Source organism: Momordica charantia (assembly GCF_013281855.1).
Source record: "Momordica charantia cultivar OHB3-1 chromosome 5 unlocalized genomic scaffold, Mcharantia_2.0 BLBB01000005.1, whole genome shotgun sequence".
Classification (NCBI taxonomy): domain Eukaryota; kingdom Viridiplantae; phylum Streptophyta; class Magnoliopsida; order Cucurbitales; family Cucurbitaceae; genus Momordica; species Momordica charantia.
This window is the reverse complement of record NW_028275163.1, coordinates 10,298,573-10,370,147: the sequence shown is the minus strand read 5'-3', so window position 1 is coordinate 10,370,147 and position 71,575 is coordinate 10,298,573. Positions and strand designations below refer to the sequence as shown.

Here is a 71,575-nt window from a genome sequence, read left to right as displayed (position 1 = left end):
CAAGAGGGAACTTTCTACAACACAGAAGAAGCTTTTGAAGTCAGGCTACAATTTACCTACATCAAAGGCTGGAATTGGTTACAAACTGTCAGAACCAGTGTATATAGTGAAAAAAAGAAAAGAAAAAGTGAAAAATAGCAATCACAGCACGGTTGAAGAGATCAATGACTCCAAGGAAAAGAAACATTCCAATAGTCAAAGAATTTCAGTCTTCAATCGCATTGAGGTTCCAACTGTTCGTATCTCGGTGCACCAAAGGTTGAACATGGGGTCAACGAAAATAGAAAGCCAACGTCTGGGACATATTCCTACACGACCTTCTGCTTTTCAAAGATTGAGTGTGTCGACATCAAAAATGAAAGATCAATCGTCAAGATCTGTTTTCGACCGCCTCGAAAGAGTAGAAAATCAACGTGAGCCTAAGTCAGAGTCCTTGGAAACAAGCCAACTCGATGGAATAAAGGATAATAACGGACTTCATAGTTCTGTCCCTTCACGAATGAAAAGAAAGCTTTTTGTTCTTATAAACACAGAAGTTCCATTAAGAGTGAAGCGACAGTTAATCGTTTTAACCAATCCAGCCGAGGAAGATCAAGAGCATGGAGAAAACGATGTTAGTTGTTGCCACATCTCCTTTGACGAAATGTTAGACGATGAAATATTAGAGGAGGACGTTGAAAAAGCACCATCATCACTAGAGGACGGCAGTCAATCAATTGTTGATGAAATTAAAGAACTGAACCTCGGTACAGTAGAAAGGCCGCGTCCGACGTTCATAAGTGTTTCACTTTCCAGCGAGGAAGAAATTGAATATATGAGTTTGCTCTCCACATATAAAGACATATTTGCTTGGTCTTACAAAGAAATGCCAGGACTTGACCCGAAGATAGCAGTCCATCACCTTGCAATCAAGCAAGGGTACCGTCCAGTAAAGCAAGCACAACCACGATTTCGGCCAGAACTTATACCTCAAATCAAAAATGAAGTCAACAAATTAATAGAGGCAGATTTCATCCGTGAAGTGAAATATCCAACATGGATATCCAATATCGTTCCGGTGAAAAAGAAGAATGGCCAACTTCGTGTATGGGTCGATTTTCGTGATTTGAACAATTCATGTCCCAAAGATGACTTTCCATTACCCATCACCGAGATTATGGTTGATGCTACTACAGGACATGAAGCTTTATCTTTCATGGACGGATCGTCGGGATACAATCAAATTCGGATGGCTCTCGAGGACGAAGAAATGACTGCATTTCGAACTCCAAAAGGGATATACTATTATAAAGTAATGCCTTTTGGATTAAAGAATGCCGAAGCAACCTACCAACGTGGTATGCAAAAGATTTTTTATGATATGCTCCATAAACATGTCGAGTGCTATGTTGATGATCTTGTAGTTAAGTCGAAAAAATGCGAAGATCATCTGCAGGACTTGAGAATAGTCTTTGAGCACCTAAGGAAATATTAGTTGAAAATGAATCCTCTCAAATGCGCTTTTGGTGTGACATCAGGGAAGTTTCTTGGCTTTGTAGTACGACATCGAGGAATTGAGATTGACCAATCCAAGATTGATGTCATCCAAAAAATGCCAGAGCCACGAAACTTATGTGAGTTGAGAAGTCTTCAAGGACGTTTGGCCTATATAAGAAGATTCATCTCAAATTTAGCTGGTCGATGTCAACCCTTTCAACGACTAATGAGGAAAGATGTGACCTTTGAGTAGAATCAGGCATGTCAAAATGCTTTCAATAGCATAAAAAAATATTTGCTTAACCCACCTGTCTTGGCGGTCCCTACAGCTGGAAAACCTTTAATGTTGTATATTACTGCACAAGAAAGGTCACTCGGAGCATTACTCCCACAAGAAAGAGAGAAAGGTAAAGAATGTGCTCTCTACTATCTAAGTAGAACTCTGACTGGGGTAGAACTAAGTTATTCACCCATCGAGAAGATGTGTCTGTCACTTTTCTTCGCCATCGATAAGTTGAGGCATTACATGCAAGCCTTCACAATACACTTGGTGGCAAAAGCTGACCCAATCAAATATGTTTTATCTAGGCCAATTATCTCAGGACGATTGGCTAAATGGGCGATCTTACTCCAACAGTACGACATTGTCTATGTTCCACAAAAGGCAGTAAAGGGACAGGCCGTTGCAGATTTCTTAGCAGATCATCCAGTTCCAACAGATTGGAAATTATCTGAAAGCTTGCCTGACGAGGAGATCTTTTATATTGAAATAACTGAACCTTGGACAATGTATTTCGATGGTGTAGCTCGAAGAAGCGGTGTGGGGGTAGGTATAATCTTCATCTCGCCAGAAAAGCATATGTTTCCATACAGTTTCACTTTTGGCGAGTTGTGTTCAAATAATGTTGCTGAATATCAAGCACTCATTATCGGTCTTCAGATAGCCTTAGAAATTGGCGTGACATATATGCAAATCTATGGAGACTCGAAACTAATAATTAATCAATTGTTGCTTGAGTATGAGATGAAACATGAAGACCTAATACCTTACTTCAATTACGCCAAACAATTGTTGGGAAATTTTGAAACTATGACCATGGAGCACGTCCCAAGAGCCGAAAACAAGAAGGTCGATGCTCTGGCAAATCTGGCTACAGCTTTAACAATTTTGGAGGATGAAGTTTTAAATATCCCATTTTGCCAAAGATGGATCATACCACCAACTGAAAGTGAGAGTGAAGAAGTGAATGCAATATTCGTCTATGTGATTGAAGAAGAAGATTGGCAGCAGTCAATTATAGACTATCTCCAACATGGAAAACTCCTTACAGATAACCGACATAGAACTGAAGTACGAAGGAGAGTAGCTCGTTTCATCTATTACAAAGAAACTCTCTATCGCCGTTCGTATGAAGGTCTTTTCCTTCGATACTTAAGAAAAGAAGAGTCGATAAAAGCCTTAGAAGAAGCCCACTCGGGCATATGCGGGGCTCACCAATCTGGGCCAAAGCTTCATTTCCAATTGAAAAGGATGGGCTACTATTGGCCTACAATGGTCCAAGACTCGATGCAATATGCAAAGAAATGTGAGGCTTGTCAATTTCACGCCAACCTCATACATCAGTCTCCGGAGCCACTCCATCCAACTATAGCTTCATGGCCCTTCGAAGCTTGGGGACTTGATCTTGTTGATCCTATAACTCCCAAATCATCAGTGGGACATTCTTACATTCTCGCAGGAACAGACTATTTCTCAAGATGGGTTGAGGCTGTTGCACTAAAAGAAGCTAAAAAAGAAAATGTAGCTGATTTTATTCGCACCCATCTCATCTACCGTTATGGCATCCCGCATCGCATTGTCACAGATAATGGAAAACAGTTTTCCAACAGCCTAATAGACAAATTATGTGAGAAATTTGGCTTCAAGCAGTATAATCCATCCATGTACAATGCTGTGAAAAATGGGTTGGCAGAAGCGTTTAACAAAACACTATGTAATTTATTGAAGAAAGTGGTCTCCAAGTCCAAGCGAGACTGGCAGGAAAGAATTGGTGAAGCATTATGGGCGTATCGAACTACCTATCGCACTCCGACTGGTGCTACGCCTTATTCTCTTGTATATGGAGTAGAAGCCGTACTCCCTCTAGAAAGAGAAATTCCATCTTTACGAATGGCAGTACAAGAAGGACTAACAGTGGAGGATAATGCTCAGCTTCGTCTTCAAGAGTTGGAAGCATTGGATGAAAGAAGATTGGATGCCCAACAAGCGCTAGAATGTTATCAAGCCCGCATGTCTAAGGCTTTCAACAAAAAGTTACGACCTCGATCATTTCAAGTTGGTGAGCTCATACTTGCAGTGCGAAGACCAATCATTACAACTCGACATACAGGGAATAAGTTCGCTCCAAAATGGGATGGACCCTACGTTGTAAAAGAAGTCTACACGAATGGAGCATACAAGATCGTTGATCAAGACGGCCTCAGAATTGACCCAATCAACGGAAAATTCCTAAAGAAATACTATGCTTAAATTGTAACCGCTCCTTATCCTAAGAGCCTAAACTACATGATGTTGCTGGCCCGCATGAGTTTAAAAGGTGAACGGCCCTAAAAAATATATATATATATATATATAATTGTTTGTAGATGAACTACGTTATGACTTGATCCTTTTTATAAAAAAAAAAGGTACGTAGGCAGCTTAGAGGAAACTTTTAAGTTCAGTCCAAGAAAAAAAAATGATTCAATTTATTATCATCTTGGTCATGAAAAAATTTCTTCTTCGTAAAAAGAATAACAAAAAAAAAAGATAACGCCAATAATATAAATGAGTAAGTAAACTGAGTCCATACATGAAATAATAATAAAAGAGCAAGAATGCAAAAGAAATCATGACATCATCTAAAATCGTGGCGCCCACTTGAAGTCCTTCAATTCCTGTTGCGCATCTGCCAAAAGTCCACGAAATGCCTCGAGTGATCTCACTACTGCATCATTAACAACTGGAGTCTTTTCGAGGTTGCTCATCCTCTCTCGCACCTTAGAAGCCTCAAGTTTCTGCTGGTCTAAATGCTCATTCTGTTCAAGAATAAACTTAGAAATCTCACTTCGTTTAGCCTGACAAACTTTAAGCTTGGCTTCCAACTCTTCCTCTTCTTGTAGAATGCGTGTGTGTTGTTGTTGTAGCTTGTCTTTCTCCTCAAGGGCGCTCTGCTCATCACAAATATCTTCTCCAAGCTCAAGCTGCACTCTTCCAGTTGACGGTCCTTACTTGCTAAAGTCAGCTGAGAAGAAACTGAAGACTGTAGGTTATTATAATTTGCAACCTTTTGAAAATAGTCACCTACAAAGTCTCTGAGAGACGCAAGGTTTATCGCTTTAGTCTCTGAAATGGCATGAAAAATTTTATGCGCCTCTGTCTCAAGATAAGAAGCCTTATCAAGTGAAGTACAAATAAGCTTCTTATGTAGGCGATCCCACATGACTAAAGCAAGTTGCCGTTGAACATCAGAAATCATAGTGTCGGCACAGAAGTTGGAGACTTCAGGAACATCAACACATATCATCTTTTGAGCAGGAATAGCATCCTTCAACAAAATTGGGGGAGCTACAACCTTGTCATTTGGCGTATTGAAACCTCCAACAGGAGTAGTGGAGGGATTAAGGATATCAAAACTCGTCAAAGATAATGGACTGTTTGGTGCCATACTTTCGTGAATAAGATTATCCAGAGACAACTGAAAGTTAAATAAAATAAAATAACTGTAAAGAGAAATATATATATATACACATAAAACAAAAGAAGAATGGTATACGGGAAAGTGATAGAATTACTAACCAGAAGTGTACTAGGAGGAGTAGGAAATTCTGAAGCACTTGTAATACCATCAAAGAATCCGTCGTCACAAACTGTTAGCGGCTTGGATTTCTTAGATCTCTTCCAATGATGGTCATTGTTACTGTTCTGACTCTCATCATCATCCTCAGCAACAAACTGCTCAACGTCTGGAAGACGAATTCTTTTCCCTCCATTACTATCGCCAACTTTCTTTGGAAGTTTGGGTTTTGAAGAGGGCGAAAGAGCACTGTTCGTCAACTCTTGTACGCCTTTCTCAAGATAATCTCCATGTTTTGCAAGCCACCATTTTGTATAACGGGGAGTGATCTGGTTATGTGGATTTAGGGAATGTGCAGGAAGATGTACCTGATATGATGGCCGAGTTAAAATACAAATCCTCCAGTGACGTAACACGTTATCCAAACTAGCTGGCAGAATCGCTTCGCTCAAATCCTTCGGTATATCTTGATAAAATCCGAACTGCCGACCGAACCGGTAAGAACTATAAACCTCAACAACCATCGAACTTGAACATCGTGATGATATGAAACATGAGCGTAGGCTTGTGAAGAGTGATAAGTTAAAAAATGAAAGCTGTTCACTACCTTTCAAGTCGTCACTCTTATTCCTAGGCGAAAGAGTCGCATGCCACGATATGTACCACCTCTGTGGATGAGATCGCGAGCGTCAAAATCACTGAAGTACTTAGCTCCACCTTCCCCAGAATAATCAACCATCATGGGACCTCTGACTGGCTTAGGAGTTTTGAAATGTGTGTTGAAATAATGGGCAATCCAGCCATGAACATAATGTACGGGAAAACAAGCACCAGAGTTCCCAACTGAGGGCGACGCATCATGAATTTGGCTGAGCCCACGATAGATATTGGCCAAAACAAGAACAACAAGACTAAACAGGATACCCTCAGCCATGTAGCTAGCAGTTTTGAAGACATCTGGACGAAGAAACAAATTCTTACCAGGGAAGACAAACACGCACAGCCAGCACGAAATGAAAGCTACCAAGTGCGTCCTTTCTCTCCATTCAGCTTCTACGCCCAACTCAGCAAATAACTTAATTTCCTCCACAGACCAATTGGAACGTGCAAAATAAGTTCCATCCGGATTGTAAGTCGAGCGAGGTCGAGAATTCTTTGGTGCCCTTCGAGGAGGCGGCTTCACATACTTCAGATCTCCTTTAAACCAAAAAGATATCCACAACTTGACAAGAACTCTAAAGCCAACACCTTCTTGAGACGCAAAATGGTAGAAAGCGGCAAAAAGATACTCACAGCTCTTTGGGATATAATCCTCTCTCTCAGTAGGCGATGCTAATAGTTCTGTGCGACTCGGAATGACATCATCATAAAAGCTACCTTTAATAGGAAGTCCCCCTAATTTCCACATATCCCACAAAGATATTGATAACTCTCCAGATGAAGTATGGAGAGTATTGGTTGAAGGACACCAAGCTTCACAAAACGCTCGAAATATGTCACTATTACGATCATAAGTGTATGAAGAAGTCAAAACTGAATCTAACAAGTTTATACGTTGTAAAATATTCCCAGACCGAGCAACGGTAGCTTCTAACCATTCTCAATAATAAAGGGTATAACAAAACTCCCCGTGAAGCTTTAAGGTAGGACCCCATCGAGCCGAGCCTTTAATAATCTGACGACCTAGAGTTGACTCCGGATTTGAACCTGCCTCTTTTTTATGTGGAGGAGAATCTAAAAACCATGCCGTCAAAGAAGAATCACGAGCCAATGACTTCTCTCTGGACCATTTAGATAAATAACTAAGATTATCTAAACGAGGCCAATCCTTCAGACTATGCAAGGGTTCCTCAACTTGAAGGATAAGTCCACTTTTGAATGGCTGATCTTTATCCTTCAAAATAACTAAACACCGCTTCTTTGGATCAGGGTGTTCTGCAAAATATACCATGATGCGATAAAAGATCCTACAAAAAAAAGAGGGGTCAGAAGAGCAAAAAAAAAAGTCAAAATAGCAAATTATGATCAATTATTAATGCATGAACACATGTTTTAGAATAAAAGCAACAATGAAATCACTGCAAGATTGTCAAAGGTGACCACTGCTGACCTAGGAACACCCCAACCAGCGAAAGAGGCGCTAACCTACTCAGCAATGAAATCACTGCAGGATTGTCAAAAGGTGACCACTGCTGACCTAGGAACACCTCAACCAGCGGAAGAGGCGTTAACCTACTCAGCAATGAAATCAAAGTAAGGTTGCCAAATGGTGACCACTGCTGACATAGGAACACCCCAACCAGCGGAAGAGACGTTAACCTACTCAGCAATGAAATCACTGCAGGGTTGCCAAAGGTGACCACTGTTGACCTAGGAACACCCCAACCAGTGGAAGAGGCGTTAACCTACTCAGCAATGAAATCACTGCAGGATTGCCAAATGTGACCACTGCTGATCTAGGAACACCCCAACCAGCGGAAGAGGCGTTAACCTACTCAGCAATGAAATCACTGCGGGGTTGCCAAAAGGTGACCACTGCTGACCTAGGAACACCCCAATCAGCGGAAGAGGCGTTAACCTACTCAGTAATGAAATCACTGCAGGGTTTTCAAAGGTGACCACCGCTGACCTAGGAACACCTCAACCAGCGGAAGAAGTGTTAACCTACTCAGCAATGAAATCACTGCAATGAGAAAAGTGGCTGCTAGGGCATACCTACAGATCAAGGAGTATATGTGCATGCATACAAAAGAGACTAAATACATAAAATTAGTCATGCTTAAAAGAGTTGGATGATACATAGTAAAGCAATTGTAGAACAATTGTTTTAATAAACTTCTAAAATAAAAATAAAAAATAAAAAAAGTAAAAAAAAAATTTAGTTTTAAAAAAATAAAAAATATATATACAATACTCAAATGAGTAAGTAAGAATACTAAAAGAAAAAGAGTACTCCAATATATAGATTAAAAAAACAGTAAAAAAAAAGACATAAACAAAAAAAAAGAAAAAAAAATATTATGACAAAAGAAAAATAATGGAGAAAAGTTTTGATAAAAAAAGTAATAAACAAAACCAAAATAGAATAGAAAAAATTGTACGGTTAAAAAAATATCTTACACTTTTCAAGCAAAACAAAAAACAAAAAAAAAACTGAAATATATACATATTTTGTAAAAAAAAAAAAAGCCTTAAATATTTATATATAGTAAAAAAAATAAAAAAAAAGGCCGCATTGGGAGCGGCGCCCTAATGGGCGGGCAGCCGCGACAATGTAAGAAAAAAAAATTGATTACAGGCGGCTGCCTCTGCATTTGTGCAGCCGCCCGATACAATTTTTTTTAAGAAAGAAAAAAAAACAATTTTGAAAAAAAAAAAGGAGGCGTTGTGTGTATATTGTACATTAAAAAAAATGCTGTAAACCTACGTTTGCATGCAGCCGCCGGTAAAGTTCCATGGATATATTTATAAAAATAAAAAATAAAAAGGGTGATTCAGTAGGCAAATTGAAAAAAAAAAATATAGAAGGTTTGTCTAGATTACCTCGCTTCCAACGGTGCAAATCAAATAAAGGGGCGGAACCCAATGCGAGGCTACACAAAGAAGAAAACACATATGAGTACAATAAGCCTAAATGTTTCTACAAAGAAGGAAGAGAAGTTTAATGGATTTTCACTAGCAACGTAAGTGGAGACGAGCGAGGAGGATTATGGCCTCAACGACAACACAATGCACTGCCACAATGCCAAGAAGACAATAAAATGAATACAAGAATCCAAATATTGCCACAATGTAAGGAAAAAAAAATCCCATATACCTCAATGTTCCAAGAAGAAAAAAAATTTGTGTTCTCTCTAACACAAAACCTCCCACTTTTAAACAGGGCTCTAAAGCATACATGGGAAATTTTGATATTGGAGAAAATATTATTCTCAATCAAATAAGTATGGTATCTCCCAAGTTTTAATTCTACAAAAATATTTCTTTTCTCTGAAATCAAGAGAAAATTGCTATGGAGGGAAGCGTACAAGGAAAATTTCATTAGGGAAATATATTCTTCCTAACCAAATCAGTATTATGACATCCCTAAATTTGTATGTCATCAAGAAAAGGTCAATTCTTGATTTTGGCATCAAATCATTTTGCCAATCAAATAAAACGATATTTTTTAATGTCATTTTCTATCCCAAACTCAAATTATGGGTAGAATAAATCATAAATTTTTTTACTGAAAATTGATATGTACATTAAATCAAAATTCTGAAACATACTTCATATTTTGGTCAAATATCACATATTACTTTTTTCCGAGATCCACACATCCATATGCGTGTATAAATCTTGAAAAGGGGGCATTTGTTGAATGATAAAATTTGACCAATGATTAAATGTCATATCACAATTTTAAATTATATTTAAGACCAATTATAAAATTACACGTATCCTAATTAATTTAAATTGTGTCCTAAATCAATAGATGAAATAATGTCATGTGTCTCTCTTATGGTCGTCCGATGAAATCAATTAATTGGACCAAACTCATAAGGAGATTGGACTCAAGCTCATGGCCCATATGTGACCACCAAGTCTCTATAAATAGAGGGAGTCACATCGAGAGCGGAGGCATTCAGAGGATTGAGAAGAATTGCAGACTCAGAGTTTTCAGCATCCAGTGTCAAGCGAAGAATCTAGAGCCTAACTTGAAGACTTGAAGATTGAATTGTCACATCGCCAAGCAACCGATTGAAGAATTCTTCTCAAGACTTGAAGATCTCACAAGCTGCACTTCAAGCAAAGGAACTCTTCACAAGCTACAAGTCGAAGACTTCACAAGCCGCAAGCTGAAGAATTCGCAAGCCGAAGATTTCATCAAACATCCAGTTTCACAGTCGAAGATTGTAAAGATTCTTCAATACGCTCGAGACTGAAAGTGACAACCTCCTTGATTCGAGAACAAGTTCATTAACCCTCGAAGCGAGCTTACGTCAGAGAGAATTAATCAGAGGATCATACAGTAGAGTTGTAACACTTATACATAAATATAAATCAAGTTCATTAAAGTCGAGTTTCGTTCATCTGAATTTCTCATCGAACACATTTCTAATGCCGCTTTGAATGTATTTTTCTTATGTGGTTTGTCATCATCAAAAAAGGGGAGATTGTTGGCTTTTCGAGCTTCAATCATACCATATGTTCTGATCATAACAAACTTAATATACTGTTGATTTTGGTGTTTCAAAGTGTCCATAATGTAGATCTTGAAAAGACGAATCCAACGCAATTTGAATGACTCAAATGGAGTTTAAATGAAGAAGTTATGATCGAATCAAGTCGAACGGAAAATACCCGAGACGATGATGCGGGCAAATCATATTGTTGACACATGACGAGCTGAATTATTCCAAAAAAAAAAAGAAAAAATGAAAAAAAAAAGAAAATGAAAAAGAAAGAAAAGAAAAGAAATTGAAAAAGAAATTAAAAAAAAGGAAAAAAGGAAACTTACCGTTTGAACCAATAAAAGAAGTTACCATTGCATGCATATATATATATATATTTTTAATATATTATTATTATATATTATATTATAATATAATGTAATCATTATTTTTTAGAATTCAATCTTCACCCTTCATCTTCAATCATTATCATCCAAGGGTCCAATTTTGATTTTATTTTCAAATCAATTTTTCATCACTTTCCTTCCCTATTTAAACTCATCTCCTCTCCCACTTTTATAAACTAATTTTCTAATTTTGAAATCTTCTATAATCCATTGTTGCTTTATCCAAGCTCTCAATTTTACTTCCATTTTTATTTTTCTGAGAGATTTTCTTATTCTGAGGATTGATGTATTTGTGAGCTTAAATTTGTAAATCTACTCTATTTGAGAGTTTTAGTGTGTGAAAAATTCTTATTTCCACACTTAGTTAAGTTTCGTTCTTGAGCCCGGTAAAAGGAACAGAGTGTGTGTTTCGATCTTTGTCCCGAGAAAAAGGTTCGGTTTAGTTTTAGATCCCGTAAAAAGAGCGGTTTGTAAGATTTGGTCTTCATCCCGCAAAAGGACTGAGTTTTCGATTTTGAACCCGTAAAAGGATCGTGCTTAGTGGAAAATCTCGAGAGGTGCTCGGGGAGTAGAGTAGGCCGGAGTTTGCCGAACCACTATAAATCTCTTGCGTGACGTTTTCTCTATCCCTTACTTTTTTATTTATTGCAATTTATTTTTTAATTATAATTTATTTTTATTACAAATATATATTGTGTTCATCTTGAATATTTGTTTTATGATATTTTGAGTTGCTATAAATATTGCATAAATTGTTTTTGTTTAAAAAGTTTACTTGAATATTTGATTTATGCTTAAATTCCAAAAGGTTTAGTAAATTGATCTTAAATACTATTCACCCCCCCCCCTTTTCTAGTGTTGCCATACCGATCCAACAGGCCAGAATCGCTCCATCTTTCCTATATATATACTTGAGGGCTTCCCTCCCCATTTCACACTTTCCATATTCCATTTCACTCTCGCATTGAGGTTAGTAGATCGTTTCCCACTCTGTAAATTCATCGTAGTTCGTAGTTATGTCAAATAGGGGTAGTAGTAGCTCGAGTAGCAGTAGTGGCTCTAGTGTTGGGTTTGTAAAGGAGTACAAACAAAATTCTACATTGGTTGGGGAAGAGGATGATTGTGGGTATAAAAGAGAGAACAATTATCTCCATTGGTATGAGGTCTTTTGGGTGAAACCAAAAGCAAAGTCGTGAGGATTATGCCCAAATCGGACACCATTGTGGAGATATGTGAGATATTTTGGGATGTCGTTGTCCTTAACAAGTGGTATTTGAGTCATGGTCTAAACCTAGCTGTGTCGGTGAAATCCTCGGGTGCCGAACAGAAGTGGTTAGCCTTAGAGGTGTAGTCAGGGTGTAATATGTGGGTGTGCTCTATCAAGGTGTGGCAGAAGCCTTGGATAAGAGTGAGCTCTTATTCAGGTCCAAGAGTAGACGGATGAGTGACTACTTCAGGTGAGGCTCGGTGGTACTTTGTTAGAAAGGAGGATTGTTGGGTTTGTAAAGGAGTACAAACAAAGTCCCACATTGGCTAGGGAAGAGGATAATTATGGGTATAAAAGAGATGACAATTACCTCCATTGGTATAAGGCCTTTTGGGTGAAACCAAAAGTAAAGCCGTGAGGGTTATGCCCAAAGCGGACAATATCATACTATTGTGGAGATACTTTGGCATGACGGGTATCGTTGTCCTTAACATCTAGATTGGGCGAAAATAGCTCAAGGGAAGTTATAAGTTATTAGAAGGGGTGGCTCTCCCTGAGGGAATGAATGTTTGACTTCAAGGTTCACCTTCCCCTTCATCCCTTTGCCCAGGAGTTTCTTGTCGAGGTGAACCTTGCACTGATCCAGCTCGCTCTCAATGGCTGGGGCATCCTCTTGTATTGTTGGATGTCGTGGTGGGAGGCTTGGGGTAGATACTGTCGATGCGGAGTACTTGATTCGTGACTAGTTCCTGTCTATTTACAATGTAAAAAACCTGCCCAAAAATGCTAGCATATTCTACCTGACAGCCAGGTAAGATGTTGAAAAATTGGTCAGGGGCCCTTCTTCTATAAACGACTGGAAAGGGGAATGGTTTATGTCTATGGGGATTGGTTGGCCAAGAACTGCAAGGGTGAGCTGAGCTGTTGAGTTCCTTGCGGCTTCAACAACTTAGATAAAGCTCATCTCCTTGAGTCACTAGCTGACGTTTCAGTGTTGGGTCCTTTTTTACTGACCCTGGCTCCTCGCCACAATTCTCCCTAAGCCCATGTCATGGAGCAACGAGCTGACGCTAGAATATCTTTGGTGGATCCCCAAGAACTGCAAGACAGTTCGACATTCCCTAGCTCTACTGGTGTACGTTACCTTTATGACTGTGGCTTGCATACTGTTGAAGAGGCTGAGGTAGTAGTCAATCAGCGTGACTTTAGCCCTCGGAGGTTGCCAATTCAGGTTAACTCTCCAGCTCACTCTAAAGGTAAGTCATCATCCTTCTTTTATGTCTAATCTCTTTAGCTTGGTGCTAAGGGGTTGTCACTTTTGAAAAGATGCTTCTAGCGTTTCTGGATGGCAGGAAGAGGAAGGCAGTCGAGACAAGTGGTAACTCGACGCCCATCGTGATTGGAGACGATGAGGCATGCGACAAGTTCCCTATTCCCAAAACAACTCTGTCTGATCTAATGATTGAAGCATCTCCCATCCAGGTGGTGCACGCCTCGTCACCAACGAAGAAGAATAATGAGGAGGAGGAGAAGAAGACCCAGAAAGATTCAGAGCCAACCGAGCAGAAGAGCTCGGCGAATGCTGGGTTGGCCACATCTTCTAGTGCAAGAATCAATGCCTACACCACTCTGAACCAGATCGGCGAAGTGATTGACTTCAACCTGCCATTCCGAACTCATCCTACGTTGGAGATTGTCAATGCGTTGTCTTGCCGCATAGAATGCGTGAGCTCGGAGCGCACTCTCACGTACACTAGGTCCCCCATTAAGATTTCTGGGGAACTTTCCGTCACCATTGATTACGCTGCTGAGGTACGTACATCGCCTGCGCAATTTTTCTCTATTTTCGGATCTTGTACCTAACTCGTTTACTTTCAGGCACACAATCTTCTTGCACCTCTACCTTAATTGATAAGAGGTTGCGTGCTTATGTGCTTATGTTAAAGATTGTATTTTATGTGCTATGTCTAAGCTACATCCCATATTAACTCTCTATTAAGCACTTAACTTAACTCTTTCAGTATTAGGCTTCAAGTTAGCAAAATATCTTAGTGGTCAACTAAAGAAATTGCTCGAGAAAACATTTTAAGGAGTTAACCAGGTAACTCCAAGCACAACCTAGATCTTTTCTCTCATGTTATATTTTTAATAAATTTTCCTAAGGCATTTTGTAAAATCAAACATACCTGGAATCGATCTTCTAAGAGCAAAAGAAATCAATCAAGAAGAATCAACACAGAAATTAAAGTGGTTCCACCAATTCGATGTACATCCATTGTCCAATTCGATCTCCTTCCTTTATTCAATTGAATCGAGTAGCAAAAATAAAAACAAGAACAAGAGCTGCACCCTCACCAACCCAAGAGCATTCTCTCCCAAACTCTCTCTTGAACATTATTCCACTCACACTCTGTTTTTATTCAGTTTTCAATATCAGTGCCACTCCTTTTACACCCACGTAAATACATAACAAAAGAATAAAGAATAATATGAGCTGGAAGACTTCACATGAGCTAGTAGAAAAATGTCAAGCTGGAAAATTCTTGAGTATAAAGCTGCTGACATGTCAATATCCACAAATCACCCTCATGACACTTCAGCAAAAAATATCAAAAAACATAAAGGCTAAGAAATCTGAACTAGACTATAGAAGCAAAAAGTGAATCAGCCAATGCCTATTTTTAATAGGCAGCAGAAATATAACAATCTTGCATTTGACATTGATTTTGTAAGCATATCAGCAGGATTATCCACAGATTGAATCTTCTTTAGTGTAACTTGTTTGGCTGCTACTGTTTCTCTAACATAATGATATTTTATATCAATATGTTTAGTTCGATCATGAAACATCTAGTTCTTTGTCAAAGCAATAACACTTTGACTATCACAATATATATATATGGATGAACATCATAACCAAGCAAGTCATTAACTAAACCAGACAAACAAACAGCCTCTTTCAAAGAATCAGCAATAGCTATATACTCATACTCAATTGTTGACAAAGCAACCACAGATTGAAGAGATGATCGCCAGCTAATAGTATTTCTAAAAAGAGTAAAAACATACCCGAATGTAGATCTCTTTTTGTCAAAGTCTGCTGCAAAATCAACATCAACAAATCTGAATTTCAGGGCAATCATCAAATTTTGAATACACTAAACCATATTTGTGACTTGTCTTAAAAAACCGAAGCACCCATTTTACTGCTTCCCAGTGAGTTTTTCCTGAATTACTCATGAGTCGACTCACAACACTCATTGCAAAAGCAATGTCAGGTCGAGTACAAATCAACCCATACATCAAACTACCAACAACATTTGAATATGGAATTAGAGCCATCTGTTTTAATTCTGCATCAGACTTGGGTGACTAATCTTTGGACAAACAGAAATGTTAAGCAACTGGTACCTTAACTCCTTTGGCATTTTCCATGTTAAACCTTTTAACAACCTTTCCAAGATAGTCCTTCTGAGCCAAAAATAGAGTATTCTTAGCTCGATTCCTTTGAATTTCCATTCCAAGTATTTTTCTGTCGGTCCTAAATCTTTCATCTTGAAATTGTGGCTCAACAAACGCTTTAAGTTCTCAATTTGTGAAGATTGTTGAGAAGCTATTAACATTCATCTACATAAAGTAGAAGATATACTGACACTTCCTTGGACATTCTCTTGATATAAACACAGATGTCATATATGCTTCTTCTAAAATTACTTTTTAACATGAAACTATCAAAATGTTTATACCACTAGCGAGGTGATTGTTACAATCCATACAATGAACGTTACAAGAAGCAAACTTGATCCTCCTTACCTTTGTTAACAAAACCAGGGAGTTGGTGCATATATATCTTTTCTTCTAAATCTCCATGAGGAAAAGTTGTAGTAACATCTGTTTGCTCAAGCTCAAGGTTAAATTGAACTACTAATGACAGTAGTACTCGAATAGAAGTATGACGTACCACTGGAGAAAAAATCTCATTATAGTCAACTCCTTGTTGTTGAGTAAACCCCTTCGCTACCAACCTAGCTTTATATCTAGGTTTCTCTCCTTTAATTCCTTACTCGAAAAATCCAGCGACAATCTACCAATTTCTGATCTGCTGGTTTATCAACTAGTATCCAAGTGTCATTGTTATACAATGAAGTCATCTCATTGTTTATTGCTTCCAACCATAAATACTTATCAACACTTTTAATTGCTTCATCAAAAGAATTAGGTTCTAAACCATTCAAGTTATCACTCGGGCCACTTAACTCTTCCTTTTCACAATTTAAAGAGTACATAACCACATCTGCTTCATAACGAGTTGGAGGCCTAATAGTTCTCCTCTTCCTATCTCTTGTTGGTTGATAATTCTCCAAAGAATTTTGTTCAACATGAGAACTATTATAATGCATAACATCAGATCTCTAAAGTCATTTGGAGAGGGTGGAATTTGATATTGGTCATTAGTATCTACTGCATTACCTGCTGTTGATGGTGTGCTTGCACCTGAAGAAGATGTGTATTGCTGATTATCAAGATCAACATGCTCAACATTCTGCTCATCATTTCCTGTTACTACACCAGATGAAGATGCACCAGAAGAAGAAAAATTGTGCTACTGTACACGAGTTCCCTCTGTACACGTTTTCACCTAGAGGTAGTGCGACGGCAACAACTGGTGCAACAGCGGCAACGAATGGTAGTGCGATACTGATTGAGTTGAGAGAGGAGAGGAAGAGAGAGAGAGAATTAGTGTTTTTGGTTTAAAAATGAGAGGTGTGAGAGTGGTGGGGTGGGGACAGAACTCGTGTGCTTTGTACACAAGTTTGGTGAAATCGTGTGCATTGTACACGATTTAATTTTCTACAACGCACGTGGCTCCAGCTATGCGTCATTGGAGCCACATCAGCTGACACAACTCGTGTGAATTGCATACGAGTTTATCGAATTCGCGTCCAGTTTGCTAAATCGTGTACGGCTACCCCACTTTTGAAATTAGTTTGAAAACTATCCTATTTTTGTTGTTTTTTTTAAATTACATTATTTAAAAAAAAATCCCCATAATAAAATCAACGGCTTCTTCTTCAATTAGAAGCCCTTCATAGTTCCCTCCCTCCGATTTTTCCTTTCCTCCCTCTCGACTCCTATTCTCACCCTCTCGTCTCTCACTCTCAAACTTGACTTCTCAAAGAAAAAGAAATAACTCCATGGGAAACTTGGAACCTACACTGACTATTGTTAATACAGTCCCTTCCTCACCACTGGTAAAGAAATTAAATAAATGTAGATTTTAAAATAATAACAAAATAAATGTAAATTAAATAAAAATTTTCAGAACTAAGGTAGGTATCAAAAGTATGGTAAGTGTTCGGTCAAAGTCAAGAATCTTGTAGCCAAACCGAGCATAGTTCAAGTGGTTAATGCACCTATCTCTGACCAAAAAGTCATGAGTTGTGTGATAGATGACATTTACTACTGAGCTATTTCAAGCTACATAAGTCTTTTATGTGTCTTTTTAAGTCTACATATCATCATTACCTTTAATTTTTTTTTTTAGTACATTGACATAAAATATCAAAATTAGAGTTAGGAAGAAGAATATGGAAAAATGGACAAAATAAGCCTTCTGTAAGGGTCTCTTAAGTTTTTTAATCGTCCTTCTCAAAACACAAGTTTTCTAGTCACTGCTGACATCATCAACTTCGACAAATGACCTCCCATGCCCTCCTTACTTTTTTTTCTCTTCCAGACTTCATCTCTCTTCTCTCTCCTCCACTAATATTTCAGATTTCTCTCCTTATTTCCTCTCTCTACCTCCATCTCCCTCTTTTTCCAGATTTTTTTTCCTCCTCTCTGTTTTCTTATCGTAATTTTTTTTTCTCATTCTCCCTAAAATTTTCTTGGAGTTTCTCTTTTCCATCTTCCCTCTTTCTCTATTTTTTCAGTAATTTTTTTTCCTCCATGATTCCCGTGACTGACGATGGATGCATCAAAGCCGACGAAGAGGTCGTTCGCCGAAGAAAGAAGATCAGTGGAAGAGGAATGGGGGAGCGAGGTTGAGCGAGAGAGAGCGAGGTTGAGCGAGAATTGAAGGAATCTAAAAATACTATCTCAATATTAATTCAAATTTGTTTCCCGAAATCTATTCTCAATCTCATTAAATCTCTCAACGTAGTTTTAATTAGGATTAAATTAAAACCCCTCATTTTGCTTTCATCTCTTTCATTCCTAATATAAAATTTAATCAAATGAAAATATCAATTTAAAATCTAATTACAAAAAGAAAGTATTCGAATTTGAAATTTAATTCAAATTTGTTTCCCAAAATCTCTTTTTTAATTAGATTTTAAATTGATACATTTGATTAAAATTTAAATTAGGAATGAAAGATGGGAAAGCAAAATTAGGGGATTTGAAAAGCAAAATTGGGAGATTTGAAATTCAATTATAATTAAAACTATTGAGAGATTTAAAGAGACTGATGAGAGATTTCGGGAAACAATTTGAATTAATATTGAGATTCCGTTTTTCTCAAAATTAATTTGATTTGATAAACATTAATTCAAAATTAATTTTTAGATACTATAAAAAAAACAATCTCATTAAAAATATTATTTTTAGATTCCCTCGATCTCGCTCTCTCGCTCACCCTCGATCTCTCTCTCTCTCGCTCACCCTCGATCTCGCTCACCCTCGCTCTCGCTCACCCTCGCTCTCGCTCACTCTCGATCTCGCTCACTCTCGATCTCGCTCACCCTCGCTCTCTCTCTTTATCTCCTCCCCCATTCCTCTTCCACTGAGCTTCTTTCTTCGGCGAATGACTTCCTTCGTCGGCTTTGATGCAGCCGTCGTCAACGAAGTCACGGGAACCATGGAGGCTGCTGGTTTTAAAAATAAAAAAGCTCAAAGATTTAGGGGTTTTTTTAAAAGTAAATTGCTTTTTGTGGTCAGTAAAGAAGAAAGAGAATAATAGTAATTAGAAAAAATATAGAAATATGGAAGAAGGAAAAGAGAGACTCGAAGAAAATTTTAGAGAGAATGAGAAAAAAAACTTTGTGGAAGAGGAAAAGAGAATAATGAAAAACGATAAGAAAAAAAAAATCTGTAAAAAGAGGGAGATGAAGGTAGAGAAAGGAAATCAGGAGGGAAGTCTAAAATATTAGTGGAGGGATAGTAAGGATCATTTGGTGTGAAGATGATGTCAGCAAATGCCTGTAAAATTTATGTTTTGAAAAGGATGATTAAAAAAACTCAAAAGGTCTTTATAGAAGGTTTATTTTGTCCATTTTCCCAAGAAATATATAACATAAAAGTATTTTTATAATTTATTTGATGTTTAAATCAATCTTTTATCCCTTGATCACTGGGTTTGCCGTATTTGTAACCGGCCCAGAGTTTATCCAATTTTCTTCGAGAAGAACTTCGTTCCCGCAAAAATCCACCATTCCGGAAGGTTCTGCCTGTTGCAAGGAATTGGTCCAGAAGGTCGTGGAAGTTGGCAGAGGGCTGAGTTTTAATCTCGCGTCTTCGTAGGCCGGGGCTCACTTCCGAACTTCCATGGCTCTCAACCCTAATCTATTTCCAAATGGGATGCCCGTTCCCTTCACGAACGAGCTTTTCGTATTGGCTAGAGATGGCGTCGAATTCGAGGTTGATAAGATCCCCGGGTCAGTTCCATATCTCTTTTATTGCCTTCTCGTTGCCCATTACGCGAGAGATCGTTATAATTGAACTCCAGGATGAGAGTTTTTCTGTTTGGATGATGCCCAAATTTGTGTTATTTTGTTAGTTTCTCTTTTTGTTTGAATAACTTTTCCCGGCCGAATTGATTGTCCGACCTACGAATTTGAGTTGTTTCGGGCATAGAGGAATTGTGATTTGTCTTTAATCGGGGGAGCATCTTTTAAAACTTTATATAGTTTATGTTCGATGGGGCTGACGCGTGTTTGATAATGTGAAGGCAGCATAATGTCTACGCGATGAGGAGCCGTTGAATTTCGGAACTGGATTTTTTATTTCAATATTAGAGATTTTGGAGTTCTTGGAAATTTTGGGTCACTTGGCAAGAATGAATCCAAAGGATATTCAAAGCCACGAATGCTCTTTGACCGATTTTTTGATGCTATAGTTGTAGTTTTTTGGTTATTATATGGTGTAAATGTTCCCTTTTTCATTACTATAGCTTTTCATCCGACGGGAGAAGTTTGATGTAACTCCCTTGGATTGAGTTTTATCCCTTTTGTAAATTTCATATCATCAATGAAATTGTTTCTTATAAAATAATATATAATACATAGTTTCCTCTCCTTTTTCATTTTGTAAACCAGCATCTGGTCATTGATTCGCCATATGTATGCTACTGGGCTGAAGGTTTGTGAACCGGAAAAGACTTATAGTAATAGATTTTCAGAGTTTTAGTACCCAGATCTTAAATTCTATGGTAGAAAGATTTTGGAGATCTTGGAAATTTTCCATCTGTCATTTACCATCACGGCAGTTTGATTATTTTTACTTATGAAGGTATTCTGAGCGAGGGAAGCAGGGTAGATTAGCAAGGTTGGATAAAGTTTAAGAGTTTATGACTTGCTTCTTTGAACGAATGATGCAGCTGTTTGGCATTTATGGAAATGTAGATACTGTTTTCAAAATCTTTTTACATAGGAACTCCGTTTTTAAATTTCATGAATGTATTTTCTGACTTTTCTGAGGTAACATATTTAGTTTTCTGTTATTTCAAATATTAAGAATTAGTTGTTTGAGGTGCAAGCTTTTGTGTGTATATGCACACATGCTTGAGATTCATCCTGTCCTTTGTGCAAGTAGTTGTCACCTGCATATAAGCAAAAATATGGAATTTGGCATTAGACAGACTTAGTGGTTGAGTGCTTACGAAAGAGCCATTGATGCCAGGGGAAATGTCAATGGATACAATGCCAAAAAGCCATTGACTGCCTTTCTAGCTATCTTTTTGATATATCTGACTCAGTAGAAATTGGGGAACTTTTGGGGGGTGGAGATATCTTGGGAAATTTTGTCTTCGGTTAGGTTCAAGTTCAGCACCTCCCTTTGGGTGTCTGTGACTAAAGAATTTAGTTTTTTTTTTTTTTTTTTGATAAGAAACTAGACTTTCGTTATCAAAGAGTAGTTACAAAAAAGGGGAGATGATAAGAATTTAGTAATTATTATTTATTTATTTTGAACCATTAACTTTTCTCTGAGGCTTTTGCCTTTTTTGTCTTGGCTCCCTTCGTTTCGGGCTAGTTCCATCACCCTGTTGTATATCCTTTCATTTTCTCTACAAAAGTATGGTTTCCAATAAAAAAGGTTAAAGCCAGCTGAGCAACAAAGAGTCTATATGAGTTGGACTTCTTGGCAAGTTAGAGCCAGCTGAGCAAAAAGGGTGGTAGCTCGAGAGAATGAGTTACTTTCCCTAAAGAAGCGTCCATAATGTATGGAGTGTGTTTCTTTTGCCCGTCCATGCAGGGAGTTTAAGTTTGCAATTGTGCTTGAGAGGATAACCCAAAAGAGTAGTAGCCCGAGAGAATGAGTTACTTTCCATAAAGAACCATCATGGGTTGGTTCATTGGTCTAGATGGGCCAAGGTAAATCAAAAGGATTTATAGGAATGAGTTCAAATCCTATAATGGCCACCTACGTAGGAATTAATTTCCTATGTGTTTCCTAATTTCCTTGGCAACCAATTGTAGTAGCGTCAGACAATTGTCCTATGATATTAGTTGAGGTGCGCGCAAGTTAGTTCGGATATTCACGGATATACAAAGAAAACCCAAATTGTTCGATGAGCCAAGTGGATGGCTTCACCAAAGAAAGAGTTTAATGACCAAATTTTACTCAAGTGAAGGGTGTTAGGTTGACAGGGGAAACATGCTTGAATGAAACAACGTTGTAGCTTATTTTCCATCGGAGGTGGCTTAAGAAGAGTTTGCTAGAGGGAAGAGCCAACCAGAGAGGCACATAAGAAGCCAATGCTTATATGGTCTTGATAAAGAACTTTGAGAAGGATGCAGTGTTTTCAAGGCACAAGGCGCACCTCAAGGCGACGAGCCTCGTTATCGCCTTAAGGCGAGAGGCGACAAAAAGGCGTCGTCTGAGTGAAGTGAGGCACACTTAATAAAATAATAAATAAATATTATATATAGCAATTTTATGTATTAAAAATAAAAATATTTATAAATCTATTTAATGTACAAATAAATTTTAACTTAAATAATTAAGTAAAATAAAAAAAATTTAATTTAATAAGATATTAATAAAATTAGTGGTTAAATAGAATACTAAAATTAAATAAAACTTAAATCGTAAATTAACTTAAATAAAAGAATTTATTTCACTCTTGCCTGCCAGATGGCAAAGTAATTGCATGCAATTAGTGCCTTGAAAACCTAAAAGGGAATAGGAAAAGACTCCACCAAACCTCAAATACCAAAATCTCTTTAATTCTACTTTTTATTCTTCTTCTACTTCTTCCTCTTTTCCGATTCTTCATCTTCAGTTCTTCTTCTACTTCTTTCCCGAGCACAACCCGTTCATAGGTGAGTGAGACTAGATCTTTTAGCTGTCTACAAAGAAAGAGATGACTTCATAATCGTGCAATGACCAAGCAAAGGCAGTGGTGGTGGTGGCAGTGAAGGATGAAGCAGTAGTGGCGAAGGAGGAAGGTTTTCGGGTGTGGGTATTTGAATCTTTGGGTGTGGGTTTTCATCTTTTTAGGGGTTCTTTCATGAGTTTTTAACATTATAACAAAAAAAAAAAAAGGTCGCCTTGCTTCTAAGAGGCGCTCGCCTCACCTTATGACAATGGCGCCAAGGCGCACAAAGGCGAGCGCCCGATTGAAGGCGCTCGCCTCGGCGCCGTTCAAGGCGCGCCCAGGCCAAAACGCCTCGCCCCTCGCCTTAGGCGAGCGCCTGGGCGCGCCTTGAAAACACTGGAAGGATGTCATTAGGAGAGTGTGTTAGTGGGTGCATCAATATCAAGTGGCTTCATACTTAGCCCACATGTGACCAAGCTTGAAGCCAAGAGTCGCATCGCACCCAAGAAAAAGCTTGTCATGTTCTATGACCTTAGTTCAAGAGTAGATGGTAGTGAGGTTCATGCAATGGGTAATTTTAAAGTCATTGTGCAAGTCTTATATTGTCGCAACAAAGGTAGCAGTGGGTTAGATACCTACCTTAGGACAATGAAAGATTTACTTGGGGGACATAAAAATCGCACTTGGAAGGAGTGAATTGTAACCCACCAATGAAGCAAGCAGAGTGGACAACATGATGTAAGTTGTCCAGCAAATTAAGGAAGTGGAGTTCCCATTGAAGGAGAATGGTGCATTAGTAAACCTTGAGTGGGGATGATCCCAGAAGCTAGTCATGGGTCAGAACCTCTAAGAAACCAAATATAAGCTTGGAGTCACATAACTGATGCATGAAAGCTTAGCTAGAGTCCAATTCAGGTGATTCGTGCAAATTCATGTGATTGAGTTGAGTGTGCAAGCTGTGGCTAGAAAAAAATTGGTAGGGAGAATTTGATTGAGTGGCTAGTGTTGTGTGTCTAACACTACACACTTAGTCCTTATTGATGGAAGATTTAGTTGAGAGAATTGTAGCCTTAAGAGGCTCGAGGTAAGATGATCCTTTCTCCCCACTTCCTTTTGTCTTAGAAGGGGGCATGGATTAAAGGTGTTTTGCTCCTAAAGTAATCCTGAAGAGGATACTTTCTTTCAAAATCCTTTCTTACTCTTGTATTAGCATCATCAGGCTTGAGAATAAACGCACAAAAAGCTATACTGTTAGGATTAATTGGCACCTAAGAGCCCTTGTGATTTTGTCCATCAAATGCAGGGCCAAACATGTGTCAGTGTCATTGCACTTCATCTACCGTCAATGATCCAGATGAGGATATGCCGAAGGTAGGAATGAACCAGTACGAAGCCTTACACATAGGAGAATGAGGTTGGAGAACAAGCTACCATGATTTGCTTACTGTTGCTAAATGGCCCTATATTTATTTGGATATGCCTTTGCATAAATGAAAAGTTTATAACCTTGTGAGGCTATCTAAAACTTGCCAAAACTATCTTAAGGTCTATGTTAGGGTGGAAAAATGTACAGAAAAAAGTTAGTATCTTTATATGGGGTTGTAATGGGCATGAAAGGGGGAGTATACATCTCATTAACTGGAAAACAATCGCTTTGGTGGTTGGGTATCCTCGTTCTTAGAGATTGTGGCTTTTGTGTCTAAGGTGTGGTGCAATCTAGTGACAAATAAACATGGGCTGAGTTGAACAAATTGGTTTACTAAGAAGGATGTAAGGTTAAGTTCTAGGAGCCCTTTATTAATTTATAAATAGCGGTTTCTCACCTGTTATGTCAAATTCACAGTGGCGTTAATACTTTGTTTGGGATGATATTTGGTTGGCAATCAGTCCCTCGAGCAGATTTTTCAAAGGCTTGATAGTGTGGTTGGTGACAGATCTTGTCAGGACTGGGACATTGATGATCGAGACTTAATGGAAGGAAGCCTTTGGGATGGGATAACGTAACTAGCCTCAACTACTTGTTGTTCAATGACCCTGGAGGTTCTTTTTCTCTTTCTTGATAAGAAATAATTTCATTGATGATATAAAATTATAAAATGGGGGGCAAATATCAATGCAAGGGAGTTACAAAAAACTTATCCAATGGATAGAAGAGAAGAATAGCTATAATAGTGAAAAGGAGGAGAGCATTTAGACCCAGTAACTATAGCATCAAAAAACCGGTCGAAACTCGAAAGAGTGCTCCATGTTTGAAGATTCTTTGGTTACGTTCTCGCCAAGTAATCCAAAAGAAAGCTTGAACAATCTGAAAGAAAGCTCAACCATGGAAGTTCTTTTGTTCTTGGCATTTCGTGATAAGGGGTGATTCTTTGGCATGCTGGGTTTTTTGTTGTTTTTTTTTTTTGAACAAGAAATGAACTTTTCATTGATAAATGAAAAGGAACAAAAATTGTTCAAAGATACAAACCCCCAAAGGGGTGAAATGAAGGGGATGAAGAAGGAAAAAAAAAATAAAAATAAAAGTAAAAAAAGATACAAACAAACCAAACTTAATAAATGAAGCTTAAACATTACAAAAAAGCCTCCCAATTAGAACAAATCATGCTAGGAGAATAATTTGCAAAGAGATTGGAGAGAGCACACCATTGTGAGGCTTTGAACTTAGCTATACTGTAGCATTCGAAAGCTGAGCGGCTTTTCCCTTCGAAAGTCCTTTGATTCCGCTCAAACCATAACTCAGATATAAGCGCTTTAAGGTCGTTTACCCAAAGAAGACTTGCTTTAGGCGAAAAGAAAGGACCAAATAGCAACTGAAAAATTGATGAAGATACTGACTTGTCCTTTACCCAAGCTAAATTGAACATATGAAAGAAAAGATCCCAACAAACTGATGCATAAGGACAAAAGAGAAACAAATGCGCTTGGTCTTCACAAGTGACAGCACACAAAACACATATAGAAGGTTGGAGGAGCATGTTAGGCAGCTTCTTTTGGAGAGTTTCGGAAGTATTTACTTTCCCATCAAGGAGAATCCATGTTAGAACATTCACCCTTTTTGGGCTGCACGAATTCCACAATCTTGAAACAAAATCCTTAGGCAGGGATGAAGGACCAACTCTAGGCTTACGGAGGGAGCTAACCGAAAAGGATTCAGAAGAGTTTAAACTCCATTTCAACTGATCTTCATCATCACAAAGCTGAATCGAATTTAAACAAATATTCTTCCAATTCTTCATCATTCTCCTAACTTCAATTCTCCAAGAAGAAGAATGTGAATCCCAAGCATCATAGACTGGTATAGAAGGAGAAGAAGAGATCCGAAATAAGGATGGAAACCTATCCTTTAAGATAGAATCCCCCCGCCATAAATGGTGCCAAAATAGAACTCGTTTGCCATTCTTGACCCTGAAAAAGGTAAAGTTTGCCACCAACGACCACTGTTTTTTAATGCAAAACCATGGACTACGATGACTACCAATTTTTTTCCCAGAAACATTCCAATTAAAATGGTCAATACCATAAATGCTTGCCACAACTTGCCTCCAAAGAGCTGAAGTTTCTATACTAAACCGCCAGCCCCATTTGGCTAGCAAAGCATGATTTCTATGCAACAATCTCCCAATACCCAAACCACCTTCTTCCTTGCAACGAGAGACAATATCCCACCTAACCAAGTGTTTCAATGTACTCTTCTGACTATCTCCCCAAAAAAATGATCTCAAACTTTGCTCAATCTGTTTGCTAATAAGAACTGGCATTTGAAATATTGATAAAATGTACAATGGAATGCTGCCAAGAACCGAGAGGCAAAGAGTCAACCTCCCTCCACGAGAAAGCTGGTACTTTTTCCATCTATCGAGCTTCTTCATAATTTTTTCTTTAATGGGATTCCAAAAATCAATATTTTTAGGATTTCCACCCAAAGGTAGACCTAAGTAAACAATAGGCAGTGTTTCAAACTTATAATCATACTTCTTTGCAACCCTAACCACCCTTTGGAGGTCAATATTAATTCCGCACAGTGAAGATTTTTCCCAATTTTTAAGGCCTGAAAGCCATTCAAATGCCTTTATAGTATCGAAAAGGACATCCAGCATCTCTTCATTATCCTTACAAAATAGCAATGTATTGTCTGCGAATTGTAAATGAGAAATATGCACCGAATTGCTCCCCACAATGAAACCCTCAAACAAACCTCTATCGTGGATGTTTTCCATTAAGCTGCTTAGAACATCACTGATCAATAAAAACAAAAATGGTGAAAGGGGATCACCTTGACGTAAGCCACGCGAAGCAAGAATTCTTCCACGAGGCCTACCGTTTATGAAGACTGAAAATTCAGCTCCTCGAATGCACCCATTAATCCACTGAATCCATTTATTTCCAAATCTTTTCTTCCTAAGGACAGCAATCAGAAAATCCCAATCCACCTTATCGAAAGCTTTCTCAATGTCTAGCTTTAAAAGCCAACCTCTCTTTTTCTGTAATCTGTAAAAATCCACCGCCTCATTTGCTATCAATATCGGGTCTAGAATTTGTCTACCCTCAATGAAAGCGCTCTGATTAATGGAGATTGTGCTGGATATAACTTTCTTAAGCCGCTCGGTGAGGACTTTAGCCATAATTTTGTATATGGAGGTCGTAAGACTAATGGGCCTAAAGTCTTTAACCTTGTCCACAACATCCTTTTTAGGAATAAGACAAATGTAAGTATCTTTGATACAAGCATTTATAATACCACTTGTGTAGAATTCTGCAAAAAGTCGAGCAAAATCCCCTTTCCAATGTTGCCAAAATTTGGCAAAAAACTCAATGGTAAAGCCATCAGGTCCAGGGGCCTTATTTTTCCCAAGAGATTTAATAGCTGACCATATTTCAAGATCATCAAATGGTCTGTCTAACCAGTTACTGTAATGATTCGAGATGGGTCTCCAATTGATCCCTTTGGGAGAAAATCTTTGGACAGCCTCTCCCTTATACAAATTTTCAAAAAACCCAATGAATTCTGCTTCAATTTCCCTCTGATTTAGCAGGGATATATTTTGGGAGTTCTTTGTCTCAGTAATCTGTGCTTTTCTTTTCCGAGCAGCCAAAAATTTATGAAAATATTTACTGTTTTCATCCCCATTCTTCAGCCAATGTATCTTACACTTCTGGATCAGATTTTGTTCTTCATTTAAGAATAAATTCAAAAGATCCTTCTTCAATGAAACTCTCCTCTCCTCCTCTGCCAAAGAAACTCCCACGGACTCATCTGTTTCATCAAGTAAAGCAATCTCCGAAATAATCTTCTCTTCTGCTTCTTTCCTCTTCTTTTCATTTTGAATATTCCACTGCTTAAGAACCGTTTTGAGATTTCTAAGTTTTGAAGAAATGACAAAACCTGCCCATCCATAGGAAATGTCATCCGAGAGCTTAGATTCAATTAATTGAACGCACTCCTTGTCTTCTAACCAAGAGTTGAAGAACCTGAATGGAGAAGGCCCCCATACAAAATCTCCTACATCAAGAACAATTGGATAGTGGTCAGAAGTAATTCTTTCAGCCCTGCTTTCCTTGGAGTTGCTAAACAAATTATCCCAATCCTTAGAGATAAAGAATCTGTCCAAAAGTGAGTGGATATTGCTGCTGCCCATTTTCGACCAAGTGAACTTTCCATTAGACAAAGGAATTTCCAGCAAATCAAGGTCTTCAATAAGTTTATTAAACTTTCTCATGTCTCTTGTGATTCGCCCTCCTGTAGATCTATCTGAGATCCATCTTGTGATATTAAAATCACCCCCAAGGCACCAAAACTTATCACAGAGTCCTGAAATATTCCGAAGCTCAGCCCATAACAACTTTCTTTCTCTGTAATGATTTGGACCATAGACATTAGTAATAAACACTGTATTCAATTGAGAAAAGGAAATAGATATGGTTGCAGAATATCTCCCTTCAATGACTTCAATTGATCGGATTTTGCTCTCATCCCATAAAGTTAAAATACCACCAGATCTTCCTTTTGCAACAAGCTGAGCCCAGCCAACATCTTTTGAGCTCCATATGGATTTAATAATTGACTTATCAACCTGTTGAAGTTTAGTCTCCTGAAGAAGCACCACATCCGGACATAACTTCTGAATTGTTTTCTTAACCTTCAATCTCTTGTTAAAATCTCTTAGGCCACGTACATTCCATGAGAGGATTTTCATCTTGCTTTCAAAATTGGGGAGAGAGAAATACCAACTTCCTTAAAATACGATGGAATTGGATTTTTATTAACTATCCTTGCCAGATTATTGGAAAGAGAATGGGAATCTGATGAAAGATTTCCCAAAGCCGGAATTAAAGGAGAAGATTCCTTTTCAATTCCAAATAACTTGTTGAGATCGTCACCGAAGGAATGCTCTGCGTAGTCTGCAATGGAATTCTCAATACTGCCTATTGAAACAAGGGGAGTCTTGACTACTAATGCTGACATTCAAACCTTCTTCATCATCTGATGTTAAAGCATCTTGATCACAAGATTTCGGCTGCTCATTTGTAGATTTAATCAAGCCACGACTCAGATTCAAATTTATCAGATTAATAGGATCTATTTTTGAAGTGGTTGCCTTCAAGATTTTGCTGACTTTGTTGAAGGAGTCTAAAAGATTCTCTTGGATTAAACGAGGCCGAATTAAATCACTTGGTTTTTCCAAAGACTGCAGTAACAAAGGATTATCAGAACTAGGAATCCCTCTTTCTTCATTAATAGAATCCTTTGAAGGCAGAAAATTCAAATTTTTCCTAACTGAAGTATCAATATAGCCAGCCGAACAAGATTTTGATTTTCTCCTAGAATATGAAAATTGTAACGGAGGAATTAAATTCCTTAAGGGCCCATTGATTGCCAGTGATCTAGGAGAAATAAAGACAGAATTCATCGGAATCTTTAATGCAATTTCCGCATTCATTATTTGAATGAAGTGTAATCTCATTTTTTCCTTCGATATACGGATTCAAAATAGGCAAGTTTTCACTCTCCTCATTAATGGCAACCTTTGCTCTCTCCTCAATTAAGGTAGCCATAATTTCCGCCTGCTCACCCTCCTGAATAATGGAATTCGAAGCGTCCTTCTTCTCCCCTTCTGTGGGATTAGTAAATTCCATACTTTCAACATCATTTTGACATTCTGAAATAATTGGTGCTGCTGAAATCGAGGGGGCGATTAAAGATGGATGAATATACACCAGATCTGTCGCAACTGGAGTCTTTTCCTTTTCCATGTCTGTTGAGTTTTCTATCGCAATTAATTGCGACGTATCCACTTCTGCAGCTGGGTCCTTATCTTTCTCCATTAAATGCACTCCTCCGACGCTATTAATAGGAGGTGGCATAATTTCTGACGGTTCATCTCCCATAATTTCACAGAACCGCGCAACATCCATGGAGTTTTCAAGAGACTGTAAATCAGAATTGGTGAAGGACTGTTGATGAGCATTTACCCGACTCAATCCAACCAGCCGGACAGCATAATCACCTAGCTTTGCATCACTTATTCTGATCGAAGCGGGAATAAAGCCACTGCGGTTGGGTTTGACTTGGATGAATGCTGTCGTGCTATCAATAAGATTAAGTGTTTTGGAAGATATACTTACCAACCCACCACAGTGTCTTCCAATGGCTTCAAAAATTCCTTTCCTCCAATACATCAGAGGTAGATCAAGGACTTTGATCCATCCTCCATACCCAATGACAACATCCGCACGGCTATGCTTTTCAGAATGCCAGCCTTCAATCTTAACAAAAAAAATCCCTACCTTCATCCAATGGCCAAACTGTTCGATGATATCCTTCCGCCTAGCAGCTTCAAACACAATTAACCCTTTGTCAGCCAAAAAGGGGTTAATTATGCATCTCGAAGAGAAGTGAACTTGGACTGCGTTGGATAATGCTTTCCAATCATCGTGCGCACAGCTTCGGGTAATCACTAAAGTCTCATCCCAACACATTTCCAGAACCTCATCATCCTTTCTAACCCAATGACTTGTTTGATTTTTCCACGAGTCATCAGGGAATGGAGCAGCTCTAGAGATTCCATCCATAACTGCCTCTTTGAACGTTCTCTTACTGATGTCAATTCCGGCTTTCATCTCAACATTCTGACGAAGTTTCCTCTGTTCTTTCTTGTAAGTCCCCTGGACCGTATTTAATTCAACCATCTTCCTTCTATCAGTTTCCAACCTGCGCGTCGTCTCCATTTGCTGAGCCTGATCCTCAGCATATCTGGCCGAAAAAGTTTTCAGCATTGTCCGAAAGCTTGCCAGCCCTCCATGTTCTTACCCACTGGAATTACCACACTCTTTCTTCCTCCTGTCGAAGGCCACACTATCCATTCCAAGAACCAGGCAAATTTGGACTTGAATTTTTGCATTCTACATTAATCAAGTGAATCTCGAGACTGATAAAAGAAACGAGCAGGAATCGGTGCCTGAAAAAGTCAGCCATATGTTGTTCAAACCACAAGAACTGAGCAGGTTGCAAAGGGATAAGGGTTTTCCTCTTAACATCTTCTAACATGAATTTTCCCTGTTCAACCCAAATACAGAAGAAATGTCCATTGATTCGACAACTGCTCACTTCCATGATTAACTAAACAGACGAAACTCTCTTAAATGATTCAAACAACACTAGATCAAAGTTGAAATCTTCACCGAACAGATAACTAGAGAAAAAAGAACAGAGAGGAGAGAGAACAGAGCATTTTCTACCAAGCTCTTGAACTTAAGACCGTAGTTTGCTGGGTTTTTTGTTGTTGTGTGGGGCAGTTTGCTTGAGAGGGATAGTAGGATTTTTTAGACGGGTTGAGAGGTCTTGGTAGTTTAATGTGATAGAGCTTACTCTATTATTTAGATACGAGAGGGAAATTAGAGTCTAAGGGAGTATTTGAGAGCTCCCTAATCTCTCCCACAATTCCTCAACGGAAATACAATCAGCAAAAAGATACCCCTTCCCTCTCAAGAGTAACACATATATAATTGCCTTCCTCTCTCCGTAACTAACTCAATCTCCCCACTATAACAATCCTGTCAATACCAAAACGTCTTCTAACTAACTAGGGCCCACTTGAATATTCTCTCTCCCTTTATTACCCTTCCTCCTAAAATATTTCTTTATGATCGGGGGTCTATCATAATGCTTTCCTTTGGGCATTGATTTCAAGGACTTCTACAGCTATTTGCTAGGCTTTATTAGTTTAGATGGGAGATTTTAGAATGGTTAGTTATGGCTCGGATCATTGTCTTTTTGTATTCTTAGAAAGTTCTGCTTCTCATTATTTAAAAAAAATTGTGGTCCAAGCCCCTGCAATTCTGACAGTTTTAATTACTACCAATCAGAGCAGCTTCTTGTAAGAACCTTTAGGGGTTCCATTTGTACTTTTCATTCGTTATTGAAAATGTTTTCTGTTTGTGATCCGCTCCAAAAAGGATTCTGCAAGCTTTACCTTTTATATATGTATTTGTAGAGGTTTGATGAGGATTTCATGTCAGCTCCTTTTTATACATCATTTTTCCTTCTGAACAATTTTTTGTTTCTTATATATAAAGAAATAAAGAAGCATAGATCCTTCTGACATATCTTATTAGTGATAAATGCCTCCTTTGTATCAAATTCAATGAACTTGGTCTTAAATAAAAGAGATGGTTCATAAGCGTAATGGATTTGAACTCTTTTTTTCAGGGCTAATAGTGGTCGTGTTAAAGCAAAAGGGACTATTTATTTGTCAAATGTGCGCATGGTCTTTGTAGCAAGTAAACCAGATGCAAGCTTTATTGCATTTGACATGCCTTTGGTATGTACTTTCACTCTTTACGTTCATTTTCCTTCTTGATGCTTTTTGTTCTTAGCATTGTCTATCTTTTGAATACTAACTTGTGGAGTTTTCTCTTGCATAAGTGAAAGGGTTTTTAAATTCATAGAAAGATGTATTAAACATACTTCTTGTACTGAATTTTCTAACAGACATCCTTTGGTTGTGAATCTGTCTTTAAAGCTTTTAACATACCCCTGATTTTAAGTTTTTTCTTTTTATAACTTCTTCATATTTATTGCTTATAAAAGCAATCTTGGTTTCTAAAAAACTGTTTAAATTTCCCCAAAGACTGTAGTTTTCCTTCCTCAGATCACTCATATTTTCCATGAAATTTTACCTTTTGCCTAACCATAGATCCCCTTAAAGATTGAGTCTGTTTCTTTTTTAGCTCATTGCATCATTTTATTTTTCAAACCAAATTTAGACTTTTCACCATCTATCCTAGCAATTATCCTTGTACTTCATATTTCCTCGATAGCAGAATCATCCACAACACTCAACCGAAGTTCCCATTCTAATGCAATCAAGTGGAAATGGATTGTCATGGATCTTTGCCTCTGCGTCCTCTAAGATTCCCCAGACTCTTTCAGCAAATTTGGATGTGATTCGCCACAATTGACACTAGAGTCCTTGCTCCTAAGCAATCGTATTAATAATTTTTGAAGCACACTGAATGAATCCCTGCACAATTTCTCTCCAATTGCTTGGAAGATTTCTCTTTTCCACATCATCAAAGGGAGACCTCTCTTAATCCACCCCTATAGCAGGGAATACCTTCAGGCTTGTCGTGCTTTTGAGCACACCACCTTTCACTTTCATGCTCAAAGAAAAAGACACTCACAAGTCACATCAAAGCACCTAATATTCTGGCATTAATCTTCTACGTCCTTCTTACTCATATATCTTACCAGAGCTTTGTCAACATAGAAAGGATTGATCTTACAATCTTCACTAATTATTTCCTTTGAGTGCCCTAGACCTTGGAGCCGTCTTCATGGAAGGTGGGCCTTGTCCAAGCAATGATTTTTGTCCATTCAACTTCAGAAAATTTGCTGTCCTTATCTTTCTCCTTTCCCTCCATCTTTCTTCCTCCGAATCTGTTCATGTTTAATTTCTTTTGCACCCTGACCTTTTTTGTTCCTCTGACTTTCTTTGACAACTTGTCTCTCGATCTTCACTCCTGAATCTACAAGCTCTTGAACCTTCCAAGTGTTTTCCCTATAATCATTTGCATTACTGGGCTAGTCTTTCCTAGGAGTTCATCAACTATCTCCAAAAATCTCTCAAGCCTAACTTGTCTACTCCAGAAATTGCCGCTATACTTCTTTTCCTTCCTTCATTAGACAAGGCAGAAACCTTAATAAATGACCTGTACTGATTTGAAATTTCCTGTAGGCAGCAAGTTCCACATTCAAATCTGCCTTTGTTTGAAAAACTAGGTCCTATTCAGAAACGGTTTCGTTTTCAATTTTCTGTATTTAAAATTGTGCTTGTTTTCTCATTATTTCTGTGGTATTTTTAAACTTTTTTTTAACACATTTGAATTATTAGCCAAATTTCAAAAATAAAAATGAGTTTTGAAATATATAGCTATATTTTTTCAAAATTTAGCTTTTTTTCTTTTTTATAAGAAAGCAGCTTTCTTGAACAAATGAAAGAATGCGCAAGGGCAAACAAAAAAAACAGGCATACAAACAATACTTGCCAAGAGGGACCCAAGCTTATAGAAAATAATCCAAAAGAATAATACCTAATTGATAATTACAAAATTTGACTTTATTTTTAAAACATTTTTAAAAAGTAGATAAGAAAACAAAGCAACTTGAAAGTAGTGTTTCTAAGCTTAATTTTAATAAACAGAAAACCAAAACCTAAAAGAAAAAGGGCCTTAACAATTTAGGGGGGATTTTTAGGTAGTTCAACCAATGATTGTTATATTTTTCCTCTCATGTAATTGCACGGACCTGAATTGCTAACCAATCTAATGAGGAAAGACTTTTTTTTGTACAAGAAAACAGAAGTAGAGAAGTTTTTTTGCCTTTTATCCACGAACGATTTCTAGAAAATAATTAGCTTAAGTTTTCCAAGTTTATTTTTCATTAAATGACATTGAATTACTAATTTTCATTTTAATTATGGAAATAAGTAAAAAAAGTACTACGTCATCTTTCTATTACTTCATTTTCCTTCTTTTCCAATAAACCAAATGACCTAAACGACTCAAATCAACTTCATTGAAATGTCACATGATTGGACGGAGTCTATTATCCAGCTAGAGTTAATTGGATTGATATATGTCAACTTGTTGAATCCACAACTCGAAGCAGCTGATGAATACTCCTATTACTAAACTCGTATAATCGTATTAACCATTTTTTCAGTTGTAATAGCTGTTGGATTGTGCTATTCTATATGGCATTTTGTTGTATGCATCACTATCTAATATTTTGGTATTTGCTTTTGCAGCTTTTTGTTCACGATGAGAAATTTAACCAGCCAATATTTCACTGCAACAATATCTCTGGATTTGTCGAGCCTGTAAGTGTGAGATCGCACCCTATTTAGTATTCCGAGTCCTACTTTAGAAGATACCCTAATTAATAGCTTTTACAGGTGGTGCCTGAAGACCAACACAGGGCTCTCTACTCGACACACTCGTTTAAGATTTTGTTCAAGGAAGGGGGATGTGGTACCTTTGTGCCACTCTTCTTCAATTTGCTGTCTTCAGTCAGGCAATATAGTCAACACATGAATGCAGGTCCCCGTGTCGACCCGTTGCAGGCAGCGCAAACTCCTGTTGATGAAATGATGAGACATGCGTAAGTAACGCTGATTCTTGTCAATCTCATGGTCAAGTTGGAACCTATTTGATTATATTTTCACTGTTTAACTTGCAGATACGTCGACCCTAACGATCCGACCAGGATCTTCTTACAGCAGCCAACGACGGAGTCCCAGTTAAGGAGGCGCACATACCAGTCCCAACCAGCTGAAAATGCTCTGTGAAGTTAGTTGTTGACGATGAAACGAATGAACGAACAGTTGTATAGTTGAAAGATGGGTGGTTGAGTTTAAAGTTAAGAGTTAGACCCAATTGTCATCTACTAAAGTTCAACTCAACTCCTTCAGTCTGTTATATTGGCTGTTGCTGGACGATAGCATTGACATAAAATAAAATAATAGAATGAATTATATGATGGTGTTGTGATTATAAGGCTGTAATGGTCTCTACTTCTACTTAAATGTAATGATTAAGTACTCATGTTTTTTCAAATTCAATTTAGGCTGTATTCTGTGTTTGTGTGTGTATATATAAACGAAAATAAATTGATTGAATTTGATGAACTTTCTTTTGCATACAATCATATTTTCTAAAACAGTCTTTATGAACTTGATATAAAAATTGGGTTAAATTATAAATGTGGTCATTGAATTTTGATGTATGATGATTATTGAATTTAGTCCAATGTAGTCCAAGTGGCATTTTATGATGAATGCAAGTGTTCTCTGTGTTTAAAAGGAAAAAAAAAAAACTAGTTTCTGAAGTTTTTAAGAAATATTCAATTGCATGTTTGAATGTTCAATTTTGATTTTAAGTGGTTCCGTTGCTAATACTATTGCTTAGATGTTGATGTGTGACCCGCTAATGTGATGGATTAGTGAGCATTTGTTCTTATGTTCTTTTGCAAGTTAAAAAACTGAGATCAATGCGTAATAGTTTGGAGGCCAGAATAAGTTTTTAGTTGATATGATTTTATCAATATTACCGTTGAGGGTAAAAATCGAGTAGAATGTGTGAAGCTCGAGTGGCGACATTTGGTAGTAGGGATCAATCCCCTACGAACATACGACCAATAGAGGGAGCGATGCTGGTTTTGGTAGAAGTCTATGTAGTTCCCGACACACCCTACTTCAAGACATCTACAGTGGATTAGAATGGCAGATGACACGAATGCTGCCATATGCTGGGAATGTCCCACGTAAGTGGATCCCACCACACCTAATATCAAATGTCTTCCCCGGTCAACTTCGACACCTATAAAAGGGACAAGATACCACGATCATAGGGTAAGTGAAAATTTTGTCACTAATCATGGGAGAATATCATGTGATGCGCTATCGAGATTTATCATTGTAGTTTACTTGTTTGACATATTTCAAGTGAAGGACATACGGATCTCCCGAATTCTAGCGTCATTATTAGTTAACAACAATAAATTGAAGGACATATAACAGAAAAGTTCTAGAGTTCTTATAACTTCGAGGTTAAGAAAAAAAAAACCTTCGACATTAAAATTTAAAAGTTAAGGGGGTGTTTGGTTCCTCGTTTTCAAAATAGGGAGTAGGGTTTGTCCATATTTATTTCACAGTTTTATAAACCCGGGTTTGCTACAGTAAATGCTATTCCATCCTAAATTTGTTATAGTAAATACTATTCCACTCCCCAAGTTGCTACAATATATATTTTGTCTCTATTATCTCTTCTAAAATGCATTAATTTTTTTAATTAAATATATTAAATAAATAAAGAAATTAATTAATTTAATTAAAATTACATGTGATAAACAATTAATTCATGTATCATAATTTTTTCTTTAGTTTTTTTTTTTCCAAATGATTCAAGAATTTTTTTTCTTGGTATATGTTTCTCTTTTTTTTTTTTTTTCATTTATATAGTTTTTCATTTTATTTCTACCATTTTTATTTACTTTTGTTATCACTATCACATTGGTAAAAGACGTTATAAGTTTTTATTTTAATTTTATATATATTTTTTAACTTATGAAGTTAATAGTTTTTAAACCATTATTATTTACAGAATTTTCACTTTGTAATAAAGTGTATGTTTCAAATAAAAATAAGTGCAATTTAATAGTAATGTTGATGATAATTAAGCGATCAATTTTTTTCTAGAATAATTAAGTAATCAAATTTACTTAAGATAGTAAATAGTGAAAAATTAAATAAATTGTTGATAACATTTTATCTACGATAAATTATGTGTAATAAATTTGTATACTCTTATTTAAACTTTGATAAATACTTCAGAAGTATTTTCATAGATAATTAAATATTTATTTTAAAAATTAATCATTGGAAAAAAAATTGGATGGACAAATATATTAAAAATATTTTATATATCCTTAAAATAATATTTCCTAATTTCATAAGAAAATTGAATTATTTACAATAAAGTCAAATAATTTAAATGTAACTTAAATTATTTTAATTAAATAATTAGTTTATAAATTATACTTTTTTAAGAAGAATTAATACTCAACCAATCCAAGTTTAATAAATTCAGTTTAATAAAATACAAAGCAAGGAACCAGAGGCCCTTAAAATTGTTTGACCGATTTTGGCAATAACGTGCGTAAAAATATTACTGTATTTTAGATAATCATGAAAATATTTTAGAATGTGATGCAAAGTAAGTAAGCGACAATGCATCAGATGAGATCAAGATCAACATCGGAACTGGACAATAAAACTGAAATCAAGTCAAAACGAAGCTGAATCGTGGAAGATAAGCGATGGCCAGTTTGCTGAAGCCTCCGCATCGGCATCCGCATTCCATACTCGATCAATCACAAAGATATCCCAACTTCAAGCGCCCCATAACTCTGTTTGGATGTCAACCCCGCCATCAATTCATTCGGAGCAGCCGAATCAAGTGCAGTTATGAAGATTCTGCCAACCAACAGCAACCTCCTCGTTCTACTTCTACTGCTTTGCAACTCTACTCCGATATCGAGAGGTTTCCATCTTTCTTTCCCATCTTCTGGATCCCGGCTTGATTTTTCTTTTTCTTTTGGCATTTTGTTGCTGTTTCCAGTTTTATGATCGGCCTGTTGAATATGTTGCAAGTTTTTTTTTTTTTTTTTTTTTTTTATAGTTTTATTGAGTTAACTTTTGCTATTTCAACGTTTTCTCGTACTTCCCTTTATCTGCCATGATTTAACTCATCTGCAAAGTGCGTGTATTGATACGGTTGCTCCCGCTCCATTCGGTTCTTTCTTGGAAATGTCTAAAGGTGCAAAAAGAGAGAACCTAGACTTTGAGAGATTTGAGAAAAGCTCGGTATAGCGAGAGATGCGACTCTTTTGCATTAAATAATACTATGGAGTAGCTAACTTAGGCTGCCAAATGCAGATACGAAAGCACACAAGATTGGTGGGACTGTGAACTTAGATCCTTGGACTTGGGAAGTGTTGAGTGGGAAGCGATTTGGTCATAAGATCAACTATTTATTTGAGCTTTACAAGTAGTGAAGCGAACAGCTGGATGGTTGATAGGCAAAGACACGCTCAGCGAGTATATCTGCTTAGAATTTTTTGATCATTTGGATAGCTGGCCTAATTAGAAACCGTGTAACGGATAAGGGAATTTTCTCCACTTAGTGAGATGTTATGTCAAGATGAGAAAAGCCTTTGAGCTATCTTTATATTTGCTTCACGGCTTGCCAACGGATTGTGCTAGTGCATGAATAAATGTACACGCCTTTTCTTTTCAAAAGGAAGCAAAACATTCATTACAAAAGCCAAGTTATTATTATTATTTTTTTGTTTGAACAACTCTCCAAATTTAAACGAAAGTTCAAATCTAGTCTAGTATTAGTGCAACTTTGAAGGGCCCAAATATAGTAAGATTTGCAAGAAAATATCCACGATGAAGAGAATGTTGGGGTCTCAAGCTATTCAGGTGGAAATGTGTTTACTATCATATATGTTAGCTTGACGCAATGGGGCACTAATATTCCTAGCTTGAGACAAGTGCACAAATAGCTATTTGATTTGATTGGCCTCTAGTCCAAGAAAGTATAACAGCAAACTGATAGGCCTTTGAAGTGTACTAAAAGAAACATGTAGGTGGTAGTTGGGGGGATTTAGATTGATGGAAAAATGCTAATTAGCTTTTGTGGGCCAAACTTGTAATTGAGTGGGATGTAGGGTGAGTAAGTAATGTCATAGCTAGAGGAAATATATAAGAGTTAGCATCTTAGAATGGACATGCTTTTGATTCAATAGGATCTGATAGTTAGGAGAGAGAAGGATTCTCTCCTTCATCGTTTGCACCCCTTGCTCGTAAATAGTACCAAGTTCTATCATCTTAATATCATAGCTGATGTAGTCATAGATGTCTTTGTTTGAGTTATAAGGTTGTAAACGTGGCTGTAGGTTATGATCATTTGTATTTTTCCTTTTACTGCACAGTAACTTGAAGTTACTGTTAGTTTGTTATTTCAGAAACCTCTATAAATAGGTTTCTGCTCCTTATTAATAAAGACAGATTACATTCATCTTAAAACCTTGTGCAAGATTGCATTAGTTGGTATCAGAGCACCCGAGATTCTGGGCACTCGATGGTAGGAAAGAAATCAGTAATGGGAGACGTCTCTTCCATGACCACCAAAGAAACGGAGCAATCATCCGTTCTCTCACCACGGGCATTGACCACACGCTTGCAGTTGGTCAAAGGGGACATCAAAAGCTTAAAAAATGATGTGGGTGAGATCAAAGAGATCTTAGGAATGATACACCAACAGTTGGAAACGTTGAGCGTAAACCAAAGTCCAACAAGAATTCCTCAACAAATCACTACAAGAAATCAGCAAGAACCACGCGGGGATGATCAAAGAGGTATCCACGCACAAGAAAATTTAGCCGCTCCTCCAAGAAGGGTTCAAGAAATAGACCTGGGACCAAGAATCCACCAAGAACAGAGGCAATATCATCAAGAAGTCAATTTCAACCCTTTATTTCAGCGGCGACGAGAGGCCTTCATTGATTCCTCAAGTGATGAAGAAGAAAATCTACTGGAAATTGAACACAATAGGCGTGGTGTGCAGTTTCGTCCACATGGACAGCAGGACACAAGTGACTTCAAGATGAAGATAGACCTTCCTAGCTTCAGTGGTAAGATGGATATAGAAGGGTTCTTGGAGTGGGTTAAAAATGCGGAAAATTTTTTCGAATACATGAACACATCTGAGCATAAAAAGGTGAGTTTGGTGGCATTGAAACTTAAGGGTGGTGCCTCCGCATGGTTGCTTGAGGTAAACTGCCAAAGATATGGAAAGCGTCCAATTCGTAGTTGGGAAAGAATGAAGAAGTTAATGAGGGAGCGGTTTCTACCAGTCAACTTCGAACAAATCTTATACAACCAATACCAAAATTGTCGCCAAGGTACTCGCTCAATTGCTGATTATACAGAAGAATTCCATCGGCTTGGCGCTAGGACAAATCTTGGGGAAAATCAACACTACCTCGTGGCTCGATATATTGGCGGGTTACGATCGGATATCAAGGAACAAATTGCCTTACAACCTATTGGCTATCTTAATGAAGCTATTTCTACGACCACAACTCTTGAGGAACAAATGAATAATCGGTACAAGAAGCAATACTCACGTCGAAACACTTGGGAACAGGGAGGCACTTCAAAGAAAGGTACTTTTCCTCTAGATAAGACTTATTTACCTACTAACACTCCTACTGCTAAAGGAAAACAGGTTGACAAAGATCTTTCCCAAGGCGCTTCAGTCCACGATAAAGCAGTTGGCAAAAAACTTGCTACTGCCTACAATCGTCCAACATTAGGTAAATGCTTTCGTTGTGGACAAGTGGGCCATCTTTCCAATGAATGTCCTCAACGAAAAGCAATTGCCTTTGTGGATGAAGAAGACCAACCGGATTACAGTGATGGCGAAGATCACGAAGAGGAAATTGAATATATTGCCCCCGATGAAGGAGAACCCCTAACCTGTGTTTTACAACGGATTTTATTGACCCCAAAAACCAAACCCGCGTATCAACGTCATGCTCCATTCAAAATAAGGTGTACCATCAATGGAAAAATTTGCAATATCATCATTGACAGTGGTAGCACTGAGAACATCGTGGCTAGCAAACTTGTGAATGCATTAAATCTCTCTTTGATTCCTCACCCTGCCCCTTACAAAGTCACTTGGATTAAAAAGGGGGGAGAGGCTCAAGTCACTCATACTTGTACCGTCCCTTTATCCATTGGGACAAGCTATAAGGATCAAATAGTTTGCGATGTCCTCGATATGGACGTTTGTCATATATTGTTGGGACGGCCGTGGCAATATGACATTCAAGCTATACATAAAGGAAGGGATAACACCTATGAATTTCTGTGGATGGGAAAAAAGGTTGTGTTACTTCCTCTTAATCCCCCTAAGTCTAGTTGTGCCAAAGACAGCAACACGAAAACAGAAAAGGGAGCACTATTCACCCTCTCATTGGCTAAACAACTTCTTTTACATAGAGAGCTACCTATTCTTGGCTTGGTTATCAAGAGTTTTGGGACCGAGGATACTCCTACTCATATACATCCACAAGTACAAGACCTATTACTTGATTTCAAAAGCATTGTGGATGCTCCCATGGGGCCCCCCCCCCCCCCCCCCCCCCCCCCCCCCCCGTGATATTCAACACAACATAGATTTCTTCCCCGGTGCAACTCTCCCTAACCTAGCTCATTATCGGATGAACCCATCCGAATACAAAATCCAACTTCCTGCAGATTACAACATCAGTCCGATCTTTAACGTGGCAGACATCTATTCCTATCATGCTCCAGATGACTTTTCCTTGGCTCAATAACTCGAGGACGAGTTGTTTTTTTTGGGTAGGGGAAATTGATGTAGTCATAGATGTCTTTATTTGAGTTATAAGGTTGTAAACGTGGCCGCAGGTTATGATCATTTGTATTTTTCCTTTTACTGCACAGTAACTTCAAGTTAATGTTAGTTTGTTATTTCAGAAACCTCTATAAATAGGTTTCTGCTCCTTATTAATAAAGACAGATTACATTCATCTTAAAACCTTGTGCAAGATTGCATTAATAGCAGTGCAATCCAAGGTATGGTAGCTAATAAAAAATGGAAACAAGATTTGACATAGTAGAAGAGCACTTGGTTGGGTTTGGAACAAAGAAATCAAAAAAACTTTCTCGGAATTTTTTAGAAACTAAATAACATATTGGAAGCAAAGGGGACCAGATTAGGTAGTTTTTTTGGGCTGGATTTCTTGTATCCCCTGGCTTGTTATTTTGTTCTCTTTCATTCTTTTCTCAATGAAAGCTTAGTTTGTCATAAAAAAACCAACTTTAGGTGGTTTAAGTTTCCAGAAGCACATTTTCATAGAATATATCAATTGGGTGGAGGATGAAAGTGGAGGTTAATGTTCTACAGATAAAAGTGTAAGATATTAATCCTCTCCAGAGCGATAAACTAAGAAAAAATGGATTTTCATTGGGATGCTAGCTTTTTTAAAGCTTAGGAAGAAAGGGGGAGAATACAAAGAATGAGAAGAACCAATCTCTCTTGTTTAAATGGTCGTGGAATATTTCTCTTGATTTGAAATTAGAAAATAATGGAGAAAAGTGCTCGATCCTTTCTTTGGGGAGATTCTTTGAAAGGATCAGTAAATCACTTAGTGAGGTGGGACATAACTTCTTTAGATCGAGAGGAAGGTGGCCTCGGTGTAGGGAATTTTGCTAAAAGAAACCAAGCTTTGCTTGCCAAGTGGGGGTGGCAGTTTAGTGTTGAATCCTAAGTTTGTGGAGGCTGGTGGTGGCTAGTATTCATGGTTCTGATTGTGGTGATTGGTGCACGTTGACTAAGTTGATAGTTTCAGGTAGAAGCTCTTGGAGGAATATATCCAAGCTATGGAAGCAAGTGGAATCATTTTCCCATTTAAAAATCTGGAATGGCAAAAGGTGTCTGTTTTGGCATCATCGATGGATGAGAGATTTTTCGCTTAAAGATAGATTTCTAACTATCTTTAGGATCTCTTCTAATCCGTCCATTGTGGTTGCGGATGCTTGGGATAACTGGTTCTTCTTGGAGGCTGCCAACTAGGTGATCATTGAAGGATGATGAAGTCATTGAATTGATAAATCTTTTATCCTTGCTTTCTTCAACCTCCATCACTGATTCAGAAGATCATCGGGTATGGAGTTTAGAAGCTTCGGGTTTATTTTCAGTTCGATCGTTGAGCAAATTCGGGCATTCAGTTTCTAATTTTCCTAAGGAAGTGCTACCTATTCTATGGAACTCTTTTTGTCCAAAGATAGTTAATTTCCTGGTTTGGATTCTTCTAAGGGCAAAGTTAACACTTCAAAGACATTACAAAAGAAAATGCCCAATTCTTTGATGCAGCCACGTGTTGTTTAATGTGCAAAGCAAGTGGGGAAACCGAAAGACATGTCTTCTTCTCATGTAGCTATGCGGTGGTTCGTTGGAAAAAATTCCTATCTATGTTTGAAGTTTCATGGGTGTGGGATCTGGAGGTGCCTCAAATCATTTTTCGGCTTTTAGTGGGTTGCGAGCAAGCTCTAAAACCAATCTGCTTTGGGCTTTTGGAATAAAAGATCTTCTTTCCGAATTGTGGTTTGAGAGGAATCAAAGAATATTTGAAGGCAAGAATCGTTCTCCAATTGAGTGTTTCTCAATCGCCAAGTTCAAAGCCTCCCAATGGTGTGTTCGTGTCGATCTTTTCTCTTCTTGTTCTCCTAGTATGCTTTGTATGAACTGAGAGGCTTTTATAATTCCTCTTTAAGAAGGCTTCTTTAAGTTTATGGTTTTAATTTCTTTTAATGCATACTCTTATTTATTTCCTTTATATTCACTCCTATGGGAGTTTGTGTCTTTGAACAATATTGTTCATTTTCATTTATCAATGAAAAGTTCGTATCTTGTTCAAAAAAAAAAAAACATTGGTAATGTCAACCACATATCTTTTTGGCATCATACCTGGATTGGTGAGTCTTCTTTAAAAGAGAGATTTCATACTTATTTAAGGTGTATTCTTCATCCATTGTTCTGTTCATGACAATTGGGATGAAACTACTTTTTCATGGAAAATTGAGCCTATAAGAAATTTGAAGGATGTTGAAGCGGAAGAATTTACTGCAGTCTTGTCTGTAATTATTTTGGTGTCTATTAAGGCTGAAGAAGATCAAAGGTGTTGGAGTATTGATCCCTCTGGTGTTTTCTCAGTAAATTCGTTATCCAAGCCTTCAAGTTCATCTTCTTCTTTGCCAAAGGATATTTATTCAGCTCTTCGGAAATCGAAGAGCCCAAAGAAAGTTTGTGTGTTGGCTTGGATCCTTCTCTATGGAAAAGTGAATATGGCTGAAGTCCATTAGAAGAAACTTTCCACCCAATACGGCTCTTCAACCTTCAATATGTGTTTTATGTGGCGCTAGTCGTGAAAGTCAAGTTCTCTTTTCTTCCAATGTTCATTTGCAATGGTCTGTTGGAGTTTCTTATTTCAACAATTGAACCCTCATTGGGTTTTTGCATAGATGTTAAAAGAAATTTATCTCAACTACTCTTCAGTCGACCGTTTCCTTCCAAGCCCCATTTTTTTTTTGAACAAGATACGAACTTCTCATTAAGATAATGAAAAGGAACAAAATGTTCAAGGATACGAACTCTCGAAAGAGTGAAAATTGAAATGAAACAAAAATAAACTAAAACTTAAAAAACTGCCATAAAAACATTCCAATTCATGCAAATCAGACTAGGGGAATAAGATTTAAATAAAGGAGATAGAGATCTCCATTGAGAAGCTTTAAATCTAGCGATGTCAAGACGAACCGCAGGGGACTGCTTCTTTCCTTCAAAGGTTCTAAGATTTCTTTTGTACCAAACTTCGTACACCACTGCCTTGACTGCATTGATCCATAATAAAGAGGCTTTTGGGTTAAAAACAAGTTGTCAGACACATTGTTGCCAAAAGCCCAAACCATGTTGAATTCCTCAAACAAAGAATTCCAACAATATCTAGCATAGGAGCAGAAGAAGAACAAATGCACCGTATTCTCCTCATTGGACTGACATAATGCACAAATGGATGGCAGCAGACTGAAGTTGGGAAGCTTCTTTTGCAAAACTTCATTAGTATTAACTTTTCCATAAATTAATATCCAAATGAGAAAGCTGACCTTTTTAGGACTTTTGGATTTTCAGATAGCTTTAAATAAGGCCTTTGGCATTGAAGAAGCACTACATAGTTTACTGATTGATGCAACAGAAAACATACCCGAAGGTTCAAGTGACCAAAGCCTCCTATCCAATTCATTGGAAGGAGAATGAGAATGCATAAGATATAAAAGTGCACTGAACTCATCTATTTCATCATCTTTTAGAGCTCGTCTTGTAGAAATTCTCCAAGATAGGGTTTCTGTACATCCCAAAACTCAACTACTGATCCGAAAGTATTGGTGGAGATTTGATAGATCTTTGAGAATCTATCCTTTAAGGGCTGATTTTCAATCCATTTATGAGTCCAAAACAGGATGCTATCTCCTAACCCAAGCTTAAAAACCGCAAACTGATTCCAATGGCTCCATTGGCGATAGATGTTGATCCAAGGTCTTCTAAGGCAGCCATTTAACATATAACCGGAAGACCAACCTAACTCAGAGGAACCATACAAACTTTCTATCACCTTTCGCCATAAGGCATGCGGTTCACAGCCGAATCTCCAACCCCATTTAGCTAACAGGGCACTGTTTTGCTTGGAAAGACCTCCAATACCAAACCGCCATCCTCCAAAAGTTTAGATACCACATTCCAGTTTACCAGATGATTTAGAGCCCCTGAAGCGCCACTCTTCCACAAAAAAGACCTCATTTTCTTCTCAATTTGTTTACAAACTCCCGCTGGCATTTGATATAAGGACATATAATAGAGAGGCAAATTAGAAAGGACAGACTTACAAAGCATTAAACGACCTCCTCTCGATAGTTGATACCGATTCCATCTGTCCAATTTCTTTTCAATTTTCTCCACAATAGGGCTCCAAAATGCTGCTGATCTCGGGTTGCCACCCAAAGGAATTCCTAAATATAGAAGTGGAAGAGAGGCAGTCAGACAATTAAAAAATTCTGCCCTTTTTCTAACTTTTTCAGTTTGCAAATTAATACCACAAATCGCCGACTTTCCCCAATTGACAGAGAAACCTGACATTCTTTCAAAAGTTTTAATGGCCTGAATAAGGTTGTCCAACATTTTGTCATTATCTTTGCAGAAAATGAGAATATCATCTGCGAATTGCAAATGGGAGATATGGACTTTGTCCTTGCCAACCACGAACCCTTCATTGAAACCTCCTGAATGAATGCTGTCCAAAATACTGCTGAAGACGTCCCCTACTAACAGAAAGAGAAAAGGTGAAAGGGGATCACCTTGCCTCAATCCCCTAGTGGCTGAAATTCGACCCCTTGGCCTTCCATTGATAAAGATGGAGAATTTAGTTCCCCGCACACAACCATCGATCCTTCTACGCCATTTCTTCCCAAACTGTTTTTGTTTAAGAACATCATCCAGAAAGTCCCAATCAACTTTATCAAATTCCTTTTCTAGGTCTAACTTTAACAACCATCCACTGCGTTTTCGAGCCTTATAGTCTTCCACTGGTTCATTGGCAATTAAAATTGGGTCAAGGATATTCCTTCCTTCAATGAATGCACTTTGATTGATCGATATTGTGGAGTGCATAACCTTTTTAAGACGTTCTGTTAAGACTTTAGCCAGTAACTTATAAATAGAAGAACATAGGCTAATTGGTCTATAATCTCGGATTCTGTCCACCTTTGTCTTTTTTGGAATAAGGCAAATGAAATTCTCCTTTAGGCAGGCATTAATAATGTCGTTATCATGAAATTCCTTAAACAGCCGAATAAAATCAGCTTTTAAAAGCTGTCAAAACCGTACAAAAAATTCAGATGTAAATCCATCTGGACCCGGAGCTTTATTTTTGCCAAGATCTTCTAGTGCTGACCTTATCTCCGTTTCATCAAAAGAACGCTCTAGCCTCATTTATTATGGGTTAATGCTATTAAAGCCATATTATTAGAATTATGGTTTGAAAGGAACCAGAGGACTTTTGGAGGCAAAAGCAAATATTCGTTTGATGGTTTGAGAGATACAACTTCTAGCTAAGTTCAAAACCTCTCGATGGTGTTCACTTTTGGATTTATTTGAGCATTATTCTTCTACTTGTATTTGTTCAAATTGGGATGTGTTTATATCTCCCATTGAGGTACATTGTATTTTTATCTTTTTCTTTCTTTTTCACTCTTTTGGGGGTTTGTATCTTGGACTGGAGATTTGCAGCTCTCGAACCCATGGTTTAGTATTCTGAAATAGAGACACATCTTCCTTAGATTCAACCTTTATTTGGACTGGAGATGGGTCCAGTTCTTTCTTTTGATTAAACGATTGGTATAGGGTGGCAGCTTCAAGGATTGAGTTCCTAGAATTTATTCTATTTCTACACAGAAATATGGTCACTCCTATGAAGTATGGGATTAGAAGTCAAAAGCTTGGATGTTGTTGTTTAGAAGACGGTTTCGAGATAGGGAGCTAGGAGTGGAAGTCCCTTCTGGCCATTTTGAATTGTAAGAGTTTATGCTCTGTATTAGATGAACAAATATGGGGCTTTGAGAGAAGTGAATTACTCTCTGTTAAATCATTGAAGCCTCCCCCTGTTCTTCTGTTAGTTACTATGGATAAAATCTCAAATAAATGCAAGGCGTTCTTATGATCCCTCATGCTTGATGGCCTTAGAACCGCTGATGATATGTAGAAAAGGTGCCCAACTTTTGCTTTATGCTCCTTAGGTGTGTTCTCTGCAAGAAGGCGCATGAAAATGCAAGCCACCTTTTTGTTTCATTCCCTGTGTCAACCAGCTTATGATACCAATTCTTTGATGATTCTGATGTTGGTTCTGTTTCTCATTCGTCGGTTAAACAAAATGTCTTTCAGGTTTTGCTAGTTGTACGATTTTAGCCCAAAAGCTTCGTTGTGGTTCAATGCTGGTGCAATCATCTTTTGGGGTCTTTGGTTGTAGAGCAACAAAAAAAACCTTTGCTGACACAGAAGTCTAGAGATCTTCTTTAGGAGGATGTTACTTGCCTTTGTTGGCTCTCAAGTCTGAGTCCTTGTATAGTTACTCTTTTTTCAGTTTTGTTGTAACTAACATAGACTACCAAATGCATACTAGAAATGTAGAATTAGAAAATATGAATTCTATTTTACATCTTATCATCCATTACTAGTTGAATGGTTGCTTGTATGAAGTAAATGGTATCCTTACTTTCAAAGTTTGTGTTCTTGCTTACCATAGCTAAGCTAAATTTTCCTTGTGTTTCCAGATTACTAACTGAGACAGTGAGGCAATCACAAGAGGCCTGGGGCGGTCTAAAAGATTGGACAGAAGTTGAGGTGATCTACAATCAGCATATCTTTGTTTCTATTGGTTTTCATGTTTCACCAGCATTCAATTTCTTTCCATACATGTATTATATCATCTATTACTAATGTATATTTACAATATTTTTAGTAGCTTCAATATACAATTGTGAAATGGAATCTGTAGTGGCCAATTACTCATGATCGTCAAGGCATTTGTAGCCGCCTCTGGCCTTAAAATAAACCTGAGTCAATCTGCCACGATGGGCATCAATATTACTATGGATGAAGCAAAAGATTCTGCGCCATATGGGGTTGCCCTGTTATCCTTCCCTATTACCTATCTTCCATTCGTGCAACAATTAAAAAAATGGTCCGTAACTTTCTTTGAAAAGACCCTGATGAAGAAGGGCACATGCATAAACTACAAGACTTGTGTTTACATTTTATTCAATGATAGTCCAATAAAGGATGAAACAATCCTTTTCGTTTAAATAGAAAATGAGCAATTTTATAAAGTTAAATAAAAATGAAACTAATCATTCGATATAACTGCTATGTTTAGTGTGCAACTCGTCAATTTTTTTAAGGTTAGGATTAAAAATAAAAAGCATCAGACCACGAATAATCTGAACTATTAATTATAAAACTAATAACCAACTCATCATTTCACATTATCTGGATCTATCCAACCAGGCAAGATATGTTATTTTGGTTGTCTCATCGTAGCAACTGAAATCTTAGACCTTAGTTTAGTCAAAATCAAGGATAGCAACAGAGTCCTCTCCGATTTGGTAATGCTACGGAGGTCCCAACAAAATGTGATTCGAGCTAACAAGCTAGGTAATAGGGAAGAGATTTACCAGCTCAGAAGTCCTTAGTTTAGCATTCTAAAGCTTAAAAGATCTCTTTTGCAACCATATTTCTCTGAGAACTGGTGATGGTAATAACCCTTTTTGCTTGAGGATTTGTTGGGCAGATGCTTTCTAGAGAATGTTTTCAAAGGCTAAGTTTTTCCGCTAGGCAGTTGGACTTGTGAGCTTTGGGACACCCAAACTGGTGGGGGTGGGGGGATTGGTGGTGGCCGGGCTATCAATTTTTGAAGGCCAATCAAAAAGAGATACAATAAACTGGAATGTCTCTTCTGTGTAATAAACAGTAGGATTTTCAATCCTTTGTTGGTTAGATTGGTTTGGAACCTTGGAGAAGGTTGGGTGTTTATTGGTTAAATCTCTATAGGCTTCCTTTTCTTTGGAGTAAAAGCAAAGATTGTAGAATCTTTCTATGGTCTCTAGTCCTTGGTAGTATCAACACCATAAACAGAATCCACAAGAGATTCCCAACTATGGCCCTCTTTCCAAGCTGGTATATTTTTCTTTAAAGTGTTATGGTCAAGATTCCTTGATCTTTTTTATTTTAGGTTGGTTATTCCCTAGATGCACTGGAGACTTGGTGAACTTCAGGGCCTGATTGGTCAGAGGTCTAAAAATTGCAAGGTATTTTTGTCAAAAAGTCTTTCTTGTGTGCCTTGGAATATTTGGTTAGAGTGCAGTGCAATAGAGAAAATCTTTCGAGAAAGGAGAAGAGCGTGAATCAAATTTGGGATATTATTTGGTTTCATTCTTCCTCTTGCTGTACCAAAGCAATTTTTTTGCAATTCTTTTTAAACAAAAAATAAACGTTTCATTGATAGATGACAAGATAGAAAAATGTTCAAGGATACAACCTTGAATGAAAAGAAAACCAAAAAACTGAACAAATAAGGTAAAGTTCTCCAAATATAACAGTAGCCAAAAGATAAATAGAATAGAGTGCATGACTTGATATCTTAACTCTTTAAGGAAACTCACATAGATCTACAAGTTGATCCCTACTACACAAGTAGGTAATTCACATAGAAGGACAACCAGACATTTTTTCAAAACAATTTCTCACTATATGAATTCACCTTTGTTGGTTGTACTGCTATATTTGCAAAAATTGTATGGTTGTTATGACAGAATTTGAAGTTTGCATCAAGGTTCTGATATACCTCCGATCATAAAGAAATACGTTAGGAGGAAGGGTAATTAGGGAAGAGAGAATATTTCTGTGGGCCCTAATTAGTTAGAAGACGTTTTGAGTAATGAGAGAGTTTGTTATAGAGGTATGAGAGTTTGTTACAGAGAGCGTAAGGCTGTTATATATATATGTGTGTTGCTCTTGAGGGGGGATTATCTTTTTGCTAGCTTGTATTTCCATGTAAGGAATTGTGGGAGAGAATAGGGAGCTCTCAAATACTCCCTTGACCTGTAATTTTCCCTCTTGTACCTAAATAATAGAGCAGCCTCTATCAGGTTCACAGTGAAGAATCTGTGGCCATGACATATTTTCAGCATTTCTTTTATATCAGCTAATAGCATCTTACGAAATAGAGCTGTTCACTTTTTTTCCTTTCCTTTCTCCCAAACTCTTAAGAAGTTAATCTGCACTGTATAATCTCAGGGAGCATGGGTTCTCAAACCAAAAAACTCTGAACCGAAGTCTGTTGTACATTTTGTTGGGGGTATATTTGTTGGAGCTGCACCTCAGCTTGCATATCGCTTGTTTTTGGAGCGCCTTTCAGAGAAGTTGTTCTACTCTCTTCACCAATACACTTTTTTATTTTCTTTTTTTCTTCTTCTTCGGTAATATATATATATATATATTTTTTTTGATAAGAAACAATTTGACGTAGTATTCTGTTGTTATGATAAGACCTTCCTTTAAGTTCTAGCTTTTAAAGCTTATTTGTTTAGTTAGTTGTTAGTTACTTCACAGTAACTAGTTCTACCGTGTAGTTAGTTGGCAACCAGCCTCTAAAAATAGAGGCTGACCTCTTTAAGAAAGGCTATGTAAAATTCTCTTCAAGAAATCACTGTGCTTGTGTGCATTAAGTTGGTATCAGAGCACCCAAAATTCTGGGCAATCAATGGCGGGAAAGAAGTCGATCACCGGTGACTCTTCCCTTGTCAACAAAGAAATGGAGCAACCCTCCATTCTCTCGCCACGATCGTCAACCGAACGCTTGCTGTCGGTTGAAGGAGAGGTGAAAGCCATCCAGCAGGATGTCGGAGAGATTAAACACATTTTGGAGATCATGAGAAGCTTGAAGCTTTAAGTGTGGAACAATCCCCGATCCGACGTGCCATAGGGCAGCAATAAAGATTGGATCAAGAAGTACGGCGGGAGGATCGAAGGAATTTCTTTCAGCAAGAACGTCAAGCAGATCCGCCAAGAAGGCCACAAACAATCCGTTTGGGGTCCAAGGAACCTCTAAGAACCGCGGCATTTTAATCAAGAAGTGAACTAGAATCCTTTGTTTCGGCGGCGGAATGAGCTCAATATCGATTCGTCCAGCGAGGAGGAGGAAGAACTACTTGCCTTTGAAGGTGAAAGGTTTGGTAGGTATCCTAACCCAAATAGGAACCAAGACAATAATGACTACAAAATGAAAATTTATCTACCTAGTTTTAATGGTAAAATGGATATCGAAGGCCTTCTAGATTGGGTAAAGAATGTGGAAAATTTTTTTGGTTACATGGGGACACCCAAACACAAGAAAGTGAGGTTAGTAGCATTAAACCCCATACACAAGAAAGTGAGGTTAGTAGCATTAAAACTAAAAGGTGGAGCTTCGGCGTGGTGGGATCAATTGGAAATTAATAGGCATCGCTATGGTAAACAGCCCATTAGAAGTTGGGAGCGCATGAAGAAACTCATGCGGGAACGTTTCTTCCCTATCAATTTTGAACAAGTTTTATATAATCAGTTTGTAGACAGGGATCAAGATCTATTGCTGACTATTCTGAAGAGTTTCACCGTTTGGGAGCTCGAACAAATTTGTTTTTTTTTTTTGATACAACATGTGAGGGTGGGGGTTCGAACCCATGACCTTTTGGTCAGAGATAGGTGCCTTAACCACTTGAGCTATGCTCGGTTTGGCTCGAACAAATTTGTTGGAAGGCCAACAACATCTTGTGGCAAGATTCATTGGAGGATTACGCTCGGATATTAAAGAACAGGTTGCCCTCCAACCAATTGGCTATTTGAATGAGGCCATATCCACTGCCACAACAATTGAGGAACAAGTTGGCAATCGGTTCAAGAAACAGTACTCCCGAATAACCGATTGGGAACAAGGCGGAACATCCAAGAAACCTACCTCATCGGCTGACAACATTTCAACTTAATGCACACAAGCACAATGATCTCTTGAAGAGAATTTTACATAGCCTTTCTTAAAGAGGTCAGCCTCTATTTATAGAGGCTGGTTGCCAACTAACTACACAGTAAAACTAGTTACTGTGAAGTAACTAACAACTAACTAAACAAATAAGCTTTAAAAGCTAGAACTTAAAAGGAAGGTCTTATCATAACAACAGAATACTACATCACAATTCTTCGGTAATATATCTTTATTACACTTGGATTGTGATGGAACATGTTTCTGTTTTTCTAAGTGTTTTATTTCTTTAAGTTGCACCAGATTTTTATATCATACTTCTTTTCATGGTTTTTTAATCTGTTAAACTTGTTTTTGAAATGGTCATCAAGTTTCCTATTAGGTGTTAAAATTGGGATAGTGAGATTTTGCTTTACTATATTGAATTGTATAATGGACTCCAAATCCATGTTTTTAAGATTTTTGTAGATAACTTATTAGTGTAAAACGAAGAGAAGTTTGATGAAACACCATTATGAATCAGGGGTATTTTCATAATTGCAACACCCTACGCCAGCGGATTTGACTATTTCTCAATTGCAGATGAAGTGCAGTTTAAATTTGATAGGTGTCATCGGGGGTTTCTCGAATCAGTGAGTTTTTTTTCCCTCTTTCTTCTCTCTCTCATTTGTGACGAAAAATAAAGTAATCTTATGCTCTTTTCCAAAATTTTCCTGAAGTCTTCGAGGAAGAAGTTAATTAGTTAATCGTACAGGTACGAGATCTTCCCATTTTTGGTATTGGGCATTCTCTGGGATCTGTCATCCACCTTTTGATTGGTATCATAACATCTCTTTATGTCATGTCAGGAACTGATTTGGTTTGCAGCATATCAAATGGGTTAGATTGCTAACTTATCTGTTCATCAGGATCAAGATATGCTGTTGAAAGAAGTGGAAATGTACTAATGGCATTCAATAATAAGGTATTTCTGTTATAAGTTTTGAGCACGAATTTGGAGTTATACGGGTGGGTAAAGAAAGTACAATATTGATTTGTAGGTTAAAATATTTATCACTTTAAAGAATTGTCTCTCTTTAAAGCCTTTATACTTGTTCTTTGTTTGGGAATTTTGTTCTTGTTGAAAACGAAAAAAACAGAAGATACTCAGTATCATTGAATCGTAGTGTTTAAGCATCTAGGACGGGGCAATGCGTTGTCAGAAATTGACTTTATTAATTGTAAATTATAGTTGAAAGTTAAGCTATCCTTATTAAACCTTAAAAAGAAAATGAAGTGTTGGAAAAGAGAAACAGTGAATAATTGTTCAGTTGGCACATTTAACAGTAAAATGAACAACTATTTTGGTTGATTTAGTTATAGAATGAATAATTGTATCATTAATAAATCTAAATTGTTTGTTCTGGTTTGGTGATTGAATGGATGTATAAATTAGTAACCTGCTAATATTTATATTTTTAATTATTATTAATTTTTATGCTATTAATATGTAACATTATCATTAATATTATTATGATCATTTTATTAAATCTTGTTTTTGACCATCGGGTATAATGTATAAAATATTATAGATAGTAACATTATAAGCACAATATGGAAGTTGCTTTCCTCTCGCTCCCCGCATTATTTATTTTCTTTTTTCTCTTCCCTCCAAGAAACTCTCTTTCTCCAAATTTTTTTCTCTTTCCTTTTTCTTTTCCCTCTTAAAAAACTCTACTCTTTACATTTTAGAGACTTGACAAAAAGTTCTCTTCAATTCACAGGAAGCAAGCTCCGCTATTCCTTTATTCTCCCCAGTTCTTGTTCCAATGGCCCAGAGCATGGGGCCTCTCTTATCACAAATTGCATCATCGCCAACTTTTCGTCTAGGGGTAAGATATTTTATCTTTTAGTATCCTTGTGATTAATGTGCATTGTTTCTTCAAAGCTTTCTGCCGAGAGTTGATAGTTTTGAGATGTTTGTTACCGTGAAATTTCATAAATATATACTATTGCTCTTGAACTTTACCTAGAGTGTTGATTTTACCATAATAAACTATTCAAATGAAAATCTTGCCTTTTTAGAAGTTTTCTCCTTCCAAATATTTTTAGCGAATATGCCTTTCATTTGCATGGTGTAAGCCGAGATGAGACTGTTAAGTTGTGAAAAAAATTTCTCTTTTCATCTCTCTAGGCTCTAGACCCAAATCACTTTGGAAAACTGTTTTCGACACACATTTTGAATCTTATTTTCAATGCTGGACAATGATCGGATGTCTTACTTTTAATGTTAATGTGCACATAAAAAACATTCTTTTTTCAAATAACTTAATTTGTTCTGACGGAATGAGTGAATAGTGAGAACACGTTAAAATAGAATCAGAGAAATGACGGCTTTTGAAAAGCATAAATTTAATCATTTTCTCTCTTAATTTTTTGTTTTAGAAAGCTGAAGACTATTTTGAAAATGGTTCCCAAACAAGTCTTAAGAAAATGCATACCTCAAACATTTACGAATGCAACTAGTAAATGTTTTGAACCTTTGTAAGAGAAGAATTTTTTACTAGATCAAGAGATTATATAATAGAGCAATCATGATAGAGATTAAAACCCCGTCCCTCCATCTTCCTGCTCCATTTTCCCCAATCCGCCATTCCCACCTTCAAAGCTCTAGTTCTAGCCCCCTCTTTGCTGTCTTCGCCTTATGGCTTCACCCGGGCAACCTTTCCTGAGCAATTTCCAAGTTTAAAACCGCTGCCTCTACCATCGCTAGCCCCGCCTGCCTTCCCTCATCGGGTTGCTCCATGTATTCTCTCTCTCGTCCCCTTACAGAGCCTTCGTGAATCTTGCTGATTGATTTGAGCAGCCATTGATGGAGTTCATTGTGGGCCTTACGCGCTTCGTGATCTCTAGCAATCCGAACGAAGGAGATTTTGAGTAGCGTGACGTTTGCAGATTGGTCTGTGAAGCAGTCAACTTACGAGCTTCTATTCCACAGGGCGGGGTTCGCTCCCTATGGCAAGTACTAACGAAACCTGTGGCGGATATCGGCGACTTACATGTTTAGCCTTGAGAGAATTGTCGCATTTGAGGGTTTCCGCTAGGAGGTTGGTGGAGAGTGATGGGGATGTTGAAAACTCCATGATCGTGAAGGGTGAAGTTAGGGTTAGGGAGATTCTTCATTTTGATCTCTGAATAATGTGATGATGGCGGTTTTTGGATGGTGTTTATGATTTCCACGATGGGGGAGATCGGGTGTCGCTTGAGAAACTCGTGAGTGAAGGTTATGAGTTGCTTGTAATCTTCAACTAGAGTGATCATTCTCCGTTTCTAGGGTGGTTGGATTTATAAGGAGTGAGAAGGAGGTACAAATGCTTAGCTTCCAGTTAAGGTGAATATATTCGTGGGGAAAATCATCAAGGAACATCAAATGAGGAGAAAAGTCAGAAAACATGAAAATCTCCCTAGCCCTAGTTCTTCATTTTGATCTCTAAATAATGTGATGATGGCGGTTTTTGGATGGTGTTATGATTTCCACGATGGGGAGATGGGTGGAGCTTGAGAAACTCATGAGTGAAGGCTACGAGTTGCTTGTAATCTTCAACTAGAGTGATCATTTTCCATTTCTAGGTTGGTTGGATTTATAAGGAGTGAGAAGGAGGTACAAATGCTTAGCTTTCGGTTAAGGTGAATATATTCGTGGGGAAAATCATCAAGGAACATCAAATGAGGAGAAAAGTCAGAAAACATGAAAATCTCCCTAGCCCTAGTTCTTCATTTTGATCTCTGAATAATGTGATGATGGCGGTTTTTGGATGGTGTTTATGATTTCCACGATGGGGGAGATCGGGTGGAGCTTGAGAAACTCGTGAGTGAAGGTTAGGAGTTGCTTGTAATCTTCAACTAGAGTGATCATTTTTCGTTTCTAGGTTGGTTGGATTTATGAGGAGTGAGAAGGAGGTACAAATGCTGAGCTTCCAGTTAAGGTGAATATATTCGTGGGGAAAATCATCAAGGAACATCAAATGAGGAGAAAAGTCAGAAAACATGAAAATCTCCCTAGCCCTAGTTCTTCATTTTGATCTCTGAATAATGTGATGATGGCGGTTTTTTGGATGGTGTTATGATTTCCACGATGGGGAGATGGGGTGGAGCTTGAGAAACTCATGAGTGAAGGCTACGAGTTGCTTGTAATCTTCAACTAGAGTGATCATTTTCCATTTCTAGGTTGGTTGAGTTGCTTGTAATCTTCAACTAGAGTGATCATTTTCCATTTCTAGGTTGGTTGGATTTATAAGGAGTGAGAAGGAGGTACAAATGCTTAGCTTCTAGCTAAGGTAATATATTCATGGGGAAAATCATCAAAGAACATCGAATGAGGAGAAAAGTCAGAAAACATGAAGGAGTAGAAGAAGAACATAATATAGATTTTTAAAGTACGAGAAAAGTCAGGAAGATTTATGTTTGCGTGATTTAGGGTTGGTTGAAAACGAAGCTGCAATTAATGGGCCCCTTTTAAATTTCGTTCGGAGTCCAAAGGCATTTTGATTACAAATTCTTCCCCCTTCAAAATTACACCTCCTAAGCAATCTCAGAGTAATTTAATCCCTCCGTTACCATTCTCGTACTCTAAATTTAAATCAAAATTGGCTGGCGCTTGAGCTTTTTGAATTTGGAAGATTTAGATATTCTGAAATTTGAGCTACCACTAAATGAGGAGAGAGAAGATAGAGCTTCTAGATCGAAGTTTTCCAATGGGCCAAACAAATCGGTGGTTATTCCTCCCTCTTCCTTCCAGGACTCGCTTTCTCGACAAATGATCTTTCAAACAAAAGTCGGAGTATAATTCTCTCTGATGATGAAGAAGACTTTAATGTCAGTCTTAGCAGCCCAGATCTTTCTCCTTCTCGAGATATTCTAGACTCCAATATTGTTGATCTTTCAGATGATTCGTTTGAGGAAAGTTTACACAATCTATTTAACTTAGATAAATGATCATCCAAGGTCCCCAGTGGAGTAGTCAGTGCTGAATTTGGAAGAGAAATTCATATCCAAAATTGATATCCCCCTATTTCGAAGCTGTTGGGCTTTCTTTAGTCCCAATTCAGAATTTCCAATGAATTTTTTTTATCATGGAATGTTCGTGGTTTGCTGTTAGCCTGTTACAAGATGAGGCTGAAGATTAAGGATCAGTTCTTCGTGGAGCACTCAAGATATTGGTTTTAGATTCAGTCAGTTGGCAATTCTGAAGGCCTAATCACGTTATGGGATGTAAGCAGAGTACAGGCTCAGGAAGTCCTTCAAGAAGTTTTCTCATTCACCATCTCTTGTTCCCTTTCTAATCTGCAGCATTTGTGTATTTCAAAAATCTTTGGTCCTACGAGTTACAAAGATAGGAAGTTGGTGCGGTCATCGCAATATAGCAAGATTTTCCAACAAACTTTGGAGTTTGGGAGGTGATTTTAACGGCACAAGGTGTGTTTCATACCGTTCTTCTGATGTTAGGCGGTCCAAGGCTATGAAGATATTCTATGATATAATAGTAGTGGTGGACATTCTGGAATTTCTGTTATCTAATGGCAGCTATACGTGATCAAAAATGGGAAATGACAGTTTCCATTTGTTGTTGGTAAGATTTTTTGTTTCTTTGGAATGGGACAACCTATTTTCTTATTTTCGAGTTTATAGGGTTGAAAGAATTTCCTTAAATCACTTTCCCATCTTTCTGGATTCAGGAGATATTATTTGGGATCCTTGCCCTTTTAGATTTTCAATTCTTGATTAAAAGATAAAGAGTGAATCAGTCAAGTGGGAGGATAATTCTTATGGTTGGGCAGGTTATCTATTTTTTTCTAAGCTTCACAAATTGAAATCCGCTCTTAAAAAATGGCACAATCAGCACGAGCAAAGAAAGAAGGCTGCGGAAGTTAAGCTCATTGAGGGTGTTTCCAGATTTATGGTTTGAAAGGAACCATCGGGTATTCGAGGATTCATGTAGTTCAGCCCTAGATTGTTTCAATTTTGCCAAATTCAAGGCTTCTCATTGGTGTGGCTCTTCCTTTTCTCCTAATATGACATGTATGAATTGGGAGGCCTTTATAACCAATTTTTAGTTTTTTTGTCCTTTTTATTTTCACTCCCTTCGGAGTTTGTATCCTTAAACAATTTTGTTCCTTTTCATCTAACCAATGTTCTTTTTGATTTGGGAGAAACTGACAAGCTCTTAGATTCTGACATGATAGCTGTTCTTTGAGAAATGATCTTTTGAGGTATGGACACAGTAAAAAATCGATTTCGTGGTCGGAAATCCGGAACCATTTTCAATTCCAACATTCCAAATCTTCCATTTACAGTATGTTGTGAAGGAGTGTTTAAGAATGCACTCGCCTGACCCTGTTCTGTCACAGGCTTGCTTGGTCGTGCATGACGTCCACATCGGTCGGAGCTTCAGCTTGACTAGCAGGATGACGATGGTGGACATGTTGGCAATTACCCACGACGGGAGAGTGTGAGCGGAGCCGGAGAAATTCGACCCAAATTGGTTCATGGGGAGTGATTTGAGATTGTCTCCGTTTGGGGCGGGGAGAAGGGTACCCTTGAGAAGGCAATGGGATTGCCTGGTTGAGGGAGCTACTCCAATCTTACAAATGACTTCCTTCTTTTGAAGATGCCATTAATAAGAGGGTGGATTTGTCAGAATACCTTAAACTCTAGAGATGAAACTTATATGATAGAGTGAAATTCTTAGGAATAAAATCATGACTTGAAAGGAGTCATGTACTCCATCGTGACAGAAGTCAATTTGAGCATGGGAATGACAGAAGATTATCTACGATAGTTAGGTGCCATCATGCATGGGTCAAATTGAGATAGCTAAGAGGTGGTGTGTCGTGCCATCTGGTCGCATGACATCTAAGGTGTTGGTCCATCCATGAGCTGAAACACTGGGTGGATAGGTGAGATTTTCTCCTACGGTGTTTGCAACGATAGAGAGTTTTAGGGAACCTAATATGCAGCAACCATTTTACTGTTAATCTTCCCAGAATCTCACCTTCATGCCAAAAGCTATTTTTGAAAGAGAAGCCTGAATTAGGATAGTACCAATATCTAGCAGCATTGGATCTTGGATTTATTGGCTTCAATGGTGAGAAATGGCTGTGAACAGTGTTTCCAAAGTGCATTAAGGTGAGCGCCAACAAGGCACATGCCCTTCGCCGCCTTGCAGGAAGGAATGGTGAGCACTTTCAATATGGCAATCGCATGCCATTATAAGTAAGCCAAAAGAGACCATCCCACTCTTGCTTCACGTAAAATTATACCATAGGGATTTAATGTCTGAGGGGAATATAAAGCCAGCTAGATAATAGGGTGGGTTTCTTAATTTTAATATTCTCTATATACTTGGACCATCATGGAGAAGTGGCATAAATATCAGCGATAGTGTGATAGAGGACGCAGCTAGAGCTAATAGACTGGGTGCAGAGCCAAGAGTCTTCCTGCCACTTATTTGGGTTTCCTCTAGGTGGTAACCAAAAGTCTTGCTTTTTCTGGGAGCCTTTGGTAGATAGGATGAGGGCCAAGCTAGAGAAATGGCGTGGACTTTCCCTTTCAAAAGGGGGGAGACTTACCTTGGTGCAAGCTGTCCTAAATAGTCTTCCTGTCTATTATTTCTCCCTGCTGAAAGCCTCCAATAGAACAATCGAGAGATATCATTTGGTTTGGGGGAACCTAAAAAGCAGGAAGTCATTTAATCAGCTGGAAAAAGACCTCCTTGCCAGTGGAGTATGGTGGCCTAGGGGTAGGAGGAACTCCTCTCTTCTTATGAAATGGTTGTGGAGATTTATCCAAGACAAGGACTCCCTTTGGGTAAGGTTATTGCTGCTATTTATGGTCTGGACTCAAATGGGTGGTTCACCAAACCCACTAGAGGCAAAGCAGGTGGTAGGCCTTCGGTAGACACCAGCAAAAGGGTGGCTACCTTCACCACTTCTACAAAATTGTGGCTGAAACGGGAGGAAAATTTGTTTCTGGAAAGATTCTTGGGCTTGTCCCCCTCTACCTGCTAGATTTCCTGATCTGTACTTCATCTCTTTGAAAAAAAACACCAATATTGCTGATTGTTGGTCGTCTGTTTACCAAAGGTAGGATTTGGGTATCAGGAGAGGTATTTTTGATAGGGAGATGACCAGCTGGACTGAGTTGACTGAAATTTTGGACAGAATTCGTCTAGGAGAGGGGGAGGACGTGATAGTCTGGGCTCTTGAAAGGGAAGGTTCTTTTGCTGTCAAATCAGCTTTTCTCTCCCTTACTAAGCCAGTGACTCCGGTGGAAAGGAAAGACAGTGGTGGAGTCTTGTGTGGAAAGCCCTTGTCCACAAGCGAGTAAAGTTCTTCACCTGGTCTTCTTTGCACAGAGGAATTAATACATCAGAAAGGCTTCAGATTTCCCCGGTGGACTATGTGTCCTTCTATCTGCTTTCTTTGTAAAAGAGGGGAGGATTCAATCAATCATTTGCTTCTTCGTTGCCCTTTTACTTTTAAGGCTTGGTTCTTTGTCTTTAAGGAGTTTGGTTTCTCAATTTGCCTCCCTAAGATGGTAGACGATTGGATGCTGGAAGCTTTTGCGGGCATGGGGCTAAAGGGTACAGCCAAGGTTTTATGGTGTTGTGCAGTGAAGACGCTGTTATGGACAGCTTGGAAGGAACGAAACCAAAGAGCTTTCGAGGACAACTACAGTTCAGAGTATTCTTTTGTGGATAGTATTCGGTACTTGGCTTCTTGGTGGTGTACTAGATAGAAAGCCTTTTGTAATCATGGTCTTTGCATGATTATTAACAATTGGAGGTCTTTTTGTAGATGATTTTTGTGGGAGGGGTTTTCTCTATTCCTCGTCCATGGGTTGTCTCCTTTTTGTATAGCCTTTTTCGGTTTCTTATAAAAAATAAAAAATAAGTCCTCCAAATCTTGAAATCCTAATTGGTTCTTTATGTTGATTTTTATTTCTAATTTTTCTTTAAATGCAACTTTTGTCCTGTATATCAGTTATCTACTACATGTTTTCAGACTACTTGATGATTCAAACTATGCCTTAGGAGGATAATAGGTGCTGTATGATAGATCATTGGATTATATAGTTTTCTGCTTATTTTTTCTTCTATTTGACGTGCTTTTTCCCCCTGTAGAAGTGTGGCAGTTCTACAAAAGAATCTTGTTTCTGATTTCAGCAGCTGGCATTGCAAACCTTACTTAAAGCCCTAAATCTCTTCATTTCAATGTGGGATCTTTTTAAGCTCTGTGAAAGAATGAGTCTTGTCTCTTGTTAGGAATGTGACTTGTGAGTTCATAATATCATCCGAATTGGAGTCTCATGTTTGTTAATATGCATCTGCAGGCAGAGATGACAATGAAGCAATTAGAGAATCTTAGCCCTCCAATTATGAAGCAAGTCCTTCCTTTAGTTGAGCAGCTCCCTCCCTTGTACATGGACTTGGTGAGGGGGAGAGAAGATTTCATTCCAAAGCCAGAAGAAACTCGACGCCTTGTATGTCCAAAATAACAATGAATTATTTTTGCATATTTATTAGTTCTATTATTTTCTGCTTTAGTTGCAGTAACTCTACGGGCATGCAACTTATTGAGTATCTCTTTTGCTGGGTTTGGATATTTTACCATGTGTCAAGCATTTGTTTCGTTTTTTAATTTTGTGTTTGGGTTTGGGCATTTCTATAGTTGGGTTTTGAGCAACTAATTGATTGATTTTTGCACAATATTTTACTTTAGTGTTGGAAGGGAATTGATTTCAACACTTGTTCAAGTTCTGAATGCGATGAAAGAAAAATTTCCCCATGAAACTTGCTTAACTAAGTACAAGAGTAAATAATGAAATTTTCTCAAATAAGTTATCACCACTTGCTGACGTTAACTAAGTTCTCTAACATGGCAGCTAACTACTGGCATGAAATTATATTAAGAACTTTATAGGAAATATCTTACCGCTCTTACCTATTTGCACTGTTTGTAAAATTTGTTTTGGCTCTAAGGTTCTGGGGTAATGAATGTTACTCCATTATTTTTGTTTTTGTCCAGCCATTCTTGTTTTTCTTGTGACCAAGTATTACTTGGTTGAAGGTTTTTAGATTGAATGATGGTATACCTGCTGTTTCTGCCATCTGTGCTTCTCTTTTAGTGTGGAGGGAAATTTAGATTTTAGTTATAGGTTTAAACTAACTTGTTCTTGTGGAATGCTTGATCAGATAAAGTCATACTACGGCATCTCCCGGAATCTTCTTGTAAAGTTCAAGGATGATACAATCGACGAAACTCCAATCCTAGCTCAGTTGCTCAGCTCAGAGTCTGCAATTAGTTCAATGCTAGACATGTCAACTCGCTCATTGCCTGGCGATCATGGGTTACCATTGCAGCAGGTCTTCTCCCCATCCCCTCCCCATTTCATCATCTACAAACAATGAAGAAGCACTCTTATCTTATTATTGCTGTTATTATTTCCAAGAAGATTAGACATGGCAGGATTGAATTTTAGTTTGGTTCTCTTATCTCTTACGAAGAGTTCTTTTACTCATTTATAGGCCCTCCCCGACGTACCGCCAGCAGTGGCAAATGCCGTGAACCGAGGAAGTGAGCTTTTCACCAATCTAACCGCAGGGACGCCATGGGAGATGGTGGCGAAAGAGGTTGGAAACACATTAGGTGTAGACTCAAAAATCCTCAGGGCCGAAGTATCCAAGGATCTAGACCTGCTCGTGGAAGTGGTAACATCTTGGATGGCCTCAAACATGGGTCCGAAACTTCTGAGGCCATAAATTGAGTTGCAACTTGCTTGTTGTCTATGGTTTGCGATGATTCTGAACTGTCCTACCCTTCAGTTATGGTCTTATGTGAACAAAGTGTTGTCCACAACGCGCGGTACACGTGCAACAGCATCGTCCAATCGTAGGTTCATTGACTGATTGGACTTCATTGCATAAGGTTCTGTTTCAAGCAGACTTGTAATTGCTGTAATTATAAATACTTCCATACTTATAATTTATTGAAATATTATCAGGAATGTTGTATATTAATAAGGATTTTCTTATCAATCTTTATATTTGTAAACTTAATGGTTAGCCCTTAAGTAATTACTTAATTAGCAGACATGGTTAGGGGTTCTATGAGCAAAGATGATGAGATTTGTAAGGCTTCAAAGGCCCAATTATGTAGTTTTTGGTTACTATGGTTTGTCCCAGCTGAGATAGATCTAGATCGAACTTGTAACGTCTGGTTTAAGTGGGTTTTTAATAATAGGGCGTCGAGGATCTTGGCCTTTTTAAGTTTATGCATGTAATTTTTTTTTAAGTACGTGAGGACATTCAAACTAATGATCTCTTGGTTAGAGACGAGTGCTAATTATTGCTGACTTAAGCTCATGTTGGTATGCATATAATTTTGTTCAAGGAGATAGCACCAAGTTAATTTTAAAAGTGGCTAACATGAGAATAACTTAGTGGTTAGGGTATCTTGCTTTTGTAGGAGTAAGAAGTTTCAATCTCTTATTTTCCTATTAAAAAATGTTAATTTTAAAAGTGAAAAAAATCTATTTTGGAATAAAAAATCTTACATAAATATTCTTTTCAATGTAAAAAGAGAGTTACACAACTAAAGTTGGTATGGATTAAAAAGTTATCATGTCGGACTCTATGACAAGAAAAAAAAACTATGAAAATATTAAGAGACTATTTCCTTTAAAAATGCAAGATCTCAACGGGATCATTATTCATCATAAATTGGTATGTCAAATTAGGCATATTATTTCTTTTACAAAAATAGGCTCTCATATATTTTGTTTCATATTGGCTATTGTAGTAACCTATATGTAACAACCGAAAAAATATATATAAATATATATATATATTTAAATTATTATTTTTTAGTTGTTTTCTTTTATTTTCTCAAAGATAAACCTTTTTGGTTTAGAAATTATTTTTTGAAAGATAATTTGTTCTTAGAATTTGAAAAAAATAAAAAGAAAGAGTTTTATTAAATCTTTAACTTTTTATTATCCTTTTTAAACAAGGATTCATTAGGATTTGTTATAAAAACCCTTAAACCCTAGGTTTTATTTTATTAAACTGTTAGACCTAGTTCTCTCTCAAAGATCAGTAAGATTTTCTTCTCATTGTTTTAGTTTTATTTTTCTTGATTTGTAGTTCTTTAATTCAGTTTATTGGAAAAAGTTTTGAGGTCTTTGTTTTTATAATAAAAGATTTTAAGGACTTTTTATCCTAAAAATTTTTCAGAATTTTTGATTGGAATCTTTTTGTTTATAAGATTGTTTTTAGGCTATTTTGAGGCTCTTTTAACATAAAAAGTTTACCTATTTGTATCCTATAAATTATAGTTTGTTGTTATGATTTTTACATGAAAAAATATATGTTTTTACCAAATTTTAAAGGTTTTCTATAAAGTTTTCAGATCTGATTTTTCTATAAAAATCAATAAATTGTTAATTGTTTTATGGAAAATTCTTGGAAGTTTTATTTTATAAAACAGAAAATTTTTCAGATTTAAAATCCCCAAATTTTCAATTGTTTAGAAGGTTTTTAAGCTGGTTTTATTGAGAAACTTTTTGTAAATTTTGTTCGTATTGATTTATATCGATTCTTCTAATTTTAAAATTTGTTATTGTTGAATTTAGAGGCTTTTTAACCTAGTTTTCAGATCTGGTTTTGTAGCCCCAAATCCATACTTTCCTAATTATTTTGCATAAAAAAGTGTTTTGAATGGGAAAATTGGGTAGATAAGATTTGGGTTAGTAATTGGTTGAATTTTAAATCCTTGGATAGGATTTAAGAATTGATTTTGGATATTGGTTGTTTCTAGGCCTCTAAGTTGACAACTACCAAAGAAGAAGTAAATTAGATTAGTAGGATTTCTGAAAGAGGTAAGTAATTTGTCATATCCCTTCAAAAAAAGTATTGTAAGTAATTTACCGTATCCGTTCGAAAAGTGTTGTAAGTGATTTGTCATATTTCAAAAAACTAAAATGTATTTTGGATTTGATAGGAAGATTTGAAATTGATATCTTGCATATGAAATTGAAGTTTTATTATGGATTTGAAAACTAATTTGGCAATTGAAATTATGTTTATTTGCAAAGTATTTGAAGTATTGTTAAATGATTTGATAAAGTTTTGTTTAGATATTTAAAGGTTTGAAATTGATATTTTGTTTATTTGTGAAATATTTGAAATCACGTTTTGGAGGATTGATAAAGTTTGTTTTAAATTAATTCAATGTTTTGGATTAATTTAATATTGAAAGTAAGTGTTTGTTTTGCATTTTATTTGAAAGATATTTTTTATTGATTTGATAGGGCTATCCAGATATGCCATGATTTTTGTTTTGAGGAATGTTTTGCTTATTTGGGGTAGTAGCCTAATTTGGAATTGATGGATTTCTGTTCTGGCTTATTTGTGGGAAGACACTTTTGTGGTTTGGCATGAGAATGAAGATTCATGTGTGTGTTATTCACTCACGTGCCCTCAAACTTAAGTAACTCTATTCTGGTCGATATTATTTCGACAACTCTGTTCTGGTCGATATTGTTTTGACAACTCTGTTCTGGTCGATATTAATTCGACAACTCTGATAGAAGCTTCTGATTGATTTGGCGTTACCGACGGGTACCCACATATGTTCTGTAGGCTACCCAAATAATGCAACCTTCCACTCTGATTTTGAAAGTATGAATGAATGTAAGATTGTTTTGAATGTTTAAATGATTTAGTTATTTGAAAGTTTGAAAGTTGTACCAAATGTTTTAGAAGGAACTTTGAAAGTTTTGATTGGAAGAAAGTTTGTTTTGAAGGATTTTGAGTTTGATCAAATGAAAGTTCATTTTGAATTAATGAAAGTTTGTTTTGAAAGAATGAAAGCTTGTTTTGATTGACTGAAAATTTCACCTTATTTGAAGACTTTGTTTCTGAAAATTTAGTTCGTTTTGAAAGTTTTGAAAGTTTTGAAAATTGTATTAAATATTTTAAAGGACTTTAAAAGTTTTGATCTGTTCGTATTTTTGTTTACGAATGTTTTGAAAGGAAAATGAATTTTGAAATTCGATATGGAAATTGCTTATTGAGTATTTTTGTACTCATTTTTGTTTTCCTAAATGTTTTTCAGATGAAAGATTGAATGATCGTTCTGGTAGAAGGTGAAGTTTAGCATACTGACATGAGTTTGAAAGTCATCCTCCTATTTAGTTAAGTTAGTTTATAAAAATTCTGTAAAGAAATTGCTTCCGCTGAATAATTTTAGTTCTTAAGGTTTCTTGAAAGTTACGTTTCCGCATTTGGTCAGAATGACCGTATTAGAAAATACGGGTTGTTACACTATAAGCAAGCATAACCAACGGTAATTAGCATATACCTCAACCAAGAGATCGTGAGTTTGGATCCCCTCCCCATGTTATACTAAAAAAGACTTTATAAAGATAAGTAATTTTTTTTAGTAGAACAATATTTTGTTTTATATCCCTTAGGGATGGGAAAGTTAAGGGAAAGTAGTACGTGCCTTGGACTTGAGCCTTATATCACGTACCATGAAGTCTTGAGAGCCTCATTCTAAGAATTTATTGGATAAGTCATACAACATCAATTTCGAGAGATAAGAATAAAACAATATTTTGTTTTATATTGCTTTATAATCATACGAATAAAAGTTGTATTTGGAAAATAAATAAATTTTTCTTTTTATTTTTAGTATAATAATACATGGAATGGAGGATCAAACACACACATTTAAACATTCGGACATTCGGATCGAATATACATATCTTAGCCAATTAAGTCGTGAAATACAATTCAATTGAGAATCATATAACTCTCTATTTTTTTCTCTTCATCTCTATTTATCGTATAATTTGGCCCTTTTTTTTATGTTACACTAATTTTGAAATTACCTTCAGAAAAGACACATTAAAAACAAAAAAGTAAAATAAAAAATTGTGATTTAAATATGTAATGTTGAGAAAAGAAAAAGTAAGAAAAATCCCTTCTTGGTTCTTAGTTTAAAGCATCCGCGGAGCTGCAATTGGCATTTGGAAGGGTGCGCGTTCATTCATCTGAGACGCTAGACTTCACTTGATTCACCAACAGCGAGACGAGGAGAAATGGCATGGAGAGGACACCTATCCAAGAATTTGAAGGAGCTTCGGATCTTGCTCTGCCAGACCTCTCCTTCAAGCGCCCCCGCTAGGTATTCATTTTCTGTTGACGATCCCTTCTCTCTGCTCTGTCATTCAAAACTACAATTCCTGCTCCATCCCGGAGCTTATTTCGTAGATTTTTGTTTAATGGGGTTTCGTCTTTGACAGGGCATTTGTTGAAAAGAATTACAAGGACCTCAAGAGTTTGAATCCCAAATTTCCTATATTGATCCGCGAATGCAGTGGAGTCGAGCCGCAATTATGGGCTAGATATGGTACTTTAATGCCCCCTCCCCCCAAATCATTTCATTTCGTTTTAGTTCCTTCCCTCAAGGTTTCGAGATTCTTTCGGGCTTTGCTTAATTGATTCATAAGGGTGATTGGTAATATCAAATAATCTGCGTGGTAGTTCTTCTTTGACATTATATCATTACTTTCGTCGATATTAGGCGAGGGAAAATACTTTTGTCATGGTAGACAGTCAGGTTGGTCTCTTGAAGGCTCCATTTCACGAAATCTGCAAATGTCCATCTACCCGAATCCGTTGTGTGAGATTTGTAATTTGACTGGTCCTGTGGTTTCTTATCAAAAACTAAAATGGACCTGTCCTCACATAGAATCTGCCCCTTCACTTCTCTACTTCTGTTGACGAGTGTTAGAATTCAGATATCAAGAAACCAATTATTTATTTGCAATGGCTTGAACGAATCCAACGAAGAATCCCTCTGCCCCTTCACTGCCATCTTCATTTTACCTTCTAAATCAAGGAGAAATTAGTAGCCATTGGAGTTTCACCGTGACCCATTTTTTAACTTTTGTTTATAGCCAGTGGCTGAATTTCAAGAGGAACACTAATATTGTTTAGCCTCTTACAAATGCAAGGATGCATTTGCTTAATGATTTTTTTTATTTATTTTCTTTTTAGTTTAACTTATGATTTTCAAAAGTTTTAATTGTATATGCGTTAATTGGTAACCTTGTATTGCATAACACATTTTCATATTAATGCATATTTTTTATTTAGTTCTTCACGTCAATGTTATCTATACTTATCAATACATGTGATAAGGAATCATGAAATTATTAAGATTCAAAATTAGACTGCTGCTTGTGTAGGCTGTAGTGTATTTATACTCAACAAAATTTATCAATGATGAATAGTGAATATAATGATTTTTTTGTGCCAATGGTGAATTGACCATAAATCTTATTTTAAAATATCATTATAATTCCTTATTCAAATTGATATTGTCCATTCCTATATTTGATTGATGGGAAAATAAGGTATAGAAGTTGTTATATTGACTGAGACTAATTATGGGAAAATTTTCTCTGTACTTCGATTGAGATCATTAATTGAAACGTAGCGTTTACATTCCAATTGTTTGTTACAATGAAAATCATTGTCTGCTACTCTGCTTTTGTTGAGGAACCAGAATCACATTGTTTCATGATAATGATATAAGTTTTTTTTTTTTTTATGAGAAATACATATTTCATTGATGGTATGAAATATACAAAATGAAGGAAAGGAGTTACAAAAGAGCCCTCCAATTCCTCAAAAGGTCATTTAGACTATAGCTAGAGAAAGATGGAAAGTAGCTTTTACACTAGCTAAGAGCTGTAACCAAAACCCCATTATAAAAGTTGTCAAACGGCTGGGACTTGTTGTTGAAGATTCTGCTATTCCTTTCTCTCCATAGATTCCATAGAAATGCTCTGATAAAGAGGGACCACATAATCTTCTTGTTCTTTTTGAAAGGATGTCCCCCCAAGGTTGCTTGTAACAGGGTGTTTATATTCGCATGTAGAAGGATTTGCCAATCAAAAGCTTCAATAATGGAGCTCCAAAAGCTGTGTGCAAATTTGCAAGTGACAAAGAGATGGTTTTGGATTTCTGCTTCCTTGAGACACATTATGCACCCATTTGGAGATAAAGCCATCATTGGAAGACACCTCTCTAATCTATCTTGGGTGTTGATAGGTTTGTGACTAAGCTCCCAACAAAAGAATTTTACTTTTTTGGGTACCTTCCTGCCCAAATAATGTCAAAAGACGAGGGGGGAGGAGTGTGTTGCACAGCTGTGAGGTGCTTTAGGAGGGATTTAACTGTATAGATTTGAGTATAGGCCAAATCCATTTGTCTTCCCTGTGAGAGAGATGAATAGCTGAGATTCTGTGCTCAAGGTCAATCCATTCTGTCAGTTCCTCATCTTTGAGCGGTCTACGGAAATGGTGATTCCATGCAGCTGTGGATTGTTCCCACATCTCACTAACCTTGGCGTCTTTCTTTGTAGAGAGCAAGTGGAGTTGGGGGAAATCCTCAACCAAAGGGTTATTTGAAGTCCGTCTGTTGTTCCAGAAACTAGCCAATCTACCATTGCCAATTTTACAGTGCACCCTGTTTTTCATATTGTTAATGAACTTAGATATGCTGGCCCAAGGACCTTTGTAGATTTTGGATGGTTGATTTGGCTAAGGCTGATTTGGAGAAATCCCATATTTCGCCCCAATCAATTGTGTCTAGAGGCTGGCCTTTTCTGTTAAAAATCTCCAGACCCACTTTGATAACAGAGCTTGGTTTCGATTCAATATGTTGCCAATCCCCAAGCCTCCTTGATCAGTAGGGAGCTGTACTTTTCTCCAGTTAACCAGGATAATGATATAAGTTTTTCATTTATAATCTCAGGTTTTTTTACTGCTAGGTTTGCTCACTGTCTCCATTAAATTCCTTTGAGTATTTCACTTTCATTCCCTGCCCTCATTATTTCAAATGATTAATTTATTTGACTTAACGTTTCTAAAAATTTGAATGATTTTGAACCATCAACTGAAGTTGATCTTGTAGTAGTAATTAGTAAATAAAGTTGCGCTACTGTCCTCTAGGATTGAGTTTATTCAGTGAGAGTTAGTGTATAATAACTTCTTGTTTTTGTTTCAACTGTTGTTAGTCAATTGGCTTGTAAATTAGTTAGTTTTAACTTTTATTTGGTAGTTTAGTCGACTAAGTGGCAAGTGCTGTAGTAAATACTACCTTCATCATATTGAATAAGGATTTCTCAAGCATTTTTTGAGACGTTGCCTGAGTTGACCATTGCCACCCATAGAGTTTGAGAAAACTTGTTAATGGAGATTATAGGAAGGACCTTGTTGATGTTGTACTTGGTAGCAAAAAGTGCAGGCAACTTCATGAGGCTGCTAGAAAGGTTAACTGCTGTACAAAAAGAGATTGAAGACATTCATCAATCTGTAATTACAATCCATAAAAGTTTGAAGAGATTCTCTCAACGTATGGAATGTATCCAATAGCGAGACCATAATCTTCACTATGAAATTATCATTAGCCATTATCTTTTTTCTGACATGGTGGACTTGAAAGGATTCATGTCTTATGTTATTTGCAAGAAATGAATAGCATGGGCTCAAGAATGAGAGTTTAAAGGTTATGAAACTTGTATATCATACTTTGCCAAAAAATAAAAAGTAAAAATTGTGTGTCACTCCA

At 37.2% G+C, this 71,575-nt stretch overlaps 4 protein-coding genes and 2 pseudogenes across 5 annotated transcripts in view; 5 read left to right on the top strand and 1 right to left on the bottom strand.

Annotated features, from left to right (window-relative positions):
• The window catches only part of LOC148211285 (uncharacterized), a 3,793-nt pseudogene extending 2,064 nt beyond the window's left edge, over positions 1-1,729 (top strand).
• Positions 1,730-4,246: 2,517 nt separating this feature from the next.
• LOC148211284 (uncharacterized) lies at positions 4,247-5,793 on the bottom strand. The gene is made up of 2 exons (XM_088124354.1): positions 5,315-5,793; positions 4,247-5,213 (listed from the first exon to the last, which is right to left on the bottom strand). The coding sequence occupies exon 2, from the start codon at positions 5,181-5,183 to the stop codon at positions 4,542-4,544; it is 642 nt and encodes a 213-aa protein (XP_087980480.1). The 5' UTR covers positions 5,184-5,213; positions 5,315-5,793; the 3' UTR covers positions 4,247-4,541.
• A 13,634-nt stretch (positions 5,794-19,427) lies between these two features.
• On the top strand, positions 19,428-35,737 carry LOC111020152 (classical AGP protein). Its single transcript, XM_022296723.2, has 5 exons — positions 19,428-19,737; positions 32,326-32,437; positions 34,925-34,996; positions 35,072-35,277; positions 35,356-35,737. The coding sequence occupies exons 1-5, from the start codon at positions 19,628-19,630 to the stop codon at positions 35,462-35,464; spliced, it is 609 nt and encodes a 202-aa protein (XP_022152415.1). The 5' UTR covers positions 19,428-19,627; the 3' UTR covers positions 35,465-35,737.
• Positions 35,738-37,883: 2,146 nt separating this feature from the next.
• LOC111020134 (Gut esterase (DUF1350)) lies at positions 37,884-63,988 on the top strand. 2 transcript variants are annotated; one of them, XM_088123584.1, is made up of 10 exons: positions 37,884-38,216; positions 48,653-48,722; positions 51,174-51,301; positions 53,417-53,525; positions 53,648-53,711; positions 53,802-53,857; positions 54,657-54,764; positions 62,263-62,412; positions 63,125-63,295; positions 63,458-63,988. In XM_088123584.1, exons 1-10 carry the CDS (start codon positions 37,993-37,995, stop codon positions 63,689-63,691), a joined length of 1,314 nt encoding a protein of 437 aa, XP_087979710.1. In that variant the 5' UTR covers positions 37,884-37,992; the 3' UTR covers positions 63,692-63,988. The 2 variants fall into 2 exon arrangements, with proteins under 2 accessions (XP_087979710.1, XP_087979711.1); XM_088123585.1 differs by having other exon boundaries at positions 37,885-38,216; positions 51,174-51,298.
• On the top strand, positions 54,772-59,273 carry LOC111020135 (cytochrome P450 78A5 pseudogene; annotated as a pseudogene).
• A 3,925-nt stretch (positions 63,989-67,913) lies between the features above and the next one.
• Positions 67,914-71,575, top strand: part of LOC111020121 (NADH-ubiquinone oxidoreductase B8 subunit) — a 5,749-nt gene continuing 2,087 nt past the window's right edge. The window contains exons 1-2 of the mRNA XM_022296681.2: positions 67,914-68,120; positions 68,239-68,345. Of these exons, the coding sequence (XP_022152373.1) occupies positions 68,035-68,120; positions 68,239-68,345 (193 nt within the window). The 5' untranslated portion in view covers positions 67,914-68,034. The remainder of the gene's footprint in view (positions 68,121-68,238; positions 68,346-71,575) is intronic.

What these genes read in the sequence shown, in the direction of transcription:
- LOC148211284 (XM_088124354.1), bottom strand. Translation starts at nt 5,183, where the DNA reads ATGGCACCAAACAGTCCATTATCTTTGACGAGTTTTGATATCCTTAAT.
- LOC111020152 (XM_022296723.2), top strand. Translation starts at nt 19,628, where the DNA reads ATGGCTCTCAACCCTAATCTATTTCCAAATGGGATGCCCGTTCCCTTC. An exon ending in TTGCATTTGACATGCCTTTG is followed by an intron (nt 32,438 to 34,924) that starts GTATGTACTTTC and finishes TTGCTTTTGCAG; the next exon opens with CTTTTTGTTCACGATGAGAA. An exon ending in TCTCTGGATTTGTCGAGCCT is followed by an intron (nt 34,997 to 35,071) that starts GTAAGTGTGAGA and finishes TAGCTTTTACAG; the next exon opens with GTGGTGCCTGAAGACCAACA.
- LOC111020134 (XM_088123584.1), top strand. Translation starts at nt 37,993, where the DNA reads ATGGCCAGTTTGCTGAAGCCTCCGCATCGGCATCCGCATTCCATACTC. An exon ending in TAATGGCATTCAATAATAAG is followed by an intron (nt 53,858 to 54,656) that starts GTATTTCTGTTA and finishes TTCAATTCACAG; the next exon opens with GAAGCAAGCTCCGCTATTCC. An exon ending in ATGGGTTACCATTGCAGCAG is followed by an intron (nt 63,296 to 63,457) that starts GTCTTCTCCCCA and finishes ACTCATTTATAG; the next exon opens with GCCCTCCCCGACGTACCGCC.